The sequence below is a fragment of the Saccostrea cucullata genome, unplaced genomic scaffold (genome assembly GCF_032062105.1).
Source record: "Saccostrea cucullata isolate Sc308-1 unplaced genomic scaffold, CSIRO_AGI_Scuc_v1 ctg2944, whole genome shotgun sequence".
NCBI lineage: Eukaryota > Metazoa > Mollusca > Bivalvia > Ostreida > Ostreidae > Saccostrea > Saccostrea cuccullata.
This window is the reverse complement of record NW_026934762.1, coordinates 1-61,426: the sequence shown is the minus strand read 5'-3', so window position 1 is coordinate 61,426 and position 61,426 is coordinate 1. Positions and strand designations below refer to the sequence as shown.

The 61,426-nt window shown below is 33.4% G+C and overlaps 2 protein-coding genes and 1 long non-coding RNA gene across 3 annotated transcripts; all 3 read right to left on the bottom strand.

The window, feature by feature from the left end:
* Positions 1–8,533: 8,533 nt before the first annotated feature.
* On the bottom strand, positions 8,534–11,422 carry LOC134241306 (uncharacterized). The gene is made up of 3 exons (XR_009986631.1): positions 11,093–11,422; positions 10,835–10,898; positions 8,534–8,702 (listed from the first exon to the last, which is right to left on the bottom strand). It is a non-coding gene; the product is annotated as an uncharacterized LOC134241306 (long non-coding RNA).
* Positions 11,423–24,619: 13,197 nt separating this feature from the next.
* On the bottom strand, positions 24,620–27,601 carry LOC134241304 (uncharacterized). The gene has a single exon (XM_062723370.1). It carries the CDS (start codon positions 27,599–27,601, stop codon positions 24,620–24,622), a length of 2,982 nt encoding a protein of 993 aa, XP_062579354.1.
* A 2,599-nt stretch (positions 27,602–30,200) lies between these two features.
* Positions 30,201–31,328, bottom strand: LOC134241305 (uncharacterized). The gene is made up of 2 exons (XM_062723371.1): positions 31,218–31,328; positions 30,201–31,061 (listed from the first exon to the last, which is right to left on the bottom strand). The coding sequence occupies exon 2, from the start codon at positions 30,990–30,992 to the stop codon at positions 30,300–30,302; it is 693 nt and encodes a 230-aa protein (XP_062579355.1). The 5' UTR covers positions 30,993–31,061; positions 31,218–31,328; the 3' UTR covers positions 30,201–30,299.
* Between the last annotated feature and the right edge of the window lie 30,098 nt (positions 31,329–61,426).

The following is a 61,426-nucleotide window of genomic DNA, read 5'->3' as shown; positions in this document are numbered from 1 at the left end:
CACAAGAAATAAAATCGTAAGAGGTTTACAGTGTTTTTTTTTTTAAAAATAATAATAATAATCTCCTAATTTACGGCTTCTCGGAGAATTGACAAAATTATTTAATTTATTGAAACAAATTAGACCTTAAACGATGTTCAGTGAAAGCAAATAATTAAAGCCAACCAAAAATAAGGGTAGAGGACAGCCGAAGGTGAGAAAGACAAGTAACAGGTGCTTGGTCACGATAATTACTGCATAAACACTGTCACAGGCAATTACGGTCATAAAGGGAAGCAGGAAACCTTACTGCATGTACAAGTGCAAGGAGCATTTTATATTATTAAACAGATTTTTTAATGCAATAATGAAAAAGCTTAGAAATATTTAAAAAATATACATCCGAGTAACCGAGTACCGATTTTAGTATTCGATACTCGGACGTTCGATCGAGTACCCGGTTAACCGGGTACTCGTTGACATCCCTAGAAATATTTCATCTAAAGTTAAAGTATACTTTATGTAAATCTGTCAAATCTCTACAACTTATACATATCTCATGAAGATTGAAGTTTTTGGCCTGTAAAATATAATACACACGCGAAAAAGGGCAAATTGAGTCATTTTTTTACACTTTTAGTGTTGTAAAATTGGACAAATTTACTATTATCAAATTGAATCGGAAGAACACAATCACTTATATAATTATATAATTGATAATTTTAAATGTTATAAAAGGTTAGATTTATTCATCGTTAAAGTATTTTAAAAAGACAATGCACCAGGATATGGATATGATAATTATAACCTCTTCACCATGCACGTTCTCATTTTGTTTACTGCTGATTAGAGTGATGTCCCTTTGGTGAATATAAAAGTTAAACCTGCTCGGCTTGAGAAATACTGCTTGAAAAATATAGTGATCTATCGATGATAATATTTACAATCGATTGTCGCCAATCTGGGCCTTTAAACGACGATTTTTCGATAGTCAGCGACTATCATAACAACACTACACACTTTTTAAAACAATGTTTTGAAATGTATGAGTGGGTCTTCAATCCACTTTTTTTTCAAGTTTATCCTCAAAGTTTGCATACAAAATGAAATATACTATTTTGATTTCCAAAATTATGGAGTAAAAACCCAATAAACCTTTTAAAAAATTATAATTTTATGATATAACTTTTGTATCTTTTCGAGAAAAACTTGAAGTCCACTGAGACAATGGTCATATCACAAACATGATTTAAATGCCAATCCTCATCACGACTTGTGTAGCATAGTGGTTAGCTTGCTAGTCTCAGTAGAGAATGCTACTCAGGATTTTTATTGCTAGGGTTCAATCTAATGGATACATGTACCACATTTTTATATCTGTGATTATAGTGAGTCAGTTGGTGAAAAAACTGCAACAAAAATTGCGTACAGATCTCGAGACACGTGGATATATAGGAAGTTGACATCGAATTTGCATAAAAATGAATCTCACTACCAGTATATAATATGCCTCGACAAAGAGTGTTAAAAAATTTCAAACTTCTTGCTACCATAGTAGTTGCTGAAAAAAAAAACAAAAATTTACACGCACAGATAAACAGGAAGTTGATGTGAGATTTCCTAAAAAAATAATGCCACCATTATCCCTCAATATGTAATGCCTATAGAAAGATAGACAGACATGCTAATTCCAATATACTCCCCAAATTTGATTGAGAATGGGTTAAAATAATTGCATGTTGTTATTGAATATTCCTCACAGTTGACTTGTAGGTAATACTTATCACTGCTGACTTGTGGGGAATATTTCTCACTGTTAACTTGTAATACTTTTCATTGCTGACTTGTGGGGAATATTTCTCACTGCTGACTTGTGGGGAATATTTCTCACTGTTAACTTTTAATACTTTTCATTGCTGACTTGTGGGGAATATTTATCACTGCTGACTTGTGGGGAATATTTATCACTGTTAACTTGTAATACTTTTCATTGGTGACTTGTGGGGAATATTTCTCACGTAGGTTATATTTATCATTGCTGACTTGTGGGGAATATTTCTCACAGTTAACAATTTTAGGTAATATTTATCACTGCTGACTTGTGGGGAATATTTCTCACTGTTCAGTTGTGAGGAATACACATGTATTGACCATTGCTTTACCCTTAAAACTTTGTTTCCATATAAATGTTGCCTTGAACCCAACCAATAAATGTACACTTCAGTGTATATTGCTGACTTGTGGGAAACATTTATCACTTATTGGGAAATGCATTATTTTATTATACATGAACATTACAGATAAAAATTATTTTTCAACAAATAAAATAACTATCAAATCTTAAAAAAAAATCAATCATCAATATTAATAATTGTATTGAAACTACATGTATTACTAATCTAATGTTTACAAGTCTTTTAAATCAAAGCACATTAATTTTAAAAACATTTGTTTTCCTTCACTAGATTTAAAACAAATTGCAAATTTTAATTTTCTCAGGTAAAAAAAATGTTTTCAATTCAAAAATAATAAGTATGTTGAAAAGGATAAAAAGTCATAAAATCAGGAGACAGTATATATAAGTACTAATTTAATCATTGATGGATTTAATTGGCCAATGACTAATTATTATTAACCAAATTTTGATTATATTTTGTAAAATTTTCTGATTATTGTTACACAGTTAGCATGGTTAGCACACATGTATATTTTCTGACAACTTCTCAGCATGTTCATGAGGCTTTTAACCTACTTTGAAATCATGAACAAGGACCATTTTTTTTTTTATTTTAGATATACCGGTTTATATACTTCTATGTACATGTATTAGGCTTCATAACATACATGATATCAGCATGCTTTTTTTTAATTATTTCTGTTTTTAGAGCAACGGAAGTACTGTAAACCAACTTTTATTTGAGTGCAAGAAATATTTGCCAGTTTCATGACCTACATTTACTAGTGAATAGTAAATTATTAATTGCCCTGAACTATTAATTAGGGTCTTCCGTCTTCAGCGGAAGACCCTTCTATTATTCTTCGGTTTCTTTTTTACCTTTATTAAGGTCTTCCGTCTTCAGCGGAAGACCTTATTGTTTTTCTTAGGTTTCTTTTCCACTATTTTTATTATTGTTTTTTTTTCTTACCGATTTTGTGCGCGCGATTTCTCAAGAACGGCTCGATCGATTTTCATGAAACTTTCAGGTCTGATAGAACATCAAAAAATCTAGATATATATTTTTTAATTTTGATTACGTCACTTCCGGTTCGGAGTTTTTGGCGATTTAGTGATTTTTAGAGGGTCACTTTGTCCGGCAGTTTTCTCAAAAAGCACTTAACACAGAAGCATGAAATTTTTACTGATGCTTAGAGAAACCTTTGGAGAAGTGCACTTAGTATATCACAACCACCGGAAGTACGAAGCGCCGACGCTCGCTATGGCCCGAAAATAGACCTATCAAGATTTTCAAAATTTTTACCACCTTTTCTACAATAACTTTTTACCTAGAAATATTTTGTTAAAGCATGTAGAACAAAAAAGGTGTAGAATTCTAAGATCTTTCAAATGACATCTCGAGTAAAGGGTTGGCCCCTTAAATTAAGGGCCAGGAGGGGCCAAAACTTTTTTCTTTATATCTCAAAAAGTCTTGAGAATTTGTAATACGTCAAAGAAGCAAAGTTGTTCAAAATGTCAAGCTTAATCTATTTGTGTCGTCAAAAAACGTCCGGCGTCGTCACTTCCGGTCAAACCGGAAGTAGTCGGAAAACGCGTTTTTTTGCCATTCTTGACAAGTTTTTGGGTTACATATGTCTCTGAGAGCATAAAAGGTAAGTTTTCCGTCTGTTGTCGTCACTTCCGGTCAAACCGGAAGTAGCAAAAAATGGCATAATTTGAAGGTTTTGATGCAAAATTGAAATTATAAAGTCACTGGAGACTACTCAGCTCATTGCTTTCTTTTGTTCTGTCACTTCCGGCACTTCCGGTCATAACCGGACGGAAGACCTACTCGTTGCTTTGCAACGAGCTTTGCTCTAGTTATTATTATTATTATTATTTTTATTCTTTTTTCTTCTTACCAAATTTGTGCAGAAGATTTCTCGGAGATGGCTCGCTCGATTTGCTTGAAATTTTCACGGTAGATGCGTTATCATCAGTTAATTCCGGCAAATTATTTTTTGGAAATTCACTTCCGGTCGGGAGTTATCGCCCTTTGATCAAAATTTGGAGGACCTCCTTGTCTGTGATGGAACTCAAAAACGGCTCAAGCTAGAAAGCTGAAATTTTTAGTGATGATAGAGGACATGTTCCCATATTGCACCTGGGTCAGGATATTTTCCGGAAGTGCCTAGTATGGAAGCTCGGTAGGGGTCAAAATTTAGGACACGTTTTATGAGTGGTTTTTTGAGACATTTTGTATCATATCATTTAAAATATGAATATTTTGTGAAAACATACTGAACAACATTTGTGCAAAATATCAAGATCTTTAATATGATATCAAGAAAAATGTGCTGACTCATCAAATTAAGGGCTGAAAGGGGCCAACAGTTTTTATTCAATAACTCTTTTAAAGTCAATATTTTGTTATACATTACTGAAGCAAAAATGTTAATCTCAACCATTTACAACTTTATATAATAATTTTTATGTCATATGGTACATATTTAGGGGCCACAAGGGGCCAGAATGCTAAATCTTTGATGCTTTATATCTCGAAATAGAGAAATATTTTGATAAGCAATATTGAACAAAATATGTTCAAAATAATGTTCTGAGCAATATGCAACCTTTCATTTTTTGCTAAACAGCCCCATTAAGGAGTTGAAGGGTTGGCCCCTAAATATTTCTTTTACTAATAGTTCAAAAACGAAAAGGAATTTCTAAACAGTTGTTGAACATAAAATGTTCAAAATCTTAAGAGCTTTAAGATGAGATCCTGAAAAAGGGGCTGGGCACTCAAATTAGGGGCCAAGAGGGGCCACAAGTCTTCAATCGATAAGTCTTTATCAGTTAATATTTTGTAATACATTACTGAAGCAAAAATGTTTATCTCAACCATCCACATCTAAATATTATGTTTTTATGTCGTATGGTACATATTTAGGGGCCACAAGGGGCCAGAATGCTAAATCTTTGATGCTTTATATCTCGAAATGGAGAAATATTTTGATAAGCAATATTGAACAAAAGATGTTCAAAATAATGTTCTGAACAATATGCTACCTTTCATTTTTTGCTAAAAGGCCCCATTAAGGAGTTGAAGGGTTGGCCCCTAAATATTTCTTTTGCTAATAGCTCAAAAACGAAAAGGAATTTCTAAACAGTTGTTGAACACAAAATGTTCAAAATCTTAAGAGCTTTAAGATGAGATCCTGAAAAAGGGGCTGGGCACTCAAATTAGGGGCCAAGAGGGGCCAAAAATCTTCAATCGATAACTCTTTATCAGTTTATATTTTGTTATACATTACTGAAGCAAAGATGTTCATCTCAACCATCTACATCTAAATATTATGATTTTTATGTCGTATAGTTCATAATTAGGGGCCACAAGGGGCCAGAATGCTAAATCTTTGATGCTTTATATCTCGAAATGGAGAAATATTTTGATAAGCAATATTGAACAAAAGTTGTTCAAAATAATGTTCTGAACAATATGCAAGCTTTCATTTTTTGCTTAAGGGCCCCATTAAGGAGTTGAAGGGTTGGCCCCTAATTATATCTTTTGCTTATAGCTCAAAAACAAATAAGAATTTCTGAACAGTTGTTGAACACAAAATGTTCAAAATCTTAAGATCTTTAAGATGAGATCCTGAAAAAGGGGCTGGGCACTCGAATTAGGGGCCAAGAGGGGCCAAAAGTCTTCAATCGATAACTCATTATCAGCTTATATTTTGCAATACATTACTGAAGCAAAGATCTTTATCTCAACCATCTACAACTATATATTGTAGTTTTTATGTCGTATGGTACATGATTAGGGGCCACAAGAGGCCAGAATGCTAAATCTTTGATGCTTTATATCTCGAAAGGGAGAAATCTTTTGATAAGAAATATTGAACAAAAGTTGTTCAAAATAATGTTTTTAACAATATGCAACCTTTCTTTTTTTGCCTAACGTCCCCGTTAAGGAGTTGAAAGGTTGGCCCCTAATTATATCTTTTGCTAATAGCTCAAAAACGAAAAAGAATTTCTGAACAGTTGTAGAACAAAAAATGTTCAAAATCTTAAGATTTTTAAGATGATATGAATAAAGAGGGCGGATTCCTAAAATTAGGGGCCGTTAGGGGCAAAATACCGATTTTTAAAAGTCTCAAATGTTCAATGTCTTTTTACAGATTGTGGTAAATCATTATTTTAGAATAAAAATTGCAATCAAAATCTTATCTCATCTCATCAAGAATTGGACGGAAGACCCACTCGTTGCTCGCAACGAGATCTCATCTAGTTATTATTATTATTTTTTTTTTTCTTACCGATTTTTGTGCACGCCAGTTCTCGGAAACGGCTCAGTCGATTTTCACGAAACTTTCAGATCTGATAGATATTGGTCTGAACCTTATTGGAAATTTTTTATAAGTACGTCGTCACTTCCGGTCGTGAGATATGGACGATTTACTGATTTTAAGAGGGTCAGCTTGTCCGGGCAATCACTAAAAAACGAATGAAGATATTGACTTGAGATTTTCAGTGAAGGTAGAGGAAGGATTGCTAAATTGCTTTTTTGAGTCTATATCTTTCCAGCGCAAAAGGCGTTGAAGCTCGCATGAGCTCGTTATAATTATTATTTTTCTGACCATCAAATTTTGTGTACGTGATTTCTCGAAGACTACTGGATGGATTTTTATGAAATTTGCTAGAACAATGTGTTGCTATCTGCAATTATTATATCCTGGAGATTTTTTGGAAATTCTTTTCTGGTGCCAAGTTACGGACAATTTTCTGATTTTGAAATGACATTTTGTTCGCGGATAATCTAAAGAACGGTAAAAGATATCACTGTGAAACTTTCAGGGATTATAGATCGTGATAAGTACTATCCAAGACGCGATCTTTTGTACGTCGTCTCTACTTCCTGTTGTAACGGCATGCAAAGAAAAAAAGTCAAATTTTTGAACTTTTTTGTTTTTCAATATTTTCAAATTATATTTGTATGGTTGATAGATACATTTCTCATTAGGCTGAATATATAATTTGTTTGTAAATTGATGAATTCAAACTCGAGATATTAACATTCAAAAGTCTGAAGCGTGATCTTAATGGCGGCGGTCTCTGTCAATTCTGACATTTCGCAATAGGGGTTTACAGAGGCAGCCGAGCGTTTGATTGAACGAAAGTAACATAAGGAGCAATGAAATGTGTAGGGATACTTGGATTGTCACGTCGTAGGTTCGTTGCAATTCGGTGTCAAACTACATTTATTATCCAAGGTCTACTTACAAATCTTCTTTAATTGGTTTTGGTTGTTTCTCAATGTAGAAATAGAAAAGAATTAATGTGCAAATGGAGTACAATATCTATATCTTTTGTTTTGCATCACGGTAACACATACCTTAAATCATAGTTATAATTAATAGTTTTTCAAGAATGTAGTAAGTAAAAAACCTGACCACTGTTTTCTAATGCACACTTGTGTCATATTAAATCAATAGAAAGGACAACTGTTACAATAAGAAAATATTTTATTTTTAAAGATAACAATTTTTCAAAGACCGTTTAATTGACCTATATAAACATTTTATTTTCTCAATGCAAGTTATTGAACATAATGGAATCTTATTTCTTGACCCTCGTAGGGCGATCGAGGCTTTTTTTTTGGTGAAACATACCACCTTTTTTCATGAAAGTGTAAGTAATATGAATAGTCAACTTTCGTGATTGAAAATTGAAAAATTAACCATTCATAGCTGTTTCACTGCTTTAGTTTTATTTGCCTATATACGATATGTTACATGTATATATGTGTAAAACATACTTTCCACACCTCAAAATTTAGGCGATAAGAACGCTCTTTTGTTATTTGATTGAAGCTATCTCACCTATTTAAATGAACATTCCAAGAGAAATTCGCTAAGATTTACTCGTTGCGTTTGGCGCGAAATTATGAATAATGACCCTTCTTTCATAATTCCAAGACAGATTAACTGTTGCAGAATTATATGTACATTCAAGTGAAGTAAGAGTAGTTGTTCAAATAGCGTAATCGATAAGCGTATTCGATTTTCAAGCTAGTGAGCCGTTTCAATTACCAGTGTGTCCAAAATATGTTTAATCCATTTCAGCTCGATTTTATGGGTTATTCTTCGTAATCGGACGGAAGACCTAGTCGTTGCTCGCAACGAGATCGTTTCTAGTTTTGCTTTATATTTGTAGAGAATGACAATGTTTCCTTTCATTAGTCACGGAAATTAATCAACACAGATTAGTTATGCAAATAAAAGATGACACAAATAGGGTACATGTGTACTACCTGGTAGTTGGTTTACAGTACTGCTCACATATAAAGTTGAAAATGAGATTTTACAGCTATCTTGACTTACCAATATTAAATCCTTCTGTTTCCATACACAAATCCAGACAAAATGCTTTCAGTTATAATACTCTAGTTCTTTACATCCTTCATGTCCATGCAAGCGTGTCTGTTGACTTTGACTCCAAGTCTCAGTCTCTAACATTTTCAAGAATAAAGTTGTATAATTTGCTCTTGTGGTGAAAACCCGAAAACCTGCAATGATAATTTTGCTTTCAGTTCAAAGATTTCATTGTATATTTTTTTTTAAAGTGTTCATATCTTTACCTGTAATTACAAGACAGGTATATCTCCACCTCACTCAATAGTAATTTTTGACCCCATGCGGCATGCCAAAATTAAGACTTATTGTATGCCCTTTCCTGAACCATATTGTTAACAGTGGGTAGGTAGGTATGAAAAATATTTTACTTTTTTCCTTCTTGTGACATGGCCCAGAGAGCTTTCCCTTTTAAATCAACCGTACAATAACTGCGAAACAGAACACTTTCTCGTGGATGTTTGATGAGCAGAAACTGTTTTATATGCAAAAAATCAACGATACAGTAAAACTTATTTTTAGGAATGACAGAAAACTGAATCAATACCTTAAATGATAGTCATTGAAATTGCATGATAGTGCTGTTAGTATTTATTTAAATTTAAGTAAAATGAGAATAGAAATTTACAGCGTAAAGTTACCAGAGGCAGATTAAAAATTTTTAGAAAGGAGGAGTGGGTGCAGAAATCAAATGGTTTTCTTAAAAAAAAAAATAAAAGACCAAAATCAGGAAGCATTATCAGACCCAAAACTTTGAGAGCGATCGTTATATGTAAATAAATTTAAAAAGGTATAAATTCAGTTAAGCAAATATAAATAATTATGAATAATAGATATTGAATCTTAAAATCTCAACATTACCTTTCAATTTTATAACCAATTTTAAATTTTTAATATGCTCGCTATCATAAAAGCTGATCCAACTGTTATTACTATGTTTCTCCATTTCCTCCAATTCGCATTATTTTGTATACCACGCCCAATCATAATTCAATAGTAATTGAGGTTTTGAAAAGGATTTTTAGTTATTTTTTACATATGATTTTGTTTCTTATTTATTCCATCAGCATCTAAACCCCAAGGCCAAGGTTTGAATTGTAACAAATTTTAAAAATAAAAGGTGATCTTTAATTAACAATAAGTATTTAATTAAAATGAATTTATTAGACATTTTAATTGGGCCTATATAAATAAGTAGTGTGTTTTCAGCATGTTTAGTTCCCCGCCTAACTCTAAGAAGTATAGGAGCCGACCCTCAATATTTTTCTGCTAATATCTTTCCATGAGTAAACTACTGTATGTGTACTTTAAAATGCAGGCTTCATATTTTAGCGGCTTTGGTGCAGACAACAATGCACTAATTCATGAATACTGCTAAGAAATCATTTACATATTGATATATACAATACACCGCACATACATGTGTAGCGCTAATTTATGATTATGCCAACCCAGTGATTATGCTAAATTTTGAAAGCACCAAATTATATACACATATTACAGTATTCGGAATTCCAGTTTACAAATAGAAATGAAATCCCAATCTAGATCACTTCCATGTTTGAGAAATGCATATCTTACACATATTAATCAGAAATATTTTGACAGTGAAATCCTGGGGGAAAGTGGCAGCGTGCCTGCCAATAAAATGTTAAAATAAAATAAAAATGTTTTTCCTACCTACCTACCCTATCTTTTCTAAGGTTAAAATAGGAAACACTATTTATTTATCTTGGCCTTAGCAAAATAAAAAAAAAATACTTATGATACATCGATAATGATGGTCTAAAATCATGAAAATATTTTCAGTACGGCAATCAGGATGAATGTAGAACAGGGTGCAGGTAAAAGATAATGAAGGCAAATGGACACTATGCAAACCAACGCATGCGAAGAAATATATACAAGTAGGAAGAATGACTTGATAAAAAAACGATAACTAAATCAAGCTTTTTTTGGAAGAATTAAACATGTTAAACATGTTAAATAATCTAACCAAGCTAAGAAATTTTAGCTACGTAAATCTATAAATGTACTGATTTCAATGGACCTTTTGAAAAGGTGGAGTTCTCTGTGATACATTTCTGACACTGAGTCAGTGTGTGACTGACATCGTTTATAAATACACGTACAGTTTAAGTCAGATTAACTTTTACAATTAATTCGCCCACACAGGCCTCACTAAACAGCTAAAGACCAGACAGTCGCACCGTCTAGCATAATTTGTATGGGCATGAGGAGGATAGTCGCGTTTCACAAAAAATGGGGACAAGCCTTAAACGCTTACCATATCCCGGGGGTGCTGAATTCATATAAATCCGTAGTTTGTTCTTACAGGATAGCCATTAGGCCTATAAACAAGATACAATTAAAAAAAAATGACCGAGGTCTAGGTCGGGTCAAACTTTCCCAAAGTTTTACGTGCATTTATTATTAAATGTTACTTTACGAACGTCTGTAAGAAATAACTGCATGCATGATTTACGTAGTTAAATTAAGTTTTCAGCCTATAATATCTTTAAAATATGATAAAAAATCTACTTACCACATATTCTCGGAGCAGCCATTGCCCGCAATAAATTGGTATCATATGGGGACCAGTTTAAATTCCGCTGCGTTCCGAATGAACATTTCCCAGCATCCTCAAACATTCGTTTTACGGTGCAGTGAGAAAATTACTGCGAGTCAATTTTACGGACTTATGGGGATTTTTTCAAAAATGACCACAAATCGAATAAATATTATCAGTAGAACACGTAGAATTCAAAAAACCCCATGACCATATTTGTGGGGAACGAGAGAGTTCCCCACAATTCTGAACTTTCCCCATAAGAAAGGTCCTTTGTCAGGTGTGAGTTCCCCACAAGTCGGTGAGCGCGAGTGCTCGCTCTCTCTCTCTCTCTCTCTCTCTCTCTCTCTCTCTCTCTCTCTCTCTCTCTCTCTCTCTCATACTTACATTTCTTTCTTGATATATGTTGAAAAAATTCATCTCTGAAGCGACAAAAAGTATATTATTTTATTTCCAGTATAAAGTTAGCTTTAAGTAATTTCTAAGCAATTTTCCTCTTACATATGTATATAATGGTTATGTAACCTTAGATCTACACGGCAATTTCATGCATGTTATCGTCTCAGCAGTAAGTAATTCAGAAGGAGTGTTCACATAAATTAGATTTTAAACCTAGGCACTATTATACGGTTCAGGTTGTAAGATAAATAGGTTTTTTTTTTATAGATTTAATTCATTGTATAATGACGTCTTGACTACAGTAGCCAGAAATAAACAAATAAAAATCTTCGTTTTCTGGTTTTTTTTTAACTTACTTCCACTACTGATCTCTTACTTTCAATATATTTGGTGAGTACTTTTTCTTTCTCCTCCGAATCTAGGACGACCATGTGAGCCCCCTGCTGGTGACAGAAGTCAGTAGAATTCAACATGGACGTCGGTTCTTTGTGGAAAAAGAAACACAGCCCACTCATATTGACAAATCCCGGGGAGCATCTCAAAACTTCGGATCCGGAAGTACCAGGGGAACATTATAAAGGCTTCGAATGAATGGCTATCATCATCAAAACTGTCAAATGACAGGAATTATATGAGGGGTATCCATGTCCTCTAACAGATAATACATTATTCGTTCAGGTGTTTCCAACCCTCACAATTTTTACGTTGTCAAATTATATAAATTTTCATGTACTTCAATCCTCATCAGCAGGCATCTGTTGATATGTTGAAATGTAAATGATAATATTTGAGGAATATTGCTTTAATCTAAGGTATACACTATACATAGGCGTCGGAAACGGGAGGGTAAGGGAGCTTATCCCCCGACTTTTTTGCAAAAATAGATATTGCCGTATATACTCGCTTATAAGTCCGTCCGTCTATAAGTCGGTTGTATATTTTGACCTTATTTTGGTGGAATTTGCTATTGACCCGCTTATAAATCAGCACTTTTTAGCCAAAATCGGGCGACAATTTCAAGTAATTCCATTGTTGTTTAAAGAGTTCCAATCTATATTTTTCGAAATTACACTGATATTTAATCTTAAATCAAAAAAAAGAAAAAGTCAATACTCACTTAAAATACAAATAAAATTATTAAAATATAAAAATATTTTTACTTTAAGTACTCTACGAATACATAAATAATCATATACATATATTCAAACATTTTCTTCAATAATCGTCAGAAATGCAAATACTCCATTCCAACCACCAGAAAAATACCAATCTCTTTATGACTCTCCTTTAGGTCGGACATAAAGTTTAAGTATATTCGGTATATAGGCATTAAGAATTGGGATTTACATTTATATGTTGGTTTAGCCCCCCCCCCCCCCATGTCTATTAGCCCCCCTTCCAATTTCCTTCCGATGCCAATGCTATAACATAAATTTGGGCATTGTAAGCTCTTTCAAATGGCCTCTTGACATTACGTTTAAATAAATGCCAAGGGTAATTCTACAACAGTAAATAAATAATTAAATGCCAGGAAGATAATTTCCGGTACTATCTTTGAAAGTAGAAATTAAAAACAGAGCTATTTTTGTGTAAACACGATTCTATATCAAATAGAGAGGAAGGGTTAAAATTTTATTCTTTTGTTTTCTTATCATAATTCATAGCCAAATAGGTTGTATTTTTCAGTTTTTAAAGAGAGTGTATGATTTTTTTGGACTGAAATCTATTACAGATATCCAATTTAAATGACCGATATTTTTTACTGAAATCAAAACACGAAATTGTATGAAAAATAGAGTACAATTAAATGTAGAGTTATTCTTCTTGTTACATAAATGTTTTTTTTTTCTTTTGTGACATGAAAAGACATAAGGTAATTAAGGAAAGCAAAGAGAGTCTAAAAGCAATTACTTTATTTCGTTGAGTCAATAAACGCTATTGATTGAATAGAATTTCATGACTGAAATTAAAAAAAAAAGTTTAAGCTTGAGGCATTAGAAGAATAAGTAACCGTTAACATACGTAATCTAATTTTATAATTTTAGTTTTAGTGAAAGGGGGATAATCCGTATGCTATGTGCATCAAACATACCCATAAAAACAGTATGTAGGTACACATGTATATAGTAAAACAGGAAAAACAATCGTTAGAGGACTCGTTTTCCTTGATTTTATTTCCTTGTGCAGGCAAAAAAAGAATCAATTCGTGAAAATAAGAGAGAGAGAGAGAGAGGGGGGGAGGGGGAAAGAGAGAGAGAGAGAGAGAGAGAGAGAGAGAGAGAGAGATGATTATGTTTATAGCATCTCGTGTCCTTATTAATTTTGCTAATAAATCTAAAAAGAAATTTATTTCATTTTTGACATACATTTTCCAATATATTATTAATACATAGGTATACCTAATTATTGGATAAATATTGATATATGCTTTAGGCGAAAGTGTGTTCCCTAAGTTGTTATATTTTTTAAGACATTTGCTTTTAATTTCTTGAACTTTATTTGACATTTTCATAAACTGTGTCGTCCAACAATGATTGTAAACATTTATGTTGCAACTAAATTAATCAATAATATCTGTGCACTAGAAATAGTTTTTATACATGTATGATGAAACATCAATTATCATTATTTATAAAGATATACGATCGAGAGAAGCATTTAATGAGAACATCCAATCAATACAAAAAGATAACCTGAGATTGAATTATACTTGATATTGTCTTCCTACTAGAATTTTTTTAATGGATTGTAATGGATTTTTTAGAAAAACTATTCTTTAATACACAGAGATATTTAAACATTTTTTGTGGGGAAAAAAATACTGTCCATAGTTCCTGAAACATACGCGTTATGATCATTGAGTTATTAGAAAGATGATTTACAGTTTTCTAATAATAATATTTTGTATTTGTATGTACAGTTTTCTAATATCTTGGTATGAAGAGAAGCAACTTAATATTTCCAGGTGTAATTGTAAGGAAAATCCAATGCTGAAGAATTCGGATGAGGGGAAGAGTAGTAAAAAAAACGTAAACAGAGTTCTCTTTGTAATTACGAAAAAAAAATGGTTGTTTTGTTGACTTCTTTGCAGATCGAAAATTTGCATGGAACATTGAAGATTAATTTTTTTTTTATAAATAACTGAAAAACATATACATGTAATATTGGCACAAAGTGTAGCATCAGTAAAAAGTATATATTTTAGCAATTTAATATCAACTAGTTCCAAGATGGTATCTGAATTCAAGTGTCCGATAATAGTGATATTGTTCTTTTTTGGTTTATTTTTAAGGTCCTGTACAATTGACTGATGGACCAATATCAAATATATATCTGTTGTCAATCACCACATCCGCAGGTATAATGATCAAATTCCAACAGCATTTAATCAATAGAGAGATTATTTATTCTGTCTCAGCTATATAGAAGGAAGGGACACAATTTTAAACAAACAGTTAATAAGCGTTGTCAAGAGAAATACCAAGAAATATAATATCATGACTTCCTAATTGAGATTTCTTGATAAATTTCTCAAATTATTTCTCAACTGTATGCTAAAATTAGATCAAAACAAAAATTAGATGTCACTGTGATACAATAAATAAAATGTATCTTTTAAACCGTCATCTCAAAACCAATCAAGAGATTTTATCGAATGTAATTAGTTGTAAAGATCATGAATTAAAGATACCTGAAAATCGTAGTAGATGCTGTTGAACACAGATTACTGTCACTTCATCAGTGTGCATTCAAGGCAAATTTTAATAGATTTATGTCAATTACTTGTATCTGAATGTCAAGAACATGTTTTTTGTACATATCTCTCCTTTCAAACTCAAAAAAATGTTGCAATCTGAAAAACTCCCCAAGATAAGGCAATATGCTTGGTGCTTCAAAAATTATATTGCGTGATTAAGAAAATTGTTCCTTTCATATACATGTGTCTGCCATTTAAGTACGTATTCTCGCTATACCTTTTTTTATTAGGGAACATTTCGTTATAAATAAAAGTCGCGTGATGTAGTGGTGGTGGTGGCGCACATCTTGACGTTAGACACTCTTTTATCTTTATGCAATAGTTAATGAAAGTTTACGTTTATCAGTGGCTTGGTAAATTGTCAAACTTAATTATCTTTAAAAAGTCTAAATTTCCCGAGAAATGATTTAAATGCTTCCTTAACATACCCGAGCAAACAAGGTGATGAAAGACAATTTTCAGTAGTATCATTTAAGTCCTCATTTTGTAAGATCTATGATCGATACAATGACCTTGTCAGCAAGTACAATTTATCATTGAGTCTAATGCTGTCTCATGTTTTGCATACTAAGTGATAGCCAATTTTTATACACTGAATTGAGCACGGAATTTTCCGTTATTCCTTAACCATGGCAAGAAACATAATGGCGGGTGTAACCGATTGGCAGGGGATGCTCTATCTTCCACGGCCTTTTATCCCGCCTCCGATGTTTTGAAGATCGGTGTATTGTCTCCTCCTAGTTGATATTGTTTTATGGAGTTTTGTTATTGAATTCTGTTCGTTATCTTCATCTTTTTCATTAACAAGACCATTCGTATTGTGAAAACAACGGGGACCCAGATATCTACCATTTATCATTGAAATGATAATCGTTACAGTTGAGAGATCCCTCTCAGAAAGTACTTTAAGCATTTGACGTCCATCTCTGTTCTCCTAATTATCACTGGGACCGTCATGCACTCGACCTTACGCATCTTTAAATAGCTACACTAAAACATTTTGTTTACGTTTCTGGCATGTGTAAAATGTATGAAAATCGGCAGTATGTGAGGTAAACGTATTCCTATCTTATGTTACACTGTCACACTTGCTAACATTAATTTCTTGCGGTTCTTTAATTTCATTTTTGTCCAGCATGAGTAGATTCTCAGCTCGTGGTGTTAGCACATTGTCACGGTGGAAAGATAAGCTCATTTCCCACTTTTTCTTTGGTGACGTTTTACGCATGGAATAACCCGTTGAAATATGAAAGCCAGAATTCATATGACCAAGGCTTAAATTTCCCAAAAGTGCCAAAATGAAGGTCAAAAAGTCTAATAAAATATTTAATCCCAAGAAAAGGTCCTTTAATATTTTATACACCCGTGAATTTTGAAATCCATAGTTCAAACCAATCAAAGGTTTAAGTCAGAACTATTCTATTTTTCCACTTACATATAAATGAGAAAAAAAATCACAGACAGACAGACAGACAGACCGACCGTTAGAACACGATATATCTACCCCTGGTTCTTGGATTACAAGTGCCTAGAAATTATTAAAAAGCACTTAGTTGTTTGCTAAAAAAATATACGTATAGTGAGAAGAGATTTGAGTTGTAAGTTTCCTTGCAAAGATAACGAGACACTATAATATAAAATGTACATTTTGTCTCCATGTATATGCTATTCATAGATTATTTGAAATCATGAGGATTGATCTAGATCTCTTTCGAAGAGACGAATATACTATACTACATAATCTTGAGAATGCTTGTAGTTATCTAGAATTCTTTAAACCATGTTCAATGAAATTATTTTAAAAAATAATGGTGGCAAATGTTTATACATGTATTAATTTACAGAAAATGAAACATTATGTACAAGAATGCTTTTCTGGCTTCAAATTAAATAGTCCGTCTTCTCCTGTATAGTACGTGTAGTTTCTCTCAGTCACCCAGCGCCACCTGTCGTCGTTATTATAAGTCAAAAGGAGGCAAAAGATTGGGTCAACTGCTGTCTCACCCTCGTCGTTAGGATTCTAATTTTAACAGGTCACAAGTGTCCAATTATCAAGAATTACTATTTGCTTGTTGTCAAATGTCAAAACACTGTCGAAATACAAATAAACTGTTGATATGAACTTGTGAAGAATGCACAAGATTTTTTTTCATCTTAAATAAACCTTTTATTTTTGATCTGCTTAAGAAATATATTTCCAAATTTAATGTGAAGTGTTTTTATTATCTTAAAGTTTAAAATCAGACCTGTTGAAGGCAAAATACATAATCATCATTTCATTAGAGACAAATATCAAATCTGGTGCTTTTTTATATTAAAGAGTGGCTTTTCAATTTAAAAGAAATGTTTTTTATCTGATGTATCCTGACATGAGAAAGAAGCTTTGAATCTGAAATATAGTCAGGCTAGATATTTTACAGATATACAAATGTTTCATTCGATCTCTTTAATCTCAGGATATTATGATTTACTCTTATAAATCAGTTGAAAAATTTTTTACTTTTCGAAAAATTTACAATCAAGCTTGAACCTATTCCAGAGAAAAAGAAATTTTAATACTTAAAAAATAATTACTGTCATACGACAAAATCAAACGACTAATGATAAAACACTAATAACCACTTTTGCATGAAGGCACTCTGCATAGTAGTAACTATTAAAGCTCTATATATTTATATGAAAACAAGACAGGAAAGGAAGAGCAACTCCCATACAATGTACATCATTGATTTTTTGAAACAAGGTACGAAGATGATGAAACTTTGAAATTGTACTAGGAAACACATGCAGGTATTTTAACTAAAGGTCTCGCGATCGTTCTCAAAATATGTATATGCTGATAATTCATACGTTTTCTTTTGTAAATGAAAAATTACAACTAAGGCACAAAACAAAGGATGGATTGGATATTTTCCTCTGTTTGAATATATAATGAACTACTTTTAACGGGTAAAAAAAAAATACGGATAATTAACCTATAGAAATTATATTTTCAAATGTCAAAAAAATGAGCAATTTACCTATTTTGACAAGAATAATTAGTTTATATATATATATATATATATATATATATATATATATATATATATATATATATATATATATATATATATATATATATATATATATATATATATATATATATATATATCATTGTTTTTATATAGTATTGCTTTTTTGGTGGGGATTTATAAGCCAGGCACAGGCGAACCCTAGATACTGTAAAAAAAAAAAGGAATGCCATTATGTTAGTGGGATTCTTTTATTGAACGTATCATTTATTGTCAGGAGGCCTTTGTACCAGTATCTGATGTATCTTTATCTTTTTTTTTAAATTATTTTTCTCAAAAATAAAAGATTAAAATCTAATTCTTTATTAAGATATTCACAAACTGACAAAAATGGCAATTTCACGAGATTCCATCAATAATCTATGTGCAAGGGAACCTAATTTTCTATCCACTAATGCAGATCAACCGAACAAGGCAGAGGCTGTGGAGATGTTCGTGTCCAGATATAACAGATGATGACACTTGAAACATCTATTTGTGTTTATATATTGTGCTTTGTACTAATCTAACTTGATTGTTTCAACCACTTGAAATTGTTACTAGTTACACATATTTTTGCATTTTGATTAACCCCATAGAAACCATTGTGCAGAATGCTTAAACATCTTTGTGGAGAAATGCTACATTCAACTGTTTTTTTTTTATTGTTGGAATGGCAATTACTAGAATTCTAGTTATTTGGCCACTCAAAGTTATATACTGTGCATTCAGTTGCAGGAAATGCATTTCTAATGTGTGACATTACACAGGCTGGTAAAGTTGTACTGTTGTTCTTTCCCATGAAACCCCAACACCATCTTAATAATTGACGATAAGCCACTAATCTAAACTTCCTAAAATATTAAACATTTTTGTAAAGACTTTGCTTTATGTAGTAGATGTATGTTTTATTAAATAATTTAATAAATGATAAATGAATAGAATAAATTTAAAATAGTTAAAAAAAATTAAAATCTAAAGTCTTTTTATTACTAATGAGGTATTAAGTGTTACCACCCATCCCTCTTGATCCACCTATACATTTCACACAGACATCCATTCATTGGTTGAATATTTACATTTCATTGGTCAAGGGTTTTACATTGTCCAGTGAGTGATAATTACTCAGTTCTGAAAAATCTCAGTCTTTAGACGTAGAAAGCTAGATCTGGTGAATTATTTGAAATCTTAATGACTTACTGACAGAAACAGTACAGAAACTTTTAAATAATAATATTTTAAGAATTTTTAGTCTATATTAGAAAATGAATTACGATATACATAAGAAATTAAAAATTTGATACTTTGTAAAAACTGTGTATAAAATATTTTATGTCTATGATTAGATCAGATGTGGATAAATTTGATTAATCTTTATGAGTTAAAATATTCAGATCATATTAAATGTGTATAAGTAAATATTTTCATAAGAAGTATTTTGGTGCAAATACAGAGTTATTGTAAAAAATATATCTTTAGGAATTTATTTATAATTGATATAGTGTAACACCATATCTGAAAGATCCATACAGTATGTCAGATTGACTTGGTTCCACAAACCGGTATGCATTACTGTTTTATTATTTTGGTTATATATGAAAAATAACTCTTCTCGATTGTGGCTAGTAATTTTAAAGATAAAGCTTGTAAGAGTCATTGCCCTTTGTATATGTAAAGTGTAACAGTTTTCCATAGAGTGAAATATTTATTTATGACACTTTTTGAATAATGATTCCTATGTATATCTACTACATGTATTATATTTTATTGTATAAGTATAATGTTATTGTATGTTTTATCTTAATTTCAGAGCCAATGATTGTTAATATATAAATTATGAAAGAAATTAGAATGTTCTTCCACTTATTATTGCCGGGATTCCCGTTACATTTGCACATATAAAATATGTTGGAGATTTATTACAATGGCTGAATATTTATTTTTTTTATATGTATTTCATTATCATGCTATAGTTTTATGTATTAAGACATTCACTGTTGCTTGGGTTTCTGTATCCTTCCCCATTTTTGTGGGTAAGCATAATATAGAAAATATAATATAGCAAGCATAATAAACAAAAAAACATTCTAGAAACACTGTTTTAGAAAACATGGATCTAAACAAACACTTTGAAATCCAGGAAATGATGTTATACAAATAAAATCTTGATTGGTCTGTTCATTTGCTTCGTTTAATTTTTACATGTACCACATGTACACCTACATGCATTTATATTGATTATTCATTGCCAATTTGGGAGGTCTTTACTCTTGTTTTAGGTATGAAATGTTTTAAATAAAAGATGTTGAATGTTTACCAGGTACAACTCGTTACAAAGGAAAGTTTGAAAAATTGTGCAGTCTGGCGATAATACCATCCTGTGAAGTCAACATGAGACACTTGATGTCTAACTATACCATTCCAACCCCTTTCATTTTGAGAATCTGCCTGAGCCTTGCATTTTGACATGGAACATTTCTTTAAGTCAAAGACTGGAATTCTGTAGACTTAAATAAACATGTACTTTTGTTAGTGAAATTACGTGTAAGTACATATACCTTGATTTGGATCCTTCTATGCAAAGGATATTTACAAATGAAATCAATAAGTATGATAATTGACGTATTCCCTTTTACGGTTTGCTATGTGGTTCTTGTCATAGACACTTTATTGCAGGGGGTGGTTTCAAAGTGTGTCTAAAAACTATCGTTAAAATAAAAACAAAAAATGCTGAAATAGCACTGTTCAAATAAAAACAAAAAATGCTTAAATAGCAAATTTTAAATTATTATGACATATATGTGATATTTGTGAAAAGTGCTATTTCAGCGATTTTTGTTCTTTATATAAGAAGTAATCAAGACACAAAAACCCGCATAATGCGCAAAAATATACCCTCCTAAAACAAGCACCTATGATTCTTGTATGTAAGGTTGGTTCATAAAACTTATGTATTAATTATTCGACGCTAAAGGGAAAGTGTCTAACCTATTTCTCAGAAGTACCTCTAAAATGTCAAAGTTCGTGCAGTGAAAGGGGGGCGTGGCAGGCGGTAGTTAAATCGAATCGGACAAAAATGAGCCAGGATGTAAATGTCATGTTTTGAAATGAACTATAACATCAACTTAATGGTACTGTTAATTTATTTGCAATAAATAAGACATAATTTGAACAAGCGTTTATCACTATAATCACAAACCACTAAAGATCCTACTCCTCTCTGAGTTGACCGGAATCCTGAGCCGCGCTGTTCCCGACAATAGCAATTCTGTCAGCTCTTCGAGACTCAAACCGATAAGGCCTGACTCCCATACGCTCCCCTTGATTATTATCTTCCCCGCTATCTATTTCATTTATAGTCTCTGGTAAAGAATTGTCGATGTTGCTGTTGAAAGAAGCGTCCGCTAATTTTGTTCTTCATGTGACGTCACACTGTTAAAGTCTCGTATATTCTCAAAAATTTCGCGTTCGCTCGGCAATCTCCGTAGAAAAGAGAATTGTAAGGTATGTTTAGCAAGAATAAATGTATGATTTTATCGTTCAGAAATTTATATTTTATGAAAACTAGCGTGTATTCAACAGGTATTTTTTTTAGCTCTTTATAAGATGAATGTTTAATTATGAGAACATATCCAGATAAAAGCTTATGAAGTGTCAGTATAGTAAAAAAGTACCATGACCCGCTCAATTGAGTTTCTGCTAATATAACAGAGTTCTTGTTTTTTTATTAGAGTTCCAGTTAATGTATTAAAGTTTCTGTTAATGTAATACAGTTCCTGTAAATGTGATGGAGTTCTTGTAAACGTAGGAGAGGTCCTGTCAATGTAATAGAATTTGTGTTTTATAATAAAGTTCCTGTTAATGCAAAAGAGTATCTGTACATGTTAATGTTAAACAGTTCCTGTTAATGTTATAGAGGTCCCCTTTTTGTAATAGAGCTCCTATTAATGTAATAGAGTTTCTATTAATGTAATAGTTTATGTAAAAGAGTTCCTGTTTTTGTAATACAGTTCATGTTTATGTACTCGAATTGATTTGGACTATAATAACTGGAGCCATATTGCATGTTTTCATGAAATCGATGAAATACCCCGCCTACTCCAAACGAGACACACACAAAAAAAAACCCAACTTGGACAGGCACAACAACCAGGAATTAGCATCCACTAGAGGGCCTTAACTAAACAAAAGGGCTGTTTTCAGTGTGAATTTTTGTAGGTAGCGTACCACAAAGATAGCAAATTGTGGGTAAGACGTAATATAGATGAAGTAAGAGGGGTCCTAAGGATGGGCCACGGTACTATGCTTATGTGGGAAAAAAATTATTCTATCCACAAATTAGTCAAATAATTTCAAAACAGTATCCATTTCAAGCTAAAATCAAGAATATTAAGTTTCTTCTACAAGAGGGACATAATTTTTTTTTTCTATTCATGCAAAATGATCTTAAAACGATGTCTTTCAAAGGTAAAATACTCATTGGTTTTTACAATTAAGAAATGAAATTTATATTATCAAGGTTTTTCCAGAAAAGATGTAAATGATATTATGTATTTTCAGCTTGGTTAAAGTCTCCTGTATAGATAAATTAGTCTATGCAGAGCCTAAGAAAATTGATTATGACGTCACGGAAAAACCTCAAATGAATTTCGGCGAATAAATACTAATTTTCTTTTTCATACACTCTTAAATAGTCATTTCTCATTAATATTATCAATGTAAATCAATGTGTCACTTATCTTTTCATTATAACATTATTCGCTCTACTGAGTGAGATGGCGTCATAGACTACTTTTCCGTATATTCGTGAACCTTTACGATCTTTTATGACATACATATACATATATTTTTTTCTTATTTTAAACATATGACAAAAGCTGATGTAAGTTAAGTCGCTTTGGCTGAACTCGGCAGAGACTCCATACTTACATATACAATATTAGAATTTTCATTCAATTAAAACTCATGCTAATAAAGTGATATCAATGTTTTTATTTTCTCGAAATATTTAAAGGCATTTCCTATGGACCTCCTTCATCTAAATGCGTCTATGTCTCATTGTTCAATATATTAGCACTATAGAAAGAATAATGACATCTATAATGAGCTCTAAAAATGAAATAAATGTATTCTTGTTTAAATTAAAAGCATTTTGACTGAAATCGACGTTTTTAATTTAATTGATTGATTGCTCATACATATACATGCTTATAATATTGAATATTCATAACCGATTAAGAGATTTACAGAAAAAAATAGACAAACATTTACGACATTTAATCAAATCTTGATTCGACTATCCTTTCATTATACTTTATCCTTTGAATTTTTTTTTTTTTTTTTTTTTTTGGATTTCTAAATCTAACTAGAAAAATTGAAATCATTTTGAATTAGTATCATTTCTTTTGTTTAAGAAATGAAGCTTATTTCAACTTATGTTATCCAATATAACATAACTTGGAGCAGTTTACGCTTTATAAACCGCAAAGCGGTTCATAGAAAAGCGTAAACTGTCCCAAGTTTTGTTATATCGGATAAGATAAGTTGCAATTAGCTTCATTCCTCATAATTTAATTCCAGTGTAGACATTGAGACAATATTTCCAACGGAAAAAAGACTTCAAATTGAGCATTATTTTCAAAGTAACGTCAAGCGGAGTTATACGTTTTTGACGTTACTCATTGTCACGTAGGCAAGTTATTTTAGCCAAAATATTATATGTTCCTCTGAATGATTCAGCCAATGTATAACGCCTCAATCATCGTTTAAGATTTTATTCAGTTGAAACATAGATGATCTTACGATAAAGGCTACAAACAAAAAGAACAAAACAAGACTGAATACACATCACTGACATTGGCACTGAATTTTGCAAGTTTAAAATTAAATTTACACAAAGAAATATTTCCTAACTGAATTTATATAAATAGAATATACATTAAATTGATTTTTCATTATTAACTTACTCTATAGTGGCTCTAAAGTCTCAAACATGATAGAAAAACGGTGGTGCTGCCGAGGCGCCAGTTGCGATCTTGAATGCACGAGAAACACTGAATAGTAACACAGGTAGTGTTCGGATATAAACGGTAGATTAAAACATTTCACACGGACAAATACGGAATAACACAAAACAGTCTACGAACATATATACATATAAGCCGTGAAACGGCACACTCCCCGCCTGTGATGTCCAACATCGCAAACAGTCTCTATGGTGAAAACAGCAAAACCACTTCTGTAACGGGTCTAACGTAGTTGACGACACGATCATTTCTCACTACACGGAGTTCGATTTTACGCACTTTTACCTGGAAAGACACGGACAACAATACCCATAGGCCATTCATTTCTGACAGAGTCTTGATCCTTCAAGAGTACGACATCACCTTCGGTAAGATTGTTTCGAGAGTCCACCCACTTGCGTCTTGACTGTAACAACTGGAGGTACTGTGAGCGCCACTTCCTCCAGAACTGGTCGGCTAAGATTTGTATGCATTTCCAATGGGACTTGTACATATCCTTTGTATCAAATGGCTCAAATGGTCCAACGTCTAGTTCTGTCTTCTGCGTTAACAAGGTATATGGAGATAGTACAGAGGGTTGAGACGGATCAGTTGATACAGGTACTATCGGTCGACTGTTTATAATTGCAGTAACTTCTGCCATGAGGGTATTTAACACATCGTGTGTAAGGTTTTTCTTTGTTTCCTTTAGAAGCATAGAATCCAAGATTCGTCGAGCGATGCCAATCATCCTCTCCCACACCCCTCCCATGTGGGAAGAGTGGGGAGGGTTGAAGATCCAAGAACATCCGCTATCTGTAAGGAACTTCTTCACTGGTGAACTTTCTATGTTGACTGCAGTGATTCTTAGTGCGTCTGTACTGCCGACAAAGTTTGTACCTCTATCCGAGCGAAATTCTCTAACTTTTCCTCTTATGGCTATGAAACGTCTGAGGGCGTTGATAAACGTAGGTGATGACATATCTTCCACTAGCTCTATATGTACGACTCGGCTTGTCAGGCAGGTGAATAAGATAGCCCAGCGTTTGCTATTAGCTGAACCTCCTCTGGTCTTGCGCGTAACAATCTCCCAAGGTCTGAATGTGTCCACGCCCACATAGGTAAATGGAGGTGACGGAAGATTTCCCATCTTCTGATGTTCCAGTTTACCTCGAAGTTTTCTACAAGTAACACAGGAATGTATGACTGACGATATTAATCTCTTTCCACCAATCACCCAATATCCAGATGAGCGAACGGCTCCCTCGGTTAGATGTCTTCCCTGGTGCTTCACAACTCCATGACAATGTAGAACGAGAAGACGAGCTAGGTAAGTTTTTCCTTGAATAATGATTGGGCCGTGTTCGTCAGACAGGGCGTCTCCAGTACGAATTCTCCCTCCTAGTCGTATGATTCCATCATGAAGATAAGGATCCAGGTAGCGTAACGAGCTATCTTTAGATACTGGTTTGTCATTGACCAAGTTTGTGATTTCTGCAGAAAATGTTTCATTTTGACAGAGTTTCACTAGGAACAGTTCTGTTGCACTGTTCACGTGTACAGGGTCCAACAATGGTAAACCAAGTTTCCTCATCACAGCTTTTCGGAGAACGGTAATTGCTCTGACTAAGGATGTCCATGAGGAAAATCTATCTATCCTGTTGTAGACTTCATGGGCGTTGAAACATGTTTTCTGTACAACGACGTTAGTGTTTCTAATTTCGCTGTCTTTTTCTGGGTCAATAAGTGGAAAATCCTCTTTTTCCGATAGATAACTGTGTTGTAAACAAACGGGTCCTTGAAGCCACATGCTCTGAGGTAGTTCATTCGCAAGAATTCCTCTACTCCCGACATTCGCAGGATTTTCCTCAGTGGAAATATAGTTCCACTGATCTGGAGCTGAGTGCTGACGGATACGCTGTACTCGGTTAGCAACGTAAGTATTGAAACGTTTGGTTTGGTTGTAGATGTATCCAAGGACTATGCGACTATCTGTATAGAACTTCACTTCATGAATAGTAGTGTCTATGTGTTTTAACACAAATGCTGCGAGTTCTGTACACAACACTGCTGCACACAGCTCAAGTCTGGGAATTGTTTGACCATGTTGGGGTGAAAGTTTCGACTTTCCCATCAAGAATCCGACCTGCATGGATGCATTGTCATTTGGTATCACACGTAAGTAAGCCACTGCACAAACGGCTCTCTCTGAAGCATCTGAGAAGTGTATCTCCTTTCGAGTGTCTTCTCCCAGGGAAGTTGGCACGATAGTTCTAGAAATCTGTAAACTCGACAGATAGTGTAAAGTGTTGCACAAAGTTTTCCGTCCATTGGCGATATTCAATGGAACCATGTCATCCCATCCAACAGGTAAGTTTATCACTTCACGAAATAAGAATCTGCCTTGCAGAATCACAGGGGCTATAAATCCAAGTGGATCGTACAGACTGTTCAGACATGAAAGAATTCCTCTCTTTGTTAGCGGAGGGTCCCTGACCCTGGGTACAAATTGATAGGTGAATGCGTCAGACATTACATTCCACATGAGTCCCAGACTCCGTTGTAATGGTGCTGCATTTAAGTGTAAATCCACGTCAGATAAATCTTTAGCCCTGTCGCCTGGAGGTAGTACATCCATGATATACGAGCTGTTTGATGCAAACTTATGAAACCTCAAGTTTCCTTCTTCTTTGAGTGTAGTCTGTGTTTTCTTTAAGATTTCTAATGCTTCATCTTCCGTTGGGTAAGATGCGAGACCATCGTCTACATAGAAGTTTCTGTTAACGAATTCACGAACTCTTGGGTCACACTCCTTGATCTTAACACATTGTCTCAAACAATACGTTGCCACTGCCGGAGAAGGTGAGTTTCCAAATAGGTGAACACACATACGATATTCCATTAAAGGTAGATCTGGGTCATTGTCTGTGAACCAAATAAATCGTACAAAGTTTCTGTGATCCTCTCGAATTTTGAATGAGTGAAACATTTGTTCAATATCACTAGTCACAGCTACTTTCTCTTTTCTAAATCTTAGTAGAATCCCATGTAGACTGTTGGTAAGGTCGGGTCCACTTAAAAGAGCTGAATTCAGGGAGTGTCCCTGGAATACTGCAGATGAATCGAAAACCATAAGTATTTGGTTTTGCTTCTTTGCGTGGTAGACGCCGAAGATCGGTAGGAACCAACACTCTTCCCCGTCCTTAAGCGCTGGTGCCTTTTCTGCATGTCCTTTAGAAAACACTTTGTCCATAAACGAGATTGCATGTTCCATTTTCAACTTGTTCCTTTTACAAGAAGCTAGAAATGACAGAGTTCTTTTCATGGCTTGTTCACGATTATTCGGAAGTTTCTCTCTACTGGTCTTAAATTGAAGCGGAGCAGTCCAGTTTCCGTTCTCATCTCTGTAACATTCATTTCCTTAATTTTTAGGAATTCTCGATCATTCACTGACAGGACTGGTTCATTGTCCTGGGGTGTTTTCACAAAAATATCAGAAGTCATTATTTCGTCACTACAGAATGGGTTGTCTGCAACTTTAGACACATGTATGTAAGAAGGACAAGTTGGAAAAGTCGAGCTTCTTCCTGATGGTAGAATGTGCGTTTTGTTGGTCACAATGTTCGTAGGTACATGTACCTTATCAAGACAACACTCTCCTATAACTGTCCATCCTAACGATAGTTTTTGTGCAAACGGAGCTCCATGAGGTCTAGTTATCTGTGTTAGGACATGATGAGCATCTGGATGATCTCTTCCAATGAGTAACAAAATGTCTGCCTCTTCATTTAGATCAGGTATATGAGTGGCTAAGTCTGCTAGATGAGGGTATGCACGTGCCACATCTGGTGTGGAAATCTTCTCTCTGCAGTTGGGTATGTCATCACATTCTATCACAGACTGTAGATGAATTCGGTGTCCCTCCAATACTGGTTCATAGGTAAAGTTTGATGCACATCTGCCAGTGAGTGTCACAGAACCGTTGCATGATGATGGTGTGTAAGTCACAGAGTCAGTGTTCATATCAAACATGTTGAAAAACTGTGAACGAGCGAGTGTACGACTGCTTTGGTCATCAACTATGGCATAGATAGTCTTTTTCTCTGATGGACGATCAGTGGGGTAAACGTTGACCAGAATAGTTTTAGAGCACGATTTGCCCTTAAAGTTCGTTCCACATATCACGGTACACTTATTCTGCACATCTGTCTTATCGTGGTTGATTTTCTCCCCGCCTTGATCTGAGTGTTTGGATCTGTAGTAGTCATGGAGCGCAGTATTATGAGTGTCACTTTCACAGTTCTCACATTTCACTACTGTTTTACAGTCACGAGCTAAGTGATTCGAGTCCAAACATCGAAAACACAATCCAGAGTTTTTCAAGATCTTCCTCCTCTCAGATAATGGTTTAGATCGGAATGTTTTACAATCTTTAACATTGTGGTGCGTGTTATGAATAGGGCACCTTTGTCCTCTGGGAGACACATACTTGTTTGGTTCCACTTCAGTTTTACACGACAGAACTGTAGTATTTTTGGTTTTCCTGTTTTGGATTGGTCCAGGGGTACTAAAGGATCCTTCATATTGAAATCCCGGATCGTTTCTAATCTTACTCATTTCTTGTAAGAATTCCACGAAATAATCAAATGGTGGATGTGGAACATCTAGTCTGGCTTTGTAGCTTGCGGCGCGGGTTGTCCATTTCTCTTGTAAGTTAAAAGGCAGTTTATTCACAATAGGTATAATGCCAGAAGATGGGTCAAAGTAGGACAGTAATGTCGAGTAGTTTGAATCTTCTTTCAAAGACTCGATTTCTGCTAGAATGTCGACTAATTCATACAAACGTTTATTGTCTTTGTTACTAATTCTAGGGAAGTCTCTGAGTTTGTTCTTTAAAGAATGTTCTACTAATTCAGGGCTTCCATAACCTTCTTGGAGTCTTTTCCATATCCTATGAAGGCCTCGTTCTGGGTATGCTGTATTTGCTGCTCTGATGCTGGCTGCAAACTTTGAGGATTCTGGTCCTAAGAATTTCACTAGTAAGTCCATTTCTTCAAACGGTGTAACTCTCAGTTCCTCTGTTATACTCTTGAAACTGGCTTTCCATGTGACAAATGTTTCTGGTTTATCACTGAACTGCGAAAATCTTGAGAATAACAGATCCTTCTTGAGTAGAAATTTTGTAAGATCACTGACGACATTCTGATCTTCAGAATTTTTCACATGTTGACTAACAAATTCTTTTGCCATAGGGTTCAGGTTAGACTGAGTCTCTTTCTGATGTGGTATGTCATGATCAATCACTGGATCTATGGAACCATTATCACAATCTGAAGTTTGTTTAGCGAAGATACTATTACAGTGCAGGGAAATAATTTTGTTACAGCATCAATGCTGATTTTGGTGCTTCCTATGCTTGCTGATTTTGATGCTTCATTTGCTTGCTGATTTTGATGCTAGTTATCCTTATCCTGATCCTGGTTTGATCCTTATCCTGATGCTGGTTTGAAACTAGGTCAATGCTTGTAATGCTACCAGAAGTAGGATTATCCTGCCGGAAGTGGATAATTAAAAAACAGCATCGCTATTTTAAGCCATTAAAAATATTTTTTGGGGTAATTTTTATTTGTAATTTGTATTAAATGACTTTCCTTTATCTGTTTTCACTTTGGTCAATGCTAGTTCTATCCTTTGCTTGCTGATGCTGATCCAGTAATGCTGATTTTTAAATGCTGATGCTGATGCTAGTTCTATCCTGATCCTACTTATGCTGATCCTGATGCTGGTTTATGTAACAAAATTAGTTCCCTGCACTGTATCACTTTGATCGCTGATGTAACGAGCAGTAAACTGTTTGCGATTTATCGGTACATCGATATCTGATGGTATAACAAACCCTTGTCTAGTGTCCGACTCAAAGTTCTCTATTGCTTTCACTTCTGCTTTTACGAGTGCTGCTTTTCTTTTTTCTTCTAACAAGTGATGAGTAGCTTCAAGTTCTCAGCTTGTTGTTTTGCTTCATGTTCCTTAAGTGATGCTTTTTCTTTGAGGATCGCAAGTTCCTTCTCTCGGAATAGAATGTTAGCACGTTGCGTTTCTGCTTCCACACGTTTCTTGAACAGGATTGAATCAACATGGGATGACGACGTCCTTACTGAAGCGGACCTCCGTGAGGCAGTTTCTGTTGCTTCCATACGAGTATCCCTGATTCTTTTCCGTAATTCCTGAATAATACTTTTTCCTTTGTCAAGGGAGGCCATGAGGGAGTCCAACTCCTGCTGGCTTTCTGTTGTATTTCTTCGGGTGAGATATTCACGAAATGACACACACTCTTCCTCATATCTATCTCCAAGATAGTCAAGTCTGGAACCCAGAACACGCAATGCTTGTGTATTATGACCAATGTTTTCTATTTCACTAGGAATGTTCTCTATATCAGTCCATATTAAGTCGATTTTTGAGTTGGATTTCTTAACTTCAGCATCGTAAAGTTCTTTAGCTTTGACTGTCAATGTTCTTACTCGTTTCTCACTTGTTTCTGATGGTGTGGTGTTTCTTTCCTCTGTCGGCTCAGGGTCTGTTTCTTCTTTGACGCCGTCCTCGGTGGTGTGAGGGTCATCCGCTACCACGTTCTTCTCCGCCATGATGGTGTAGGGAATAGACATTTATTATAACGCCTCAATCATCGTTTAAGATTTTATTCAGTTGAAACATAGATGATCTTACGATAAAGGCTACAAACAAAAAGAACAAAACAAGACTGAATACACATCACTGACATTGACACTGAGTTTTGCAAGTTTAAAATTAAATTTACACAAAGAAATATTTCCTAACTGAATTTATATAAATAGAATATACATTAAATTGATTTTGCATTATTAACTTACTCTATAGTGGCTCTAAAGTCTCAAACATGATAGAAAAACGGTGGTGTGGCCGATGCGCCAGTTGCGATCTTGAATGCACGAGAAACACTGAATAGTAACACAGGTAGTGTCCGGATATAAACGGTAGATTAAAACATTTCACACGGACAAAAACGGAATAACACAAAACAGTCTACGAACATACGAGGGCTGTCCCAAAATTTCGTAGACTGAGCTCATAACTTTTTAAGAAATTAACGTATCTTTATAAAATTTTCGGGGTAGATAAAGCATGTTCTTGGCAGATAAATTACGAAGTTTTATCATGTTGACTTGAAAACTTTTCGAGTAATAACATGTGAAGTGGTATAGTTCTCTGACACCCGGAGCAATCTCCAACGTCAAAAAGTACAATTGTCAACGGTTCAAATTTTTGGAGAAAATATTTTAGTTACTAGAATCAAATTCTTAAATTAAACGAAACGGTTATGGTTATAAATGTAAAATATCTTAATTACTATGATATGATCAAACATTAAAATATGTAAAACAAAGTATATGCATGTACAGGTATAAAATAATAATAATTTGAAAACGCTATATTTCTACGGGCTTTTCGACTGTTTTCCCTAATGGATTTGCAAAATGGAACTCTTGCCCATTTCTCTGCACTGTCTTTTGTTTTAGTTACTGTTATTCACATAAACATAGAGAAACCGTTTTGGTCATTGTAAATATTAAGGACGAGAAAAAGTTTCCTAGTTTACCAAACATTTATGACGGGTACATTTCTGTAAGAGTGAATTCACGATTAAAACACTTGATCCTAGTCCAGTGCGCCGCCTGGGCCAACGCAGCCGCCATTTTTCAAAAATTCGGATTTCAACCCCATGTATATAAAACGTTATAAAATTAATATTTATCAAAGCATTAACACCAAAATTTGAGGAAATATAGTTAATAAAGCAATATTAAGAATTTTCATTTCCATTAAAAAAATATGAGGTAGTAATTACTTTTCCTTAGGATTTTAAATATGATATTCTAAATTTTAATGGCAACTTTTGGGTAGTGCGCCGCCTTCCTACACCAGGCAATGAAATATGTCTTTTAAATGGGAATAATTTGTGTAGTTACTCCATATTTGTCGATAAATCCATTAGATAGTGTTTGTTTAATCTATATACGAAGTTTCGTTAATGTATGACATAAGGTTCCTACAAAACAACGCTTGTCTACGGAATTTTGGGACAACCCTCGTATATACATATAAGTCGTGAAACGGCACACAATGAAACTGCTTGATACAAGTGAAATTAAATTATAAAATTATAATGATCATTTTCGCATTTTTTGTTAAATTTATTATCCCAGTTTAACAATTTAGTAAACACTTTAAAGACAACTTAACCTCCTCACACCGGAAGTACCAGTTTAAGGTATGTGAACTTTATCACGAGAAAAAAAGAGTTCAGATTGGGAAATAAATTGATTCAAAATATTGTACAGGAAATGTATCTGATTATAAACTAATAAGCCGGTGAATAAATTGCAGAATTGAGACTGAAAAATTACTGAAAGGTGGATGAAAAGTAAATGAAAGTCGACAGAAAGGTCACTGAAGGACGATGGAAAAGTCACTGAAAATTGGTGAAAATGTGTTCGATGAATTTTGACTGACAGGAACCTGAAATGTGACTGAAAGGCAACTGAGACATCTTTAAAATGAATTTGCTATTCTGTGGCTGATTTGTCAATGAAAAGTCTATGAAAGCCGTCGTTTAATTTAACCGGAAGGTCTTGTTATTTTCACAGAAAAAGATTTTTAAATATGATTTTTCGTTCCTTCACAAAATCTGTTTGAGGAAATCTAGCATGTTCTTGACCATTATCAAAGTTTTAATCATGTTTTCCCATGTTCCGTGTCATGTTCGAAATCAGTTGGCACAAAGCTGAGATGGTGGACAGAAAGATCTCTCTCACTCTCTCTCTCTCTCTCTCTCTCTCTCTCTCTCTCTCTTCTCCATCTAAACATCTGTATATTGCTTATATTTTCTTTAACCTCAATGACAATCCAGAAACTAAAGAGTGAATCGGTAGATAACATAACTTGGGTGAATACAAGAATTGGTTCGGGTAATCAGTTAATATCATAAGCAACATTATGTGTCTGTTGGCATTTTGACGCATGTAATTTTCCAAATTAAAATTCAATTAAAGATACATTAGATTATACAGATTCTACAATTCAGCAATCAAACACATTTTTCCCACAGAAGACGTATCTTTATAAAGACTTAACCTTGAAACTTACATATGGTTATGTTTTGAGCACACATTTGAATGCAATTTCATTTACATTTTTTAGTATTTTTAAAGTCGAATAGCTCTTACTACTATGTTACCATTACTTTACGAATGATACACATTTTTATGTATTTTATAAACAGTTCTCTGATGCCGATGAGAGAAACGTTTACAGACTCTGTATTGAAGGCCAGTTAACAATACGCGCGCGCGCGCAAAAGAGAGAGAGTTGGTTGATTATCTCCTTAATTATGTAATAATCATTTGCTTAATTGTCCAATACTTATTCATTGTCAATGTCATTTGTTTGTTGTCATGCGGTCTTATTTAAATCTAATATTTATAAAAACCAAGTACTCTTAAGAGGTTTGATTCTTTTTGCATAATTAGATGTCTGGAATCCTTTTAGTCTGTTGAGAATAAATAATTATTGAAATACAATTGATGTTAACATGTCCTTACCTTCAAACTCAACACCTGGTTTAACACATAATTCCAAGCATTGATCTTTGTTTGATCCCTGACTTAGAATTTCGTTAAGTCGCGTATACTTATAATATATTAATGCTGACTAATAACTCATCACTACATGAGTTAAATTTTAGGGAAATAGATCTGTACAGTAGAAGAAATTTACCTTTTCTGAGTTAAATATTTCATAAGTGAAAAAGAATTAAATAGATTATCCAATCTGTATGTACTGGTCCCAGATGACAAAGCAGGTGGTCACATTATCATTGTTTGTAATTTGTTTAATTGAGTGGATACAATGCTCTTGTCATCAAATAGAATTTAATATTACCTGGTTAGTGAAATACTTACTGTTGTTCTACAGAGAAATTGTAAGGATATAATTTTCACATTAAATTGTTGATAACTTTTTACGTTTTTTATCATAAGAAGAAGCAAACGGAGTGTGCGACAATCTGAACGGAATGTTCACTCATCACTGACCATTACTTAGATGTTTCAAAGGTCAATGTTTGCTCAGCTACTAAATTATAATGTATGAGGAAAGTTAGGGCTTGAACACTTGTCGTTATATGTATATATTTCCCTGTAATTAAATCAATATAGAAATCAGGGAAGTTCACGACCCACAAAACACTTCCTTATTGTGAAAGAATGCATTTCAATGTGTTCATCATCACAAATGATACACAGCCTTGCAGTCAACGTTGAATAATATTATTAATAATAATACCTTATTTTAAGAGGGTGACTGTATTAGTGCGAGCACTATACTTCCTTGGGGCCTTTTTAAAAAAATGGAATGATACACAATGATATATTGTACACCCCCCAAAAGGTCCCGTCGTTTAATTTTCGCTATTTTTGTATATTTAATACATTACTATATCTACTGTGTGTATGCACAGTTTGGACGAAATTGTTAGAGTTGTTTTTGGAAAGGAAATTCCAAAAGTTAACCCCCTTTAGTTAAATACGAGGAGTGAAAATTCTTTATCAATAAACTAACTACTTAAACCTTGATTTTCAAAAAAGCCAGGTTGGCTATAACTGTCAACTTTCATTGACTTATTCTTTTAACCATTTAACACAAAAATATCTCGTTGTAATCTTTTTGATATGCATGTCATGAATAAAATTTTCAAAGAACTTAAACTGAAATACTATGAATTAACTTAACCTTGAAAAATCTGTAATTTTCAATTTCAGAAATTATTTGTGAAAAAGCCTGTCTTTTAATTTTGGTAACAAACTTTCTTTAGGTAGCAGCTGGTAGTAAAAACAATTTTCATATTTTTTTGGGGCATAATTTTTGTACGATCAGATTTGATTTAATATCGGAAAATTACCCCCCCCCCCCTTTTCCCTTAATGACGTTCCCGCGCATCTTTCAGACTTTGGTCGATAATTACGCTATGAATATACTAATACGCATGTTTAAAAATCTAAATTGGAATTTTGCTTTTGCTTACATATATCAGAATTCTCATATGTACAGCGTACTCAAATGTTGATTTTTCGGCAATTTTTTAATACATCCTTCACCCTACCCCTTCCTATTTTTGCGTCGAAGATCATTAGATCTAGTGTTTGACAAAACGTCGGTTACAGTGCAGATATATATTTCGTCATATTAATCCCTGAAGTACACACTAGTTTGTTAATTCAGGAATGCAGAATACATATTCACTACTTTTTTTTATGTAATCAAGAAAAATCTACTAAAGGATTTTATGTCCAAGTGTTTAGTCCATATATGTACGTGTTATGCATTCAATATCACATAATAACTTGACAGGAATTCAAATTATGTTGAACATGTTGAATTTTATTTTTTTTTTCTATTCTCATTTTATTTATTTAAAAAGGACAACTGTGTATGTTCACATCTGTTGTGATAAAAATGGAATAATTATAGTTTATAACATGTCATTTGTCACAATTAACGTCCAAACATTGTTCCATATATTTTAACATACACCTTTTCGCTATGTAAATAACTTATTTAAATGCCCTAACTGTGTTCCATAATATTTTATCTGTTCAGTAGAATTTACTTGGCGGGTTTTAAATCCCGTGCTATTAAGTGGTCAGTTTGGGTGTAGCAATTGAGTAGAGCGGACGCACTTCACTTGCTCGAGTATTCACAACTTAGTAGTATTCTTCATAAAGTATTTTGACCAGCCTTTACATCTCTTCTGAGGTAAGTTTGTTTTATTAATTTAAAGGTTTTATTATCTTATACAGTTTCCTGAAATGGCCAAGGACCTTAGTTCTAAACTTTGTTGTAAATTACACGATTGAGTAATGTGTGCATTGCTATCATTTCAAGTACTAGTAGTATGCTTATAGTATACGAGTGTATTATAGTCTTATTATAGTATGAAGTAACTACAATGTATGGTGTGAAGTAGGTGTTTATTATACACAAATATTTCGTATAAATATTTTATGGAGTTTTGCAGTAAAATGCTTTAGTATATGCAGTAAAATGCAGTATGCAGTAAAATGCTTTAGTATGTGCAGTAAAATGCAGTATGCAGTAAAATGCAAAGTATATATTGTATGTTATGATATGCATTAGCCCGAATCAAGTTAGTATTTACAATTGTTATAATATGTGAATTTACAATGATTTTGTAGATCCCAAATTGGTCCAGGAAGCCATTCCACCCGAACAACATTCCGATCCAGAACTTTTAATTATGTATTAACCAAATAAATGTGATATATTTAAAGAACTTAGTCGTTATATTCCTTTTTGCATGACGACGTATCGGCCCGCCTGCGACATTTGGTGTCAGAAGTGGGATACGCCCAGGATGATCCACCCAAGGCGATCTGCCCAGGAGATCAACCTAGGGAGATCCAGGAATTTTGTTCCAGGGATCCATAGATTATCACCATTAATACAGATCCCAGGATTCCAGTGAGAGTGTGTTGTATCGATGATGTAGATTCAACAACTTGTCTTATTGCGGAACTTATCAACAGGAGACGTCCACGTGACAATCCATGGATACAGACCCGTTTATAGGATAAGGCAAACAGGATACAGACAGAAAAAAAAATTATAACTGACTAAACCAGGAATTCTTGAAGTGTTAAATCATAAGTAAAACTGAATAACTGAAACTCTATTTATCTGAAACAGATTGTATTTTCAGAAGTATTTATTCTGTTTAAAGTAAACTGCATTTTATTTATCATCTTTTTGAACAGATGATCATTCGTGCTTTTCCATGTTGCATAGTATCAATTGTTTCATTGTGATTGCTGTAATTGTAGGACAAGATCATTGGCTATTTTGGATCCAGAAGTCTTCCTTAAAAGCTGATTGCCAAGCTACTTCAGAGTGTGTTGTGGAGACTGGTCATGGTAATGTAGTAAATCAGTTAAATTTATTAAAAATTGTGTCACCCAAACTCAACACTTCAGTATTGTGTATAGTAGTAGTAGTATGTCAAACATGTTTACAGAGTAGTGAGTTAGTAAATACACTTTGTTGTGTACATTTGACATTTTTGTTAAGAATGGAGACTTTAGAGGAGTTGATTTCTGCTGGAGAAAGACTAGGCTATAAAGACGATACTTTACGCAAATATGTGAGCGATCAACAAGCTTTGCAGCGTGAAGAAAGAGCGGCAGTTCGTCAAAAGGAGAAAGATGAACGTGAGTACCAACTACAATTGGAACGTATGTACAATGACCTTAAGCTGAAACAGATGGCTGATGAACACGATATGGAAATGGCAACGAAGGGTAACATATCAGTGAATGAGGTGAGTATTAACTCAGTCAAACCAAGTACCCCTAAAATTCCATCATTTGAAGAGAACAGAGATGAGATGGATAGTTATCTGCGAAGATTTGAAAGGTATGCAACAGCTATGAAATGGGAAAAATCTCTTTGGTCAACTCATTTGAGTGATTTACTTTAAGGTCGTGCTTTAGAGGTTTATGCTTTAATGTCAAAGTCAAAAGCAGATGATTATGATGAGCTCAAAGCAGCGTTACTCCGGAGATATGATATGACGGGAGAAGGTTTCAAAAGAAAGTTTCGTTCTTGTCGTCCCGAAAATGGTGAAACATTTTCTCAGTTTACTGTCAGATTAGGTTCTTACCTTACTCGTTGGATAGAAATGTCTAAGATCTCTATGACTTTTGAAGCTCTCTTTGAACTTACACTTCGCGATCAGTTCTTACATAAGTGCAATTATGATTTGCTGGTGTTTCTTAAACAGAACGTCCCAAAGACGGCAGATGAATTATGCATTCTAGCAGACCAATTTAGAGAGGCGAGAAACACAAGCGCTTCAAATCTATGTTCGAAGGTTATGAAGAAACCTACGGAAGTACAAGTAAGTAAGACGCAAGTAAAACCTAAAGATCTACAGCAACGACCCCAAAACCAGAAGTCTTCGTTCGTTCCAGTGACAGAGAGAAAATGTTACATTTGTGGTAAGCAGGGTCATATAGCTCCACAGTGCCACAAATCCAAAGGTAAGATTTCAGGTGCGCTAGTACATAAAGATGAGCGCAGAGACGTTGACAAAACAACAGAGAATTGTTCTGCATTTGTTTGCAGTGAGAACTCGGTTCTGTACTCGCAGGTATATGACAAATCAACCATTTTAACTTCAGCATGTCACAGCACTAGGAAACCAATGCCACTTTCGGCTGGATATGTACATGGTCAACCAGTCACACTTCTTCGAGATTCTGGTTGTCAAAATATTGTGGTAAGGAGAAGCTTGGTGAAAGATGAAAGTTTAACAGGTAAAAGTGAGACTTGTATTTTAGCAGATAATACCAAGAGAATTGTGCCACTTGCAAAGGTATTTATAGATTCTCCATATGTGACAGGTGAATTTGAGGTTTGGTGTATGGAAAACCCTGTTTTTGATTTGATCATTGGAGAGGTACATGACGCAAGGAAACCCCATGATCCCGACCCAGAGTGGAGACCAAAGACTGTCTTAGCAGTGGAGACTCGACGGCAAGCAAGAGAAAAGAAGAAACCTTACCCAGCTCTTAGAGTTCCAGATATAGTCAAGGATGATATCAAACCTGAGGATATACAGCGTGAACAACAGGCAGATCCATCCATTGAAACATCACGTCGGAATGCAAAAGAAGGTCTCATATCGCGTAATGGGAAGGTAGGATGGTTAGAGAAAAGAGGACTTTTGTACAGGGAGTATCAAGCATCGGAAAAGGAAGGAGGTAAGGCTTTTTCACAGCTCATAGTACCTTCTAAATTTCGAACGATTGTTATGAAGCTAGCACACGAATCAGTTATGTCAGGTCATCTAGCAACAGGTAGGACTATATCCAGAATTTTGTCAGAATTCTTTTGGCCTGGTATGCAATCTGAAATTAAGCGGTTCTATCAATCATGTGATACGTGCCAGAGAACTGTTTCAAAAGGTAAGGTGAGCAAAGTCCCGCTGGACAGAATGCCTCTGATAGATGTACCATTTAAGAGAGTGGCAGTAGATATAATCGGTCCATTGCATCCGGCGACAGATAAAGGTAACCGATTTATATTAACCTTAGTAGATTACGCAACGAAATATCCAGAGGCTATAGCGCTCCCAGGTATAGATACTGAACGGGTTGCAGAGGCTTTATTAGAAATGTTTTCGCGTATTGGGGTACCAGAGGAGGTTCTTGCAGACATGGGTACACAATTTACATCTGGACTTACGATGGAGGTAAGTAGGCTAATTTCAGTGAAACAGCTGACGACAACACTGTACCACCCCATGTGTAACGGACTAGTGGAAAGGTTTAACGGTACGTTGAAACAGATGTTAAAGAGGATGTGTATCGATCGACCAAAGGATTGGGACAAGTACCTAGCAGCCGTCCTCTTTGCATATCGTGAAGTACCACAAGAAAGCTTAGGCTTCTCTCCATTTGAGCTAGTGTACAGTCGCACTGTTCGAGGACCTATGACGATTCTCAAAGACCTTTGGACGAGGGAAATACAGGATTCACAGGTAAAGTCCACTTATCAATATGTATTTGATCTCAGAGACCGGTTAGAGTCAACCTGTGAACTGGCCCATCAGAATCTGGAGAAAGCATTTAGGAGACACAGAGCTTACTTCAATAAGAAAGCAAGAAGTCGTAACATGAAGCCAGGTGAGAAAGTTTTAGTTTTACTACCTACTGACAGTAATAAGCTGTTAATGCAGTGGAAAGGGCCATTCCAAATTGTCAAGAAGATAGGTAATGTTGACTACCAATTAGACATGAATGGAAAACTCAAAACCTATCATGCTAATTTGTTGAAAAGTTATATTGAACGTTCAGTTCCATTGGTAAGTTCTGCAATGTCTGTTGTCAGTTCAGATAAAATTGATGAGTCGGAGTACGGAGATGAACAAGAAGGGTATGTAGATTCATGTAAGGTAGAAACATACAAGGATGTAGATTTGAACCCAGACCTGAGTAAGCAGGAGAGGGAGACTTTGATGGAACTTCTGCATAGTTTTAGTGACGTTTTGAGTGACAAACCAGGTCACACCCATGTATTGGAACATGACATACGGACAACTACAGACAAACCCATTAGAGTAAGTCCTAGGCAAATTCCATTTGCAATGATAGAAAGGGTTAAGGAGGAGGTAAGTAAAATGTTAGAGATGGGGGTCATAGAAGAATCAGAAAGTCTTTATTCGTCACCTATTGTTTTGGTTGTGAAGAAAGACAAAACTTATCGGTTTTGTGTAGATTTCAGGGGACTTAATCGAATTAATGTGTTTGACGCAGAGCCAATGCCAGATATGGATGCGATATTTGCAATATTGTCAGGTCACAAGTTCTTTTCACGTCTAGATCTTTCTAAGAGTTATTGGCAGGTGCCACTTCACTTACTCAGTCTGCTCGTCCTTTAACTGCTTTTCAAACTCCTTTAGGGCTTTTTCAGTTTACTAAAATGCCATTCGGTTTAGTTACCGCACCAGCGACATTTTGTCGACTTATGCGGGAGGTTTTGCACAATGTTTCAAACGTTGATAATTTCATTGACGATTTTCTTATATTCACTGACACGTTTGATAAACATGTTCTTGTGCTTTCCGAAGTGTTTCAGCGTCTACGTGCAGCAAACCTTACTGCTAGACCAACCAAGTGTTCTGTGGGTTACAAAGAACTGGAGTGTTTAGGACACATCGTTGGAGGTGACAAAGTGCAACCTCATCCCGACAAGATATCAGCAATACAACAGGCAAGTCGTCCAACTACCAAGAAACAATTGCGATCCTTCCTAGGGTTGGTAAATTTCTACCAAAAATTTATTTCCAACTTTGCACATATTGCTCTTCCCTTAACAGATCTTACAAGGAAATTCTCGTCAAATAAACTTCAATGGACTGAATCACAGGAAATTGCATTTCAACATTTAAAATCAGCCTTGACAAAGTCACCTATACTGAAATTACCAGATATTTCAAAAGTTTTTATTCTTCAGACGGATGCCTCTGACAAAGGGTTAGGTGCAGTTCTGTTACAGGAGGAAGACGATATCAAGTTACCCGTAGCTTATGCAAGCCGGAAGTTGAAACCCAGTGAGGAACACTATGCTACCATTGAGAAGGAATGTCTAGGTATTGTATGGGCGGTCCAGAAATTCCACCGATATCTCTATGGTAAGGAGTTCGTGTTGGAGACAAATCACCATCCATTGGTGTATCTTAACCGGACTAAACTTGTGAATTCCAGACTTATGAGGTGGGCACTACTTCTTCAGCACTATAGATTCCGTATTATCGCAATAAGGGGAAAGGAAAACGTTGGAGCTGATTATTTGAGTCGACGGGAGTGAATCAGTGACAGTCAGTAATGAGTTTACAATAAGAACAGTGTTTTTATTATTTTATCTTAATGCAAAAAGTAAAAAAAAAATGTATATAGTATAAAGGGAAATTCTTTTTACTTCATACGTTAATTGTTGAGCTGTAAAAGTACTTTGTACTTATTTGAATAGGGGAGGTGTGTCACAATTAACGTCCAAACATCAATATTTTTTAACATACACCTTTTCTCAATGTTAGTAGCTTGTTGAAATGCCATAACTGTGTTCCATAATGTTTTATCTGTTCAGTAGAATTTACTTGGCGGGTTTAAAATCAGGTGCTGTTATGTAGTCAGTTTGGGTGTAGCAATTGAGTAGAGCAGACGTAATTCACTTGCTCGAGCATTTCAGTAGTATTCTTCATAGAGTATTTTGACCAGACTTTACATCTCTTCTGAGGTAAGTTTGTTTTATGAATTTAAAGGTTTTATTATCTTATACAGTTTCCTGAAATGGCCAAGGACCTTAGTTCTAAATTTTGTTGTAAATTACATGATTGAGTAATGTGTGCATTGCTATCATTTCAAGTACTAGTAGTATGCTTACAGTATACGTGTGTATTATAGTCTTATTATAGTATGAAGTAACTACAATGTATGGTGTGAAGTAGGTGTTTATTATACACAAATATTTCGTATAAATATTTTATGGAGTTTTGCAGTAAAATGCTTTAGTATATGCAGTAAAATGCAGTATGCAGTAAAATGCTTTAGTTTTGCAGTAAAATGCAGTATGCAGTAAAATGCAAAGTATATATTGTATGTTATAATATGCATTAGCCCGAATCAAGTTAGTATTTACAATTGTTATAATATGTGAATTTACAATGATTTTGTAGATCCCAAATTGGTCCAGGAAGCCATTCCACCCGAACAACATTCCGATCCAGAACTTTTAATTATGTATTAGCCAAATAAATGTGATATATTTAAAGAACTTAGTCGTTATATTCTTTTTTGTGTGACGACCTATCGGCCCGCCTGCGACATCATTATTTTAAGCAATTCAGTGCATGGCCATGGGGATACATCAAAACATGTCATATGCATGTACAACCTTCAAAATATATTTTGTATGCATGCTTCTAAAGATAAAAAAAATAAAATTCCGTATTCGTCCACATTAACTTCAATATATCAAAGTGTTAAATTCTTCATCAATTTTGATTTACAGGTAAACTTCGGTATCCCGACACCGGATATGTCCACAACCTGATTATCTCGACGTATTTCACAGTCCCAAGAGCAAAACTTACCTGGTATATGTCTACTTGACCTAATTGTTTGTCAGCTGGTTGCTTGTCACGCATCGATGACTCCGTATATCTCGACATATCCCAGGTTGTAGACATATCCGATGTCGAGATACCGAAGTTTACCTGTATAATAATTCATGCATACATTGATATTCTTTACGTTTTGTTTTGAATAATGTCATATGCATGCACACCCCTCACAATATATATTGTATGCATGCTTCTAAAGTAAAAAAAAAATCTGTATTTGTCCACTTCAATATATCAAACTGTTAAATCCTTCATCTACTTTAATTGATATTAATTCATGCCTTCATTGATATTCTTTACATTTTGTTTTGAATCGAGGAAATCCGAACCGACATTGTTGACAATGATAGAAAGTCAAACGATTTGCTGCATATTCATAAATCCAGATAATTGCAGTACTAATGAACAATTCCTTTCCAATTCCTATACTTACATCGTGTGTATTAGGTCTATATTATCCAATTCTCGGATTTATCAGGTCTTGCTGTAAATGTATCTGATTCTATTAATTGATGCTGATTCTATACATGTATGCGGAAAACAGTGAATAAAGGGAGGAAAACAAACCCACATTTTTAGAGTTGTTCCTCTTTGATAAGTAAGGCTCTGAAAACGACATCGTTGTTGTAAAAAGTTTTTGTTTGCTTATTGGTGTTGTTGTTTTTTAATTAAAGAAAAACAAAACAATATTTATATCGTGTATGTGCAAATTATAATATACACAATTAATCGGAACGTTATTACGTAGCCAATTGTACATAACGAGAATTTATGCAATGTAGGCTAAAATAAAATATTAAGGAAAAGAAAATGCTATACTTTGATTAAGAACACAATTTATTGTGTCTGAAATGAAATAAATATCAAGGGATGATATTTTGTGTCTTATTTTTCACGGGCGTAAATCAGTTTAATTAAAAAAAAAAAAACAATGGATTGATTGTGGTACTCATAATCACAATCAAGTCCCATGTTCCATTTTCTTTTATGTTTGATACACAGTGATCGTAGTATTTGTCATCATAACGCTTTATTACCAACGCTAAATTTGACGTTACGTCAAACGTTCAATTGAAATCGCAAGAGTTGTCTCCCCCAGTGTGGTGTACGTCATTCTACAATACTACAAGAATTTTGAGACATTTCAATATGTTTGGCTTTGAAACACACAAGTCAAAATTAGAAATATGTCTTATATGGTAGGAAATGGATGATCAGAAATTGAGCATATCAGACAGGTAGTTTGGACTTCAATCATAAAGCTTTTTTTCAATAATACTAACTTATTTATAGTCAATTCTTCATGTCCTGACAAACATTTTTTTTTTAAATTAGTGTTATGAAGGCCTGTCATAGGCATCATCTAGGACACAGCGCCCTGTCTTTTTCTGTAATTTATGAATTCTCTGGATGTTAGATATTGATGCATTACCTCAAATTGTGAAACTGTATTCAATTGATTGCATTATATAAAACACAATCCAAAACTAAAAGGGAAAATCAAAATTCCCTTTTTTTCACCCCAGGTTTACAATCTGAAGTCAGTTTGGTCTTAAAATCCTTATATGTGTCTCCACAAGTTCACTTTTTGAAGATTTGTTTTAAGTATTCGAGGAACGTTCCTCTTTCTACACTTCAGATGCATTTGTTATGATCAGACTTTTGAGGAACGTTCCTCTCTCTGAACTTCAGATGCATTTGTTATGACCAGAGATTTGAGGAACGTTCCTGTCTCTGAACTTCTGGTGCATTTGTTATGACCATGCAGACTTTTGAGGAACGTTCCTCTCTCTGAACTTCAGATGCATTTGTTATGACCAGAGATTTGAGGAACGTTCCTCTCTCTGAACTTGTGGTGCATTTGTTATGACTAGAGATTTGAGGAACGTTCCTCTCTCTGAACTTCTGGTGCATTTGTTATGACCATGCAGACATTTGAGGAACGTTCCTCTCTCTGAACTTCTGGTGCATTTGTTATGACTAAACGTTTGAGGAACGTTCCTCTTTCTACACATTTGTTTTGACCAGAGATATGAGGAACGTTCCTCTCTCTGAACTTCTGGTGCATTTGTTATGACTATGCAGACATTTGAGGAACGTTCCTCTCTCTGAACTTCTGGTGCATTTGTTATGACCAGAGATTTGAGGAACTACCTCTCTCTGAACTTCTGGTGCATTTGTTATGACCAAACATTTGAGGAACATTCCCCTCTCTAAACTAAGATGCATTTATTATCACCAGACATTTGAGTAAAGTTCCTCTCTTACAGATGTGCACATACAGTGTGTATTTTTAAATACCTTATGAATGAACACATCGGGCATTTGAGGAACATTCCTCTCTCAAATTTACTTATTACCGTAGGCATCTCATGAATTTTCAAATATTAGGCATTAAAGGAAGAGTCGTCTTCCAATTTCAAATATTGATACTATATACACCATGTACACTGGAGGAACGTTCCTCTTCAAACTATTGACACTGGATTAACTAGTCTAAACACAACATATTTGAGGAACGTTCCTCATCCAATTTCAAACATTGACACTATATACACTGGAGGAACGTTCCTCTTTTAACTTGACACTGTATTTACAAGTTTTAACACACAATATCACAAACGTTCATTAGTCAATTTCAATTGATAATACATACTACATGTATATAAACAGTACATTTGAGGAACGTTCCTCTACCAATTCCTATCAAAAAACACTACAACCATGAATCTTAATACACTGAACGTTCCTCTCCCCATTTCAAAATTTGACACTGGACTGGAGGAACATTCTCTTCCAACTATTGACAATGGATTCATATCGAATACTGATCTTCTGATTTCAAATGTTATTATATAACTTTATACATGAATCAGAGTATAATTGGATTTGAAGAAAGCTGTACACCCAGGTACTCCCTAACGTAAAAGAGTAGATAACCCTGTTGAATTCATATATTCAAATTTCAAGGTTGAGACTATTCGACACAGAAAAATAATGTCTGCTTAAAATTTTGGGAACCCTTTGCTTTACGGACTTCAAACTTAGTATACCCCTACTGATTTTTGGTTACAAGGCGAAAGCACAAGGCTCAAACTGATCTAGAATTAGAAAAAGTATTGTTTACTCAATATTTAAGTAACTTGAGATTCTAATGTTTGAAAAATAATTTAATGCACTAGGTCTGTAGTCCTCCTGAGAAATATATGACCACTTTTGATTTGGGGGTCATAACTCGATCACAAGATCAAGTACGTGTCATTCTTGACAATTAACATATTTTAGGAAATCAATTTTCAGTCAATTTTGTGAAAAGCCTCTTATTATTACAGACATTAAACTCGTTGGTACCACTCCTTTAGGAGTATACATGATCACATTTTATTTTGAGGTCATTAGGTCACTTCTCTGGATATAGGAATGTATATCTGCTGAATAAAGAGTAAATGTTTATTTTTATTTTAAATGAGAAAAAAGGGCAACTGTTTCAATCGTGCAAGAGAAATAAATCTACAACAAGGAATTGATAAAAAAAGTTATACCATTCCCCTGGTCCCTTGCATTTATCATTATGATATAAAACTGTTGTATAAAGCAATATATGCTTTCGTACACTAAAATAAACAATTTTCTTTAACAATTGAAATTTTATGATACAATGTATTTATTAAATGAAAAAATCTTTCAGGAAAAGTATTCTTACTTTTAGCTTTTTTAGTATAGTTCATCCAAGATTAATTTATGAAAAGTCAGTGCATTGACCAGTAAATTCTCCATAAGTTGAACATCCATTGACATTTGAAAATCATGCATGTGTTTCTACTAACTTCATCACGCAGTTTTTTGACCAAAACTAATTTTATAACTTTTTCACAGTATAACACGCAGAAATACCAATGTCTAATTTCTCCAATTTCGAATTCCCCTTCAAACAACAGTTGCATTTAAATGATAGCTGTTCACATGTGCAACTGCGACCCTTCCATACATATTTGAATGGAAACATGTGGTGCCATTAACTGAAGAAATGTCAATCAAAACACTGCACACTGATAATCTTGGGTGTGTTATCAGTCTTCAACACATCCGTCTCTCAACCCTACCAAAACGTTCACGATTTCAATTCAGAAGATGCTCATCACATCGAAAGATTGTTGAATAAAACAGGATGTTGTAGTTCTTCACGGTTAAGGATTTATTAAGGTATATATGCAAATAATATCAATTTATGAAAATTCTTTGTATGCTTTGTTTGCATAAAAACTAAAATAAAATATTATATCAATAACTTAGTCAGAGTTGAGCAATTCTGCTGAAATATAAGCTGTCAGACACTTCCAAATACCAGTAAATTAAAATGAGAAATTTACTTTAATTTCAGAAAAAATGATATGCCCTGGATTTCAATGTAAAAGAAAACGAATACCCTCATGACACCACTTGCAGTAACATTTCAGAGAAATGATGAAAGTGTCCTAAACAAATCAAGTAAGTACCGTAGTCATAATTTTCATTATTAGTTGGGAAAATTAGAAATTCTATGAATTCCTATATAATATATGTTATCAAATGCTGTACATGGCAGAAAATAGATTAATTATGTTGAATACAAGTAAAACATGTTTAAAAAGCAGTGCCAGGGATCGACAGATGATTTTGCATTATTATGAGCGAAATTCGTTATGAAGATAAAAATACATAATTAAGACACAGGGAATAAAAGCACTTCGCTGTAACTCAATTCAACATTAGTGTGTTGGCAAAAATCATGTTTTACTGTGATTTGTTAATTATTTTAATTATTCATCATTTACTTATCTCAATTAATTTATTATTTTTTTTCTTTTTTGGGGGTGGGGGTCAGGGGGTGGGAGTGGGGATGGGTGGGGTCCGTGTCCATACTAATTTTTTTGGCTTCCTAACACAGGAAACTTTGATTGAGAATTTGCTCCTTAAAAAATTAACCCCCCCCCTGCCACTGAACTTATCCTATATACTTTCGAAAAATATGCAAAATATACAGATTTATGTAGTGTTTTTAATTTGTATTACCGGGTATATTTTTTTAATTTGTAAACTGGCATGATTTAACATGTCCATGTATTAACTATACATTATTGATAAGAGACGTACACTCTATTTTGAATTAAAGTTTTGGACAGACCTGGTATATTTTATATGCCAAGTCAGTGTCTTATTTGCTTTTTTTTAATAAAACATTAATTGATTTGATAAAGAGAACTATTGCTATGTTTCACCTAGTTCAATCCAAATCACTAGATGCTCAGCACTGTTAATTCTGATGGTTTTAGAGCAGAGCAGAACACATTCAACGAGGCTCAAGGGAATAATCTAGTGTGTCAAAGAATTAATGTGTTTAGATGAAACAGAGCCATATAGTTTGTTTATGTATGGTCAATGCTGAAATCTTAGACTCTGAGACAATTATCGCTTCCTCGGCTTCACTAAGTGATCACTGGTCAAATGTTTATTCTTTTTCAAGATATCATTAGCTCTTTTACTTGCAATTGTGTGTATGATCAGGAGTACTTTATATATTAAAATCATGTGTTTTTCTTTGCTAGCATTATAGTGACCTTGTCTGATATCATACCCTGCTATAAAAACATGTTAAAATTTTACTACAAATTGGTTATCTTGAAATATTATGGAAAAAAAGACACAAATTCAATAAATTATTATACTCAATATTGTATCCTTTTACACTATATGCTGCAGTTAGAATAATAAGGATAAAATTAAAAAAAACTAATTATTAAAGATTTAAACACTTTTTTGAAACAATTTACCGGGAATTTTTTTTTTTAATAAAAATTCTAGGCATATTTTGTTGTGTTGTCAACTGCAAGGATTATGATCAAAGCTTAAGTACACGTGTACAATTTAAAGAAACATATATAACAAAACCTTTATCTTAAAGGTTTTTTTTGTCATTCTATATATTAATCTTTTCCATGTTTTCTAAAAAAAAAATAAATAAATAATTAAATACAAAGTCACATTTTATGTATTGCATTGATTGTTTTAACAGATTTTTAATATTAATCAAAGTGGAATTCAATCCAAAATAGAGTGAATCTGAAGTTTCTTTTAGTTGTCAATCATCACTATCCCATTGAAAAATATATTTTATTCTAAAAAAAATCCAAAGGTGGCATCTTGTTTATATTCCTACATACACCTATTGTTAAGGATTATTTAATACTTTAACAATAAATTAAGTATATGTATTATTTAATTATAAATAAGTATTTATAATTCAGATCTTAAAAAATTGTATATTAGTTAAACATTTTATATGTCAGTAATGGTCGATCGGCAGATCATGTCTTGTGCATTCAGTGTCCGGTCCCTAATAAAAGAAAAATAGTATTACTAAAAATACGAGTAACGGTTTCACTAGTTGATACTTCCATCATTTAATGCATATAACCGTAATTTTGTAATTATTTATTTATAAGGTTAAAGCGGAGAAAAAATGCACTATTCAGTTTCATTAGAAAGGTTCATTTTTATAACACAAGCCTGATATGTACACCAATGAAATTCTTATTCTTAGAAACTCAGTGTTCCAGTGTTGGTGAATGTAATTTCAAAGAGTTGAAGAAAATCTTCTTAAATTATTTTTTACATAATGAAAGCAGATAAGACCGGGGTTAATAAATTGACCTGAAGTTTTACAGATAACATAAACTTTTGACCTGGCTGCAGCTGGCTAAATTATTAAATCCCAAATGACCCACACTGCAATCCAAGATATAAGAAATCTGTGAAATTCAGAGTGCACATTTCTGAAATTAACAATTAAATAAAAGAAAGTTTCATTATCAAAGTATCTAACTTTGAAAAGGGGGAAGGAAGATGAGCAATAGCCAATCAATAAAACAAAACATTGTATAACTGTATTACTCAGTATAACATTTCTTTTAATACATGTGCTAATAATTGAATAAAATATTCTAAATCAATAAAACATTTTTTAAGGGCTTTTTTTTTTGGAAATATGGATTCTTATTTCTGCTTCCTTAAGATCTGACAATTAAGTGCAGGAGATGTTGTTTTCACATTATTATTATTTTTTTTACAAAATAATTCTGTGGAATGTTTCTTTGGCCTGAGATTTGTTATTCCCGAGCCAGAATAATTAGTAAAGTTTTACAGCGTATATAAATTTCATTACATTTTTTGTTTTTTAAATATATTGAAACTAACCAAATTTTAAGGAGTAAAATTTAAAACTCTAACAAGATCTTAATTCCCTCACTGTTTTAGTTCTTTTCTACAATGTAATTTGCTTCAATTTTCTGACTGCAGAGACATGTTTATCTATAACACGATCAAGTGATCATAGCATCAGCACTGATCTTTACTGTCCATGAAGTCACAGGGGACAGATAGTTGCCAGAGCTGATCGCCTATAGCTAGTGTTCCATGAGCATATATGATTGGCAGTGATTAATAACAATTACACAGTGAGCTGGGGCCAGGAAGACATCAAGGTCTCAAAGTCTTTATCTTTAAAGTAAAGAATGATGCAGGACTTAGGGTAACTAGACAAATCCCTATTATAGAATCAATTCGTCAGTTTTAAGAAATACACAATAGTACTACAATATAATACAAATTGAGATTCAGAATGAAAATAGGTTCGTGTAAATTAAAGAATACATTAATAAAACCCATGAAATATTATTTGACAGCTGCATGCACTATGGAAAAAGAGAAATAAATTAAACTTTTTTAAAATTTGAAGACTTATATTATCATACATGTATATAAAATGTTCATTGGAGGAGTATGGGGCTTAAGACCTATATATTATTATAATTTACATGTCCAATTGTCACTTACTTTTTAAATTAGTGTTACATGCAAGATATAAAGGAGAATGATTTTTCTCAGACATAATTTGCAAATCAGAGTTATTACTGTAAACGTGTTACATTTGGTAATTTAAGTACAACGCTAAATGTCTTAAACATAAAACATTAAAATGCGCTAAATCATACCTACTCTAACTTATTAAAATATCAACTTCCGCCAAATATAGTACACTCTAAATATAAAACATTTACAGTATTTCATTAAAATAGTATGAGAAAGATACAAAGTGTCAATTTTGCAATATTCTTAATACGGTATGGAAATACTTTCATAAATCATGGGCAATTTAAAGTTCAAAATTTTAATTTAAGTTTTGCATTTTTTTTAATATCGATTTTTCCAGTCTATTTAATTTTTAGATGAGACATCCAAACTTGTTATTATGTACACATTGTTTCGATTATTCTAAATCACGTCTTTGATAATACGACATGCCGCTGTACTGAATGTGAGATTTTTCCTACAGAAGATGACACCCAAGAAACTTGTTGAGGCTGTTTTACTGTGACTGATGAAAAAATGCTATGAACCTTTGGAGACCAAGGAATTGGAATCGTCTCTATTATGAGGGAAAGATGTAACCGAGAAAGAAACATGGTTGACCTTCATCACAACTTTGGTTTAATTTCGTGGTAGAAAGGAAAAATACTGTGGGTATTAACCTGTTAACCGAGACATTGTAATATGTGATCACACTGCCATTCAGTGAAAAAGCCCTTTTAGTTGACACTTGAACACTGGACATTGCACATGCTTGTTCCGAAGTGAAAAATTTGTTTGTTCCTGTACCTAGTTTATATTATGCTTTAAGAAAGCCTTAATTCAAAAAGTACTTTATAAAATGACAAACTGATTTTTCATAAATATTTTGTAGAGTGTGTACAGATAAAAAATGTTTCTATGAATATGTACTGCAAGAGAGAAATGTTTCCCAAATTCTTCATGTACGATAAAAACTAATATAATATCACAAAACACATGATAATAGTAGAGAGGAACGTTCTTTTAAAGTTATTTTTAAGTGGGCTTTGCAATGTATCAACAGATATTCATTACAAGACAGAGGAACGTTCCTCAAATGCACGGGTTGCAAGCTTCATGAGGTATAAGTTATCAACAGAAATACAACCATTTGTGAGAGGAACGTTCCTCAAATGCCTGATTTAATATGAATAAGGTATCAACATATACAAATCTGAGAGAGGAACGTTCCTCATACATGTAAGTATCCTGTGTGAACAATGTTAAATTTTAGTGAGGAACGTTCCTGAAATGCCTAATGTTTGACAATTCATGAGACAACCGTTTGTGAGAGGAACGTTCCTCAAATGCCTGATATTTGACAATCCTTGAGATGCCTACAGTAATAATTAAATTCGAGCGAGGAACGCTCCTCAAATGCCTGATGTTTGACCATTCATGAGATGTCTTTAGAAAAAGTGAATTTGAGAGAGGAACGTTCCTCAAATGTCTCATGTGTTAAGATTCTTAAAGTATTTAAAAATACACGCTGTATGTGCACATGTAAGAGAGGAACGTTACTCAAATGTCTGGTCATAACAAATGCATCTGAAGTTCAGAGAGAGGAACGTTCCTCAAATGTCTGGTCATAGCAAATGCATCTGAAGTTCAGGGAGAGAGAGAGAGGAACGTTCCTCAAATCTCTGGTCATAACAAATGCATATTAAGTGTAGAAAGAGGAACGTTCCTCAAATACTTTAAAAAAATCTTCAAAAAGGGAACTTGTGGAGACACATATAAGGATTTTAAGACCAAAATGACTTCAGATTGTAAACCTTGGGTGAAAAAAAGGGAATTTTGATTTTCCCTTTTAGTTTTGGATTGTGGTATAAGCATTTTAGAATAACTTTTTTTTCGTATTTAATGTAAGATATTTCTTAATCCTGCGTACATATATCTATCCAGATACAGATTTACAAACAACATCGATATGTGTAGTAACATTGAGTAAATTATCAATATGAATTCCAAGTAATTTTTCATGCGTGACACTCTCAAGAATTGATTTATATATTGTATTGTAAATTCAGATTTTGGTTTGTCAGTTTTGATAATCTCTGATGTGTACCTAACAACATGCATTTTGTTTAACTAGTGTTCAAAATCATATGAGTCCGAGAACAGGATGTTTCTATATATTACTTATGTCCGAGGATAACATAATTTGAACGGAGGAAACATTGCTGTCGGAAAAGAGAAGAGTAGCGTCATCAGCAAATTAATCAATATATGAGTTTTCAATGAATAATGGAGATCATTGATTTAAAAAAAAAAGAAGTGCATCTGAAATTGATCCCTGTGACACTCTTGCTGTGACTAACTGTTTTTTTTTCAAATTTTATACTTCCAAGTTGAACACTCTGAAATCCACAGTTTAAAATTGAGACAACCAATTTTTATGCTTAAGATTTTAATCAAAATATTATGATTCACAAAATCAAAAGCCTTACTGAAATCAAGAAAGGTTACACCGACAAGTTCACCAGTATCCGTTGCTTGAAAGCATTTATCAATTAATTTAATAAGAACAGCTTGGCATGATTGTGATTCTTTGAAACCTGATTGTGATTTCCAAAGTAAATAAAAGTCTCATAAGAATTTAGGGATGTGATTACCAACATGTTTTTCAATTAGTTTCGACAAATACGGGAAGAAAGATATTGTCCTAGAATTACCAGGATCAAGTTTTTCTCCTTTTCTGTATTTAGGCGTTACCTTTAAAAATGTTTAATTGATTTGGAAATATTCCTGTAGAAATGTTGACATTGATAAAATAAGAGATAGATTTGTGTATGACTGGTGCAGCATGTTTTAGCAGGCGTGGTATCGATATCAGCCGATTTTAAAAATGAGGTTCGTTTAATTATTGCATCTTTCCAGCTTAAAACCATCTTAAAATCAAAAGGTGTTTCTAGTTGGATGAAAAATATTGAGATAACAAACAATACAAAAATTCGTAAAAGACCACATAAAATTACAAATTTTGGAGCAAAGCAAACACAGACCTCTAAAATCTTAGACGTTGGAACATATAGGAGTGAGCACCCTCTGCCGAACGCTCACACTTGATGTCATAATCGGACTATAACGAGAAAATCCAAAATTCTATCGGCAATACAGTGTGTAAATAATAGTTTTAAATTAGTACAAAAACTGTCAGTCAGCATTTGACTTATTGATATGCTGACAACGTCATTTATCGTAAATAAATAAAAATTAAATAATATACAATCAGTCATTCAATCATACACTTATGCAAAAGTTGTTCAAAAAATTTAAAGGCAGATGCGATAACATTAATACTATGAAGTTAGTTTATACTTAAAATATTTTTAAGGAACATAAAACAACAAAAGTTAGAAAAATGTTGAAAATTTAGCTTGATACCTTCATTTTTTCCCCGAAAATTATCATAAATTAAGAATTTTTTTTTCACCCGGCGAATTATCATAAATTAAAAAGACATTTTTTTTTACCCGGCGCAGTCAGCATTTTGTTGCATGACGTTATTGTTTCTCAATTTTCTCATTCTCTACCTAATACACTTATCTTTATGAGATTCCTTGGAGGCAAGGAAAGATTTAACCTCGTCTTGTTTATATAAATTTAAAGATGTCATGAATACCTGATTTAAATGAATGTTATTTCAAATAGATTTATACATCGTGAAAGGTTCTAACTTAATTAAAACAGCATATTTGATTGTCGGCGTTCCACGTCAATCATATATGATCAACATAACTTTTCTACATGACACACTTTGGACACCACTAGAAATCGGCATTAACTTCGCGGGTATGTTAAGGAAGCATACAAGTCTTTTTCCGGGAAATTCAGACTTTTTAAAGAAAATTAAGTTTGATAATTTACCAAAACCGCTGATAAACGTAAACTATTATTATCTATTGCATAAAGATAAAAAGAGTGTCTAACGCTACCACGTGCACCAACACCACGGCATCACGTGACTTCTATTAATAGCGAATTTTTCCTTCATAAAAAAGCTAACAGAACAACAATACCCCGGAGTTTAATAACTTCTTTGAGTAAATGATGTAGTTCAAAAACATATATTTTGCCTAAAAAGTGCTGCTAGAATCCCACTGTCCAGTCAGTAAAATAAATATTCCACACATTGCCAAAAACCTTACCCGATGTTTTGAATTTTTTACATATGAACCGAGATTTTTCGTAAAACCATGTTTAACTCGGGATTCTAGCAGCACTTTCCAAGTATTTTAGGAGGCAAACTTTCTATATGTACAAATTTTATGTTTTGAAATATGCGGCTTATTGTTGTTCTAATGCATTATTTTTTCACAAATGACAGAGGAAAGGCCGAATGGGATACGTATATAGCTGACTGTCTTCGAAAGAGACTATAATCAATGAAAATAAATAAGCATACCTGATTTATTAACTGAACTCCATCTGAATTTTACAAGATATTCACGATATTTGCTTCTTAAACTCCATTTTACGTATCTTTGTACATGCTGTCTTTGCCAAATTCTCTTTCTATGACATAATCAATTCCAAAGTTACTTGATGTACACATATGACGTCATCGGTGGTAGATTTTAATCAAAATGCCAAAATACAGCATAACTACGTAGGAACATTTCATTGTTGTTAATATTTACACGTTTCCATTTGTTTTCTAGAGTTAAATTACATCTCTAAATACCAATATTACGAAAACTTGTGTTCTAGAATTGACGTCATCTTGCCTACTATGACGTCATAATGTAGCACTGATTTAGTCAAGGTAGAATATTTTGAATGCTTCCTTATTCCCCCTGCGTTTCACTTTTCGCGTCTCTCTAATATTTTTGGGTATTTAAAAACAAGTAATTTGAATGCATTTTATTATTCAATGTGCTACTTAAATAGTTCTTACGTCTATGCCAGTTTTTTTCCAGGGGGGTGAAACTTTATAGCATGCTAGAAAAAAGAAACCCATCCTCTTCTCTGACGTCAATACCTCTCACAAATTGTTTGGAGATTTTTTTTAATAAAATTACTATGCAACTTCATAGACTTACAAAATGGTGCTAAAATTGCAGTGTTTGAGGTATAATTTTGTATTATCACATGAGGGAATTATCGTTCTTTTTTTTAAATTACAGGTTTTCATATAAAAAATAATTGTTACATTTAGGTTAGAAAAAAACACAATCTTCGTGTTTGGCCCGCCAGGACAAAGCATTGCCAAAAACACCAACAATGTATTTAAAAAAAAATAAGTCATGATGCATTGTTTAATATATAAATAGAAAAGTTTATGCTAATTAAACGCTGGATAATTCATTGATATACATGTATCTTAGGCGATCTTAATTTTATGGCAGTAGTCCACGAACTTTCCGAACAACGCTTGAATCCGAAGCATCTTATATATAAAAATCAAAGAAAAATAAGCTTGTGCTCTATTTTTTGAGAAGTGAAAACTAAAATTTTGCGAATTTCCCCAAAAAAATAAAAAATTAAGAAAGAGTTTGGAAATACTTACACTTCCGCGACCTCTTGCCTCTGTTTAAGCTTTTAATCAAAATCAAAGAAAACGAAGCTAAAATACTGTAAATCATTTTTATTCGCGTGCGAGAAATTTTTGTGAGGTTCGCGAGAGCCTCGTCATCGCGAATATTTCTCACCGCGAACGCGTTCTTAAAGTCTCTTCACTAAAGTTTTTCCACTAAAACTGTTCCAAAAAGGCTTGATCGCGAAAATAAATCCCCGCGAACTAGTTTACTCTCGGTAAATCGCGAAATTAAGTCGTCGCGAATAAAAGTTGGTTGACAGTATATTACATATATATTGACTACCACTATTGTTTTACCTCTGATTTCCTATCCATTATTCAACTGCACATAGAATTTGAAGAGGCTCATTACAACCACAATTTCTTATAGATTTCATTACAACACCACTTATTATGTTGATGTCCAATGCTCAAATTGGGGCAATGATATCAAACATAGGTTTTGTGATTCTTTTTTAAGTAACCCTTTTCTTAAATTTATTGAACGAACAAAAATCGCGGTTTTTTAAGTTTTATACTGTAACTGCTTTTAAAATTGCATATGTATATTTTTTCTTCGCGTATTTGCTAACCTTGTGATACTCGTATTATAAAAACTATTTCATAACGTTTAATTTTTATTTTCATAATTTTTTTAAAGAACATTACACACGACATTGTTTAGTGAAGTCTTAAAGATCCATTCCTAAGAGACCTGTTTTTCGCAGTTTCAAAAACTAGGCTAACTGGTAAAAATATGTGGTAAATCAATTGAATCAATAGTTAGCTTTAAGTGAGAATTTCTTAAGTTTTGTGTTTGATACAATGACCCAGTCACATAAGATATAGTCCATGATTAAGACCAAAGTAAACTCACATTTTATATACAATTCGTCATTATGATTGTATAACACTGAATTGTCCATTTTTTTTTTGTTTTGGATTTGCTCGATCATAACATGGGACACACGGTAGGAATGACCGTTGGATGAGAATGTTTAATCCTACATATCTTTGTTATATACTAGGTCATGGATTGACGTCATGCTTTCATGCACCCAATATGTGGGGGTGGGGGAGGGGCTTATCAAAAAGGTAAATCTCAACTTTCACTGTCTATATAATGGCTAAGCACCCCTCCGCGGGCTCGAGGCATTACGTGTTACGATTCTATATTTTAAACATCTACCGTTAGTACTTTTCATTTAAAAAAAAAAGTTTTTAACGGGCTTAAAAGAAGTCTTATAGAATTCTATTATAATTGTATTTTACAAATGTATGTCTCTCTAAGACTCAAAAGTAAATAAACCAATGATGATGTACATGTATTGTGTTACATTAACATTTATTGGCTAATGTATCAAAGTTGAAAAATCAATATATATTCAATATATTCTTAATTATGTTTTAGAATCAGATTATTTTACTTTGAATTTTATTTCAATATTGCTGATTTCTAATTTCATTCAGTTTGAGTGGATGAAGGAGAAGATATATCAAAATTCCATATTTTAAAGATAGCTAATAAAAAAAAAACACTGTACAACATCATAACATAACAGGCATTAACTAAATTAAAAACAGCACAGCTTTCATTGTTATATCTAAATTGCAATTTCAAAATAAGCGTTTATGACAATTCATGAAAATTCATATGAACTTCGATAAAATCGATACTTAAAACAGTGAAATATAGAATACGTAACAGTTAGCCAATCACATTTCAGACTGTGATTATGGTACGATATATATATATTCTGCTGTTGAAAGACCATTTAGCAGAATTTCTACAGATTCACAAGAACGCGGCAGTTTTTTGCGCAACATAAAAAATGAGCAATTTGTGGGTTATCACTTTAATTGTAGGCTTCTTAGCTTTATCTAAAGCTACCATTATTTCTCAGAAATATGCTGCGAAACTCGAACTTAATGATAAGAAGTCAAACTATGAACTTTTAGGGGAGCATAATGCTCATTCGTTAACTTAGTGCGCCGCGGTGTGTCAAAGGGAGTGCGTTTTCTTTGGATTCAACAGTCAAATGAAGAAATGTCGAACCAACAAGAAAAGTCTTACATCCGGGCTGTCTGATGAGGCCGGTTGGAGATACTACTTGGATGACGGTATGTATATTTGTTATTTTTTGTGTTTGCTTCTTTGTGCTTTTAGGTCCTTCTTGCGAGGACAAAATTCTTTTTCTCTTACATTTTTTTCGCCTTACAATCTGTTGAAGTTTGATACGATAGAAAGTGTTGGAAAACATGGTCATTGTATCCACCTAAGAATCTATGAATAGTTCAATTTCACATACATTGCATCATGCATAAAATATATCATGATTTTACTACATTTTTCAACATATGTTTCAGTGTCTAATTTGTGTGTCATCTTATCTACAAATGTATTCCTCTTTTACATTTCTTTCAATCAACAGAGTATTGAAAATGATTGTATTTGATTTTAAAATACTTTTAATCATGTCCTTAATCAAAGATTTGTATCAAATAGAAAACAAGAATGAATTTAGACAATGAGGAACAGTTTAACATAATACACATTATACATTTAGTTAACATTTTAGCTTCAACAATTAACAATTATATACCATACAGGCATTATATATCTTCCTACTTCTTGTACATATACATTGTATGAATCTGGTAATGTTTTTTTAGACTTTCCTAGCATGCCCCAAGATTGCAAGGATCTTCTAGAAAACGGACAAACCATCACAGGGGTGTATGATATATACCCCTACGATACACTAACAATACCGGTCAGTGTGTATTGCGATATGACTACAATGGGTGGGTGATGGACGGTAGGTCGTTTATTTTAGAATTAAAAGTACTTAATATAACTCACATTATTTTGGTTATTTTAAGGGTTGTTGGATTGTATTCTAGTTTATATCAAAACATATGGATCCTATGAATGTTCGAAGAAATAACTTGAATTGTATTACATGTTAATTTTTACAGGCAATTCAGAAACGCATAGACGGATCCGTGATCTTTGACAGGAACTGGATGGATTATAAAAATGGTTTCGGTTCACCGGAACAAAACGTCTGGGTCGGTAAGTGTAAATCCCTTTCAAATAGGAACTTTTTATTCCTTCAAAGTTTGGAGATAAAAAAGATTCTTAAGGCAAGTAAAAAACTATAATGCGTAATAAAGATCTAAATTTAAAACTAAGTAATGTGTGTTCTATGATATTCACATATCGTGCTTAATTGATATCTCAAATGATAAAAAAAAATAGAGAAAAAGAATATCATTTAGCGGCATATTTTAATGAGACCAAATTTAGCGATATTGTCTACAGCTATGGAAAATAATTTGATTTTTCATTACGGTAGATTCATAAAGATTTTTAAAATAATAATTGTATTCGATGAACTTTTCAGATGATTTCAAATATATCTTAATACAGGAAATGGACAAATTTTAAAATTTCATTTTGTGATGTTTTCTAAAATTTCCAGTGACCTTTACCCCCCCAATAATACCATGCTTAAAAGTGTAACACGTCTGTTGTTTATTGTTACACTAGAAAGGATGCTATGTGAATTGCGCAGTGTTTTGTTCTCTTGTATTATTTTTATTTCTTTTTTCCAGGAAACAACACGTTAAACTGCGTATATCAGACGTACTACAGTATTAGAATCAATGTGATGTAAATTAATAATTATTATCTCTGTTTTATATCGTTTTTCTAAATCTGCAGGTGCCAGTATTTAGACATCGGGGGTCTTTAAAACTGAACAAAATAAATATTATCGCTCTTTTCAGCACGTAAAGTCGTCTTTCTTACATGTATCTCAGTATTATTATTGAGAATTAAATTGAAGATATATAAATCCATTATCTCTGTGATTTCTCTTGTTTGATTTTACAGGAGACTCTATGTTAGAAACAGGTTCTTCTATCAATGATCTGTCTGGGATGTACTTCAGTACCCCAGACAGAGACAATGACGGGTGGGGTGATAATAACTGTGCTGCTTACAGGACCACTAGTGGAGGCTGGTGGTTCCGCTCCTGTCACTCCGCCTTCCTTAACGGTCCCTGGTCCCCGGAGTTCTGGTACTTACCATGGTATCCCACAGTACAGACTGGAGCATCAGTGAAGGGGACCACCAGGATGATCAGACGTCACTAGGTAAATATCATTTAATCTTAATTACCAGGGTTTTTTGTTTTTGTATTATTGTGAAAATTTCAGTTATAAAAGTTTTGTTTTTTTCTAAATACAAAAGTATGCTATTATACATGTATCTGTGAAGATTTAATTTGTTTAATTTTTTTTAACAGATGAAAAATCATCCATGGATTATGGAAACCCTCAAGTGACGATTATAAATTAATTTTTATCGCTGAATTCTTTTTTAAATATTTAACATCAGAAGTAACAAACAGTAAAACAAGGGGGGTTGAACTGCTCTGTAAAGCGATACTCAATGTATATAAGAAATAAGGTATCATTTTTTGTGTTTTTTTGCGATGTAAACCGGGTTGGTCACGTGATAAAATCCCATAAAGCCCGAAGGGCTTTATGAAAGATTTGATCATGTGAACCCGTTCTACAGCCCAATAAAACACAAAAAAATGATACCTTATTACTAATATTTACATTTGAGACTATTCATTACAAATAGTAAGGTACTTAACTAAAGTTTGAAACCGATAACGTTATTTTTTCAAACTAACGGTATGTGTTTATAACGTCGATCGCTTATGACGTCACTATCAAACGACAATTAATTATGACATAACAATTAATTTATGGTCACATGACCAACTTGTTTTATTGAGATGTAAAATGCCTTACTGAAATAGTGTTACATAAAGGGGAAA

What these genes read in the sequence shown, in the direction of transcription:
- LOC134241304 (XM_062723370.1), bottom strand. Translation starts at nt 27,601, where the DNA reads ATGGAACATGCAATCTCGTTTATGGACAAAGTGTTTTCTAAAGGACAT.
- LOC134241305 (XM_062723371.1), bottom strand. Translation starts at nt 30,992, where the DNA reads ATGTCTATTCCCTACACCATCATGGCGGAGAAGAACGTGGTAGCGGAT.